The sequence below is a fragment of the Oncorhynchus gorbuscha genome, linkage group LG15 (genome assembly GCF_021184085.1).
Source record: "Oncorhynchus gorbuscha isolate QuinsamMale2020 ecotype Even-year linkage group LG15, OgorEven_v1.0, whole genome shotgun sequence".
Classification (NCBI taxonomy): Eukaryota; Metazoa; Chordata; class Actinopteri; order Salmoniformes; family Salmonidae; genus Oncorhynchus; species Oncorhynchus gorbuscha.
In genome coordinates, this window is record NC_060187.1 from 61,469,806 (window position 1) to 61,530,753 (window position 60,948).

The 60,948-nt window shown below is 43.2% G+C and overlaps 3 protein-coding genes across 9 annotated transcripts in view; 2 read left to right on the forward strand and 1 right to left on the reverse strand.

The window, feature by feature from the left end:
• The window catches only part of scn1ba (sodium channel, voltage-gated, type I, beta a), a 20,818-nt gene extending 2,884 nt beyond the window's left edge, over positions 1 to 17,934 (forward strand). Inside the window, exons 2-6 of the mRNA XM_046300907.1 lie at positions 12,162 to 12,328; positions 14,973 to 15,210; positions 16,563 to 16,704; positions 16,894 to 16,965; positions 17,250 to 17,934. Of these exons, the coding sequence (XP_046156863.1) occupies positions 12,162 to 12,328; positions 14,973 to 15,210; positions 16,563 to 16,704; positions 16,894 to 16,960 (614 nt within the window). The 3' untranslated portion in view covers positions 16,961 to 16,965; positions 17,250 to 17,934. The remainder of the gene's footprint in view (positions 1 to 12,161; positions 12,329 to 14,972; positions 15,211 to 16,562; positions 16,705 to 16,893; positions 16,966 to 17,249) is intronic.
• A 1,889-nt stretch (positions 17,935 to 19,823) lies between these two features.
• On the reverse strand, positions 19,824 to 54,685 carry gramd1a (GRAM domain containing 1A). Of its 7 annotated transcripts, XM_046302098.1 has the most exons (23): positions 54,367 to 54,685; positions 54,142 to 54,239; positions 53,582 to 53,760; positions 49,225 to 50,373; positions 40,853 to 41,069; positions 37,782 to 37,802; positions 36,849 to 36,933; positions 36,625 to 36,728; positions 36,197 to 36,292; positions 33,030 to 33,110; positions 32,594 to 32,712; positions 31,955 to 32,252; positions 31,212 to 31,368; positions 29,991 to 30,137; positions 27,348 to 27,469; positions 26,790 to 26,932; positions 26,076 to 26,179; positions 25,591 to 25,797; positions 25,234 to 25,312; positions 24,813 to 24,824; positions 24,399 to 24,506; positions 22,402 to 22,522; positions 19,824 to 22,284 (listed from the first exon to the last, which is right to left on the reverse strand). In XM_046302098.1, exons 4-23 carry the CDS (start codon positions 49,689 to 49,691, stop codon positions 22,183 to 22,185), a joined length of 2,790 nt encoding a protein of 929 aa, XP_046158054.1. In that variant the 5' UTR covers positions 49,692 to 50,373; positions 53,582 to 53,760; positions 54,142 to 54,239; positions 54,367 to 54,685; the 3' UTR covers positions 19,824 to 22,182. The 7 variants fall into 7 exon arrangements, with proteins under 7 accessions (XP_046158054.1, XP_046158052.1, XP_046158053.1 ...); XM_046302096.1 differs by lacking the exon at positions 54,142 to 54,239; XM_046302097.1 differs by having other exon boundaries at positions 53,582 to 54,239.
• A 638-nt stretch (positions 54,686 to 55,323) lies between these two features.
• si:ch211-225p5.8 (uncharacterized protein LOC555567 homolog) lies at positions 55,324 to 59,301 on the forward strand. Its single transcript, XM_046302104.1, has 6 exons — positions 55,324 to 56,659; positions 56,999 to 57,165; positions 57,467 to 57,704; positions 58,115 to 58,289; positions 58,521 to 58,575; positions 58,798 to 59,301. Exons 1-5 carry the CDS (start codon positions 56,614 to 56,616, stop codon positions 58,564 to 58,566), a joined length of 672 nt encoding a protein of 223 aa, XP_046158060.1. The 5' UTR covers positions 55,324 to 56,613; the 3' UTR covers positions 58,567 to 58,575; positions 58,798 to 59,301.
• The last annotated feature ends 1,647 nt before the right edge of the window (positions 59,302 to 60,948 follow it).

Consider the following 60,948-nt stretch of genomic DNA (forward strand, 5'->3'; position numbering starts at 1 on the left):
TCTAGTTCCAACAGTGCAGTAATATCTAATCTAACAATTCCCGACAACTACCTAATACACACAAATCTAACAAGTAATCTAACAATTCCCCAACAACTACCTAATACACACACATCTAAAGGGATGAAGGAGAATATGTACATATAAATATATGGATGAGCGATGGCCGAGCGGCATAGGTAAGGAGCAGTAGATGGTATAAAATACAGTATATACATGTGATATGAGTAATGTAAGATATGAAAACATTATTAAAATGGCATTGTTTGAAGTGACTAGTGATCCATTTATTAAAGTGTCCAGTGATTGGGTCTCAATACAGTATAAACATGTGATAGGAGTAATGTAAACTATTTAGACATGATTAAAGTGCCATTATTTAGAGTGGTGTTGTTTAAAGTGACTAGTGAACCATTTATTAAAGTGTCCAGTGATCGTGTCTCAATGTAGGCAGCAGCCTCTCTGAGTTAGTGATTGCTGTTTAGCAGTCTGATGGCCTTGGGATAGAAGCTGTTTCTCAATCTCTTAATGAATTCTGCTCTGTATCAGAGAATTCTACAGGAGAATGTCACGCCATCCACCTGTGAGCTGAAGCTGAAGTGCAGCTGGGTCATGCAGCAAGACAATGATCCACAACACACAATCAGGTCTACATGAAAATGGTTCAAAAGCAACACATTTTAAGTTTTGGGATGGCCTGGTCAAAGTCCAGACCTAATCCCAATTGAGATGTTGTGGCAGGACTTGAAACGAGCAGTTCATACTTGAAAACCCACACGTCGCTGAGTTACAGCAGCTCTCTGTGCAAGAGTGTGTCAAAATTCCTCCACGGCGATGTGAGAGACTGATCAACAACTACAGGAAGCATTTGGTTGTAGTCATTGCAGCTAAGGGTTGTCACGACCAGTTATCAAGTGTAAGGGGGCAATTACTTGTTCACAAAGGGGAATTGGGTGTTGCATAAGTTTGTTCATTAAATAAATTGAATAATTATATATTTTTTGTTGTTTTTTGTGAAGTCAGGTTCCATTTATCTAATATTAGGTTTTGGTTGAATATCTGATAACATTCCATATTAAAAATGTGAAAGAAAATAGAGAAAATAAGAAAGGGGGCAAATACATTTTCACAGCACTGTAGTAGCCTTTACAACCTCATTAGGCAATGCAGGAGGCAAGGTATAGAAAAATGCTTTTGGAGAATAAGGTCCTGTTTTACAATGCTAATGCCCCAGTTGGTAATTTGGAGAATGTCCCCTATGGTGCAATTCATTTACACCTGTACCTGTGTGGAACTGTGGAACAGAGTAATCCATCTCTCCCCAATAAAATATGTTATGAATAGGCCAAACTGGCCAAACTGACCCCCTATGTCATGTTTCCCAAACTGGTTCATTGTTGGACATAAACGACCATAAAATCCCAGGAAATCAGCTCCAAGTGATGTTAATTTTGGAAATCTGTTCCCAAGGGTCCCCCGGCATAATAGAGACACGTGATTATATAAAAATGTAAGTATGGTTTGAAATGATTATGTTTTAGTCAAATATTATACACTGTATATACAAAAGTATGTGGACACCCCTTCACATTTGTGTATTCTTTGTGTATTCGGCTATTTCAGCTACACCCGTTGCTGACAGGTGTATAAAATTGAGTACACCGCCATGCAATCTCCATAGACAAACATTGTCAGTAGAATGGTCTTACTGATGAGCTCTGTGACTTTCAGTGTGGAACCGTCATAGGATGCCACCTTTCCAAAAAGTCAGTTCATCACATTTGTGCCCTGCTAGAGCTGCCACGGTCAACTGGAAGTGGTGTTATTGTGAAGTGGAAACGTCTAGGAGCAACAATGGCTCAGCTGCGAAGTGGTAGGCCACACAAGCTCACAGAACAGGCCTGCCGAGTGCTGAAGAGTTTTATTTATTTATTTCACATGTATTTAACCAGGTAGGCCAGTTGAGAACAAGTTCTCATTTACAACTGCGACCTGGCCAAGATAAGCAGAGCAGTGCGACAAAAACAACAACTCAGAGTTAGACATAAACAAACGTACAGTCAAAAACACAATAGAAAAAAACTATGTACGATGTGTGCAAATGTAGAAGAGTAGGGAGGTAAGGCAATAAATAGCCCATAGAGGCAAAATAATTACAATTTATCATTAACACTGCAGTGATAGATGTGCAGATGATGATGTGCAAGTAGAGATACTGGGGTGCAAAAGAGCAAGAGGATAAATAACAATATGGGGATGAGGTAGTTGGGTGTGTTATTTACAGATTGGCTGTGTACAGGTACAGTGATCGGTAAGCTGCTCTGACAGCTGATGCTTAAAGTTAGAGAAGGAGATATAAGACTCCAGCTTCAGTGATTTTTGGAACTCGTTCCAGTCATTGGCAGCAAAGAACTGGAAGGAAAGGTGGCCAAATGAAGTGTTGGCTTTGGGGATGACCAGTGAAGTATGCCTGCTGGAGTGCGTGCTACGGGTCGGTGTTGCTATGGTGACCAGTGAGCTGAGATAAGGCGGGACTTTACCTAGCGAAGATTTATAGATGATCTGGAGCCAGTGGGTTTGGCGACGAATATGTAGTGAGGGCCAGCCAACGAGAGCACACAGGTTGCAGTGGAGGGTAGTATATGGGACTTTGGTGACAAAACGGATGGCACTGTGATAGACTACATCCAGTTTGCTGAGTAGAGTGTTGGAGGCTATTTTGTAAATTACATCGCCGAAGTCAAGGATCGGTAGGATAGTCAGTTTTACGAGGGTATGTTGGGCAGCATGAGTGAAGGAGGCTGTGTTGCGAAATAGGAAGCCAATTCTAGATTTCATTTTGGATTGGAGATGCTTGATGTGAGTCTGGAAGGAGAGTTTACAGTCGAACCAGACACTTAGGTATTTGTAGTTGTCCACATATTCTAAGTCAGAACCGTCCAGAGTAGTGATGCTAGTCGGGCGGGCAGGTGCAGGAAACTATTGATTCAAGAGCATGCATTTAGTTTTACTAGTTGCTGCAGGGGTTGCTGAGCTGTTGGCCGGGGTAGGGGTAGCCAGGTGGAAAGCATGGCCAGCCGTAGAAAAATGTTTATTGAAATGATCGATTATCGTAGATTTATTGGTGGTGACAGTGTTTCCTAGCCTCTGTGCAGTGGGCAGCTGGAAGGAGGTGATCTTATTCTCCATGAACTTTACTGTGTCCCAAAACATTTTGGAACTACAGGATGCAAATTTCTGTTTGAAAAAGCTAGCCTTAACTTTCCTAACTGACTGAATATATTGGTTCCTGACTTCCCTGAAAAGTTGCATATCGCAGGGGCTATTCGATGCTATTGCAGAAAGCCACAGGATGTTTTTGTGCTGGTCAAGGGCTGTCAAGTCTGGGGTGAACCAAGGGCTATATCTGTTCTTAGTTCTACATCTTTTGAATGGGGCATGCTTATTTAAGATGGTGAGGAAAGCACTTTTAAAGAGCAACCAGGCATCCTCTACTGACGGGATGAAGTCAATATCCTTCCAGGATACCCGGGTCAGGTCGATTAGAAAGGCCTGCTCGCTGAAGTGTTTTGGGGAGCGTTTGACAGTGATGAGGGGAGGTCGATTGAGGGCATCTAGCTTAGATTGTAGGATGGCCGGGGTGTTAACTTCTTGGCGCACCAATCCCGTTAGCGAATTGCAGAGCGCCAAATTCAAATTAAATTACTAAAAATATGTAATTTTCTTGAAATCACAAGTGCAATATAGCAAAACAAAGCTTAGCTTGTTGTTAATCCACCTGGCGTGTCAGATTTCAAAAAAGCTTTTCACAAGCGTTTATGTGAGGATAGCTCTCAGTAGACACAACTTTACAAACAGCTAGCAGCAAAGTAGATTGGTGACAAAAGTCAGAAAAGCAATAAAATGAATCGCTTACCTTTGATGATCTTTGGATGTTTGCACTCACGAGACTCCCAGTTACACAATAAATGTGCCTTTTGTTCCATAAAGATTCTTTTAAATCTAAAAACCTCCATTTGGTTGGCGCGTTATGTTCAGAAATCCAATAGTATCTGTAAAGTTCATAGAAACATGTCAAACGTTTTTATAATCAATCCTCAGGTTTTTACAATAAATAATCAATAATATTTCAACCGGACCGTAGCTTTTTCAATAGGAGTGAGAGAGAAAATGTCTGCTCCAAGCTGCTCACGCATGTAAAACTCTGCTGGCACCCAGCCAACCAATGACGAGATGCGATCTTTCTCACTCATTTTTCAGAATAAAAGCCTGAAACTATGTCTAAAGACTGTTCACACCATGTGGAAGCCATAGGAAAAGGAATCTGGTTGATATTTTCCTCAGGTTTTCGCCTACAATATCAGTTCTGTTATACTCACAGACAATATTTTGAAAGTTTTGGAAACTTTAGAATGTTTTCTATCTGAATCTGATTTATATGCATATTCTAGATTCTGGGCCTGAGAAATAGGCAGTTTCATTTGGGTACGTTTTTCATCCAAACATCAAAATACTGCCCCCTACACTCAAGAGGTTAAGCATATCTCAGTTTAGGTCACCTAACAGTACGAACTCTGAAGATAGATGGGGGAGAAATCAATTCACATATAGTGTCCAGGTCACAGCTGGGGCTGAAGGGGGTCTATAACAAGCGGCAACGGTGAGACTTGTTTCTGGAAAGGTGGATTTTTTAAATTAGAGGCTCGAATTGTTTGGGCACAGACCTGGATAGTATGACAGAACTCTGCAGGCTATCACTGCGGTAGAATGCAACTACTCCCCCTTTGGCAGTTCTATCTTGTCGGAAGATGTTATAGTTAGAGATGGAAATTTCAGGAATTTTCATGGCCTTCCTAAGCCATTGATTCAGACATGGCTAGGACATCAGGGTTGATGGAGTGTGCTAAAGCAGTGAATAAAACAAACTTAGGGAGGAGCCTTCTAATGTTAACATGCATGAAACCAAGGCTTTTGCGGTTACAGAAGTCAACAAATGAGAGTGCCTGGGGAATGGGAATGGTGCTGGGGGCTGCAGGGCCTGGGTTAACCTTTACATCACTATAGGAATAGAGGAGGAGTAGGTTAAGGGTACGGCTAAAGGCTATAAGAACTGGTCATCTAGTGCATTGGTAACAGAGAAAGGAAGAATAGATTCAAGGCATAATGTACAGACAAGGGTATGGTAGGATGTGAGTATGGTAGGATGTGAGTACAGTGGAGATAAACCTAGGCATTGAGTGACGATGAGAGAGGTTTTGTCTCTAGAGGCACCAGTTAAGCCAGGTGAGGTCACCGCATGTGTGGGAGGTGGAACAAAAGGGCTATCTAAGGACTATTGGGCAGGGCTAGGGGTTCTACAGTGAAATAAGACAATAATCACTAACCCAAAACAGAAATAGACAAGGCGTATTGACATTAGGGAGAGACATGTGTAGCCGAGTGATCATAGGGTTCAATGAGTAGCACTAGAGGAGTCAGGGAGCCAATTCCGTAGTCGCTGCTACGCTAGGCGAGTTGGATGCATGGCGATTCAGACAGCTAGATGGGCATCCGGTGACATCGCAACGGAAGAGCCTGTTGAAACCACCTTGGACAGTTACATCAGCAGACCAGTCATGATGGATCGGCGGGGCTCCGTGTCGGCAGTAAAGGGTCCAGGCCAATTGGCAAAAGAGGTATTGTAGCCCAAGAATTGGCTTGCAGACCTCTTTGGCTAGCCGGAAGATGGACCTAGCTCCAGGTTAGCTCCAGGCTAACTGGTGCTTGCTTCGGGACAAAGATGTTAGCCAGGAGTAGCCACTCAGACAGCAGCTAGCTAGCTGCGATGATCTGGTGTAAAGGTTCAGAGCTTGCGGTAGGAATCCGGAAATGTGGCAGGGAAAAAGCAGTCCAATATGCTCTGGGTTGACATTGCACTGTACAGACTGGCAGGAATTGACCGGGTTGAGGCTGGCTGATGTCCGAGTTAACGGTGAGGACCGCTAGCAGTGGCTATCTGACTACTAGCTAGTAGCTAGTTAGCTGGCTAGCTTTTGAAGGGGGTTCCGGTTCTAAAGTATAAAAATAGCAGATCTGTACCACATTGGGTGAGGCGGATTGCAGGAGAGTATATTCAGTCCGTAGATGGAAAGTGAGATTAAAATATATACGAAAAATATACGAAAAAAAACAACATATACACGGGACAAGACAAAAACACACGTCCGACTGCTACGCCATCCTAGATTATATTGTGAAGAGTGTAAAATTAGTCTGTCCTCGGTTGCAACTACAGAGTTCCAAACTGCCTCTGGAAGCAACGTCAGCACAAGAACTGTTCGTCAGGAGCTTCATGAAATGGGTTTCCATGGCCGAGCAGCTGCAAACAAGATTAATATGCGCAATGCCAAGCGTTGGCTGGAGTGGTGTAAAGTTCATCGCCATTGGACTCTGGAGCAGTGGAAACGCATTCTCTGGAGTAATGAATCATGCATTTCGATCTGTCAGTTCGACAGACGAATCTGGGTTTGGCAGATGCCAGCAGAACGCTACCTGCCCCAATGCACAATGCCAACTGTAAAGTTTGGTGGATGAAGAATAATGGTCTGGGGCTGTTTTTATGGTTCGGGCTAGGCTCCTTAGTTCCAGTGGAGGGATAACTTAACGCTACAGCATACAATAACATTATAGACAATTCTGTGCTTCCATCTTTGTGGCAACAGTTTGGGGAGTGCCCTTTCCTATTTCAGCATGACAATGCCCCCATTCACAAAGAGAGGTCCATACAGAAAAGGTTTGTCGAGATTGGTGTGGAAGAACTTGATCGGCCTGCACAGAACCCCGACCTCAACTCCATCGCACACATTTGAGATGAATTGGAATGCTGACTGTGAGCCAGGTCTAATCGCCCAACATCAGCGCCCAATCTCACTGATGCTCGTGTGGCTGAATGGAAACAAGTCCCTGCAGCAATGTTCCAACATCTAGTAGAAAGCCTTCCCAGAAGAGTGGAGCTATAGCAGCTAAGGGGCGGACAAACTCTATAATAATGCCGATGATTTTGTAATGAGATGTTCGACAAGCAGGTGTCCACATACTTTTGTTCATGTCGTGTATCTGTTTGGGCTTCTTGCAGTCAATTTGCAGTCTACAAATTATTTGTAATAATGTTCCGGCCCCCCGACCATTTGCTGAAGAAGAAAATCGTCACCATGCGGAATCTAGTTGATGATCCCAGCCCTATGTGAAAAACATGCATGTTTCTATTTGAATGGATGTACACACATTGTCTGGCTACCCAAAATTCTTGCTCCGGCCAAACGCTACGCCACGCCCACGAACGTTAGTTTCTTCTCCGCAATTAGTCTGGATCTGAGTACCTCCCAGATGATTTCTAGAACGCTAACAAATTCTTACCATTCTGATTGGTCCCAGAAACCGATGGGTTGGGCGAGAGCCAGAACACATGTGGGTAAAGCAGCACTTGGAAAATTCGTCATTGGCTTTGTTACTCTGATTGGTTAGAAATGATCCAAACGCTGATGACTTTGTTTTGTACAACACTCTTCATTTTGACGTCACCACAAACGACTTCAGTGATTTTAGTCAGACTGAAACATGTAGTGAACATAGAGCAGCGGGACGAAGTCAGAGTTGTCAGGCAAGTACGCACACGTGGCCCTTACTATTACAGAGTGTTGGTGAAAGCACAAATCAGAGAGAATGTTTGCTGATGCATGGTCAGATCTATGAGCGTACAGTATATTCTGTATATATGTATACAGTATATGTACGTATGTATAAGTACGTGCTGTGTGGTTTTGCTTATGCTTCCGTGTGACATGCTTTGATTATGCTGAGGCTCTGAATAAAATAAAGGAAGCATTTCCTTAAATGGGGGATTTAGGGAGAGCTTATCTCCCCCAGCCATCCTCTGTCCCCCTCTAACCCTGCCCCTGTAAACGAAACAACCGCTACCACCACTCGTTGTCCCAAATGTAGGACACACAGTGTGCCCACCATGTCCCCATCTAAACCTGCCCCCGTTAGCAGTACCGCGGCCCTCACACTACCATCTGTAGGACACACAGTTTACCCTCGCTGGCAGAACTACAGCCAAATCTCCTAAAATGATGTCAATGCATCAAAAGAATGGATGGATGGAGAGAATGGAGAGTTTCTGCACAAAGAGAGCTGCAGAATGATGGAGGACAATGAGACCATGCTAACAAAAAATAGTTTTTGAGAAAAAGGTAGAGGGAGAAAGAGCGAGAGAGAGAGAGAGAGAGAGAGAGAGAGAGGTTGGGGTGGAGGTATGAGCGTTATGCAACAGCACTTCTGCAACGGGTAAATAAAGCAGCCTGTCTGTCTGCTGGACCGGCCCGGGCCAAGTGAGGGCAGCCCAAAGAGAGACAGGGTCTGGCGTGCTGTGCACATCTGTACCCATTCAGGGAGAGGAAATAAGAGAGGACAGACAATGGGTGATGATAAGGACAGACAGAATCCTCAAAGAAGCCTGGTCTTCAAATACAGTAGATGAGAGTGAGACAGGTAGATAAGAGTGAGACAGGTAGATGAGAGTTGGACAAGCAGATGATTGAGACAAGTAGATGGTGAGACAAGAAGACCAAAATTTTCCCCGATATGACTAAACTGCATACTACCTGCCTCGCTTGTGCTTGCTGTTGACAAGAGTATAAAACATAAAGACATGTCAAAACTAAAGAATGGCAGCCTTGAGGAATCCTCGCTGTTAGAGTGACCATCCTCGCTGTTACGAGTGACCAGCACAGGCCCATAGACCCATAGCCTGTCAAATGGACAAGCAGGAATTGCTAGAGGACGAGGTCAATGTTAATGCCATACTGGAAGTGGCAAGCCTCTCCAAACTCTCAAGCACTTTGAAGATGAGATCAATTCAATAGTTCATATCTTCAATAAAGATTACCATAATTTCTTCACTTGCCCATTTCAAATAGCCCTCCCAAAGGCTTTCCTGATTGATGGGCTCAAATTGTGTGCGCTAGCATCTTGGGCATGAAGACTGTAAATGGAAATGCAGCAGCCATCATTCAAATCCTTGCTGTTGTGATCTGGTTCAAGCTTCTCCTATGTGTTCAGAATAGCCTCAAAATGAAATATCTGTAAAATTGATGGAAGGTGTAATCTATCCGTTTAATCTAATCCACTAATCTGGACCATGACCAAATGTTCTAATTGCATGCACACACACACACACACACACACACACACACACACACACACACACACACACACACACACACACACACACACACACACACACACACACACACACACACACACACACACACACACACACACACACACACACAAACACTTCCACACACAAACAGCCAGCGTATTTGGGCCTGGAGACAGGGAGACCAATGAGGAGGGAGGATAGTGCTCCAAAGTGACTTCCTGATTTCCTTCAATGTACAGTACTATGGACACAACTCCTTCCCTGGAGATTCTAATTCAAATATAGAAAAATCGTAGGGGGTGTCAATAGGCCATTTTCAACACAGATCCAAGAATTCTAGCATCCTCAAATGCGACGCTGGTCTAGATGTGTCCATTCCTCTGAGAAAATGAATGTGACAAAGAGTACATTACACGTATTTGTTACTATGGAAAGTTTCTTTCTTGGTTAGTGTCCAGGGACATGTCGTGGATGTTTGCTATTTCCCCAGGTCGAGGGTGTGTGTGTGCATCTCCACTGTGAATGGGTGGTAACCTTGTCATGGAAACTTACCTGATCTGCTTCCCTTCCCTTCCCTTCTCTCTCTCTCTCTTTCTCTCTCTCTCTCTCTTTCCTTCGCTCTATATATTCCTCTTTCATTCTCTCTATTTCTCTCTGTCCCTCCTTCACTCTACTGTAGATCAGTCTCTTTTATACTTTCTTCTTCTTCTTTCTACTTTCTTCTATACTTTTATACTCTGCTTTTTCCCTCTATCTATCTCCTCTCTGGCTCAGAGAATGACCATCCATCCTCTTGCAATCCCTTCCGTTCCTAACAGTTGTCTTACCAACATCAGTCTGTAGGGACTGACAGATAGACAGCCTTTTCAGGGACTGAAGTACAACTCACCATTTTGTATTGTTGCATTCAGACTGAGGGCATTCAGTAAATTGATATCAAAGGCTAATCCCCCACACTGCCTCCTCTCCTAATCTAATCTGCAGTTTCTGGAATATTAGTTGCATAAGGCAAATCTCTGCGCAACCGTCAACAGATTACGCAACGGATTTGGATATTGTGCTCTGTGTCTGTCACATTACCGGAAATGAGTTTGCAGAAGGTTGATGATAGGTCGCTGAGTCTGCACTTTGTTTGGATGAGTCTACACACTCTGCATGTTCTGTTCCTCTCGCTGTCTCTGCTATGAACAGCCGGCAGCAGCATCCACTCCTCCCCACTGTGCCTCTCTCCTCTCCTCTCTTCACTCCTCTTCAAACAACGGCCTGCTACTGTTTGTGTACTCTATAATTACACTGCACTGTGTCAGTTTTCACCACTCTCCCTCTCTCTCTCCTTCCTCTGCTGTCTTGCAGCAATGGTGCATCAGCATTATCTCCTGTCTTGCGACCTCCCCCAACCCCCTTCCAACTCTCTCATTTGCTGGATGATATAGTGGTAGTGTGAAATGTGACAGTGTTGTGTCCTCATGTCTGTGTTCCTCCCGGGTCTTTTCCTTTCTGAGCAGTCAAAACCAGCCATCTCTGTCCCCTTTCTCCACTTCTGTCTGCATGGGCTGTCTCCCGATCCCGATCCCCCCTCACCCCCATGTGGAAGTAGCTGATGTGATGAAACTGTTGTGATGTTAACTTTCTCTCCTCCTCCCCCTCTCTCTGCAGTGAATCAGCAAGCATTACGCCTGTCCCCTCATCTGCCTCTCCTGGAAACGGCTGTGTTAACTCTCTCTTTCCTCCCTTCCTTCCCTCCCTCTGTTTCTTCCCTCCCTCCCTCTGTTTCTTCCTCTTTCTCTGCAGTATTCTCTCTCTCTGTCTTCATCTGTATTCAGTGTTGCAATATTTCTATCAGAGAGTTCTCACATTGGTGCATATCAGGTAGTATATTATGAATGGTGACTATGAAATTCAACCAAACTATGTATTGGTTTATTTTCAAGTCACTTTCCATCTGACCACCTGTGCAATGTGTATCCTGTCCCCTTCATCTCATTACGGTTGAACAAAAAAGCATCGCCAGAGGTCAAAGCTGAAAATAGCACGAGATCATTGGTTGAAAGCGATGCAGGTTCAGATGACTTTGTGGAAACCGCAGGGTGCAGTGTGAGAAAGGAACACTTGCAGTTACAGGTGTGTTGCTCTCGGCCGATGTACAGTATGTGAGATTATGGCATATATAGACTTATGCGTCTATATATGCAAATAGCTTACTTATATAAACCTCGCAGTCAGGCTGACTAGCGTCGCTCACTGCAATCTGTTTATTTCCCCTCAATTCCTACATCCAGGTCACCCTTAGCCATTGTAGCTTTTTTAGCTAATTCGTCAATCGACTATATGAATCTGAAAAAAAAACACAATTGACCAAAACGACAACAAAAAGTATATCGAAATTATGAGTGGAAATAAAATAAGAAAATAATTTATGCTCTGATATTGAAAAGAAAAAAACAAGCATGCTATGAGCGATAGGAGCAAGCACGCAAAACAAAACCTCTGAATTATATAATTTCCATATCATTGTCATATAATCTGCCAATTCAATTGATAAGCATTAGGAGACAGTTTGCCTGCAATGTATTGAGACAATATCACTAGAGCGTTGGCCTTGTGTCAGCCTGTTCTCAAGCCATCGATCAATGAACAAGGGTCAACACGCATTATGGCTCTCAGGCCTACTTCAGATTTACTCGTACACTGCACTCCATTTTTAGTGAACGTGGTTATATTGACCAACCGTTTATAGTGATCAAATTATCGTGCTGCACGGATGTGAGGTGTGAGGTGTGCACTCCCACTGGGCACAGACGTCAATTCAACGTCTATTCCACGTTGGGTCAACATCATTTCATTGAAATGACGTGGAAACAACGTTGATTCACACAGTGGGCTGTAAAGACAAATATCCATGGCTAGGACCAAATATCCATGGCCAACTGTATGTTTGTTGTGCTTTATCTCTCCTCAGCGTCTCTATGCCATGGAGCGTGTGTGGAGGTGGACTCTGACACTGACGCAGTGGTCAATGAAGGCTTTAAGCTGGGCTGTATCTCCTGTAAGATGAGGGGCGAGGTGCCCGCCGAGGCCACTGTTGAATGGTCCTTCATGCCCAAAGGGGAGAGCGAGTTCACAAAAGTGAGTAGACACGGATCTTCAGGCCCATAGGGACAGTAGCGGGTTATATCCCAATTATCTCTCCTCGCAAAATGTGCACCTGTTCACTTTCCTTCACTGATTTGATAGGAAATGACTGGTAGAAGAAATATGGTACGCCCACTAGCCCATGACTGCACCAATACAGTGATTTTAGATCTGTGGAAGTAGTGAATGAGTGCACACTTCAGGAGAAAATAGATATTGTTGAGACACACCTTAGATTCTCCACACTTTGCCTCTATTGGTTGACCTAACTAACTATAGCTTGACTAGTCATGATGTATTGCTTGACCTAGCTAACTATAGCTAGGCTACTCATGATGTAATGCTTGACCTAACTAACTATAGCTTGACTAGTCATGATGTATTGCTTGACCTAACTAACTATAGCTAGACTTGACCTAGCTCAATGTATTGATGTAATGCTTGACCTAGCTAACTATAGCTTGAGTCATGATGTATTGCTACTAACTAACTGATGTATTGCTTGACCTAGCTAACTATAGCTAGGCTACTCATGATGTATTGCTTGACCTAGCTAACTATAGCTAGGCTACTCATGATGTATTGCTTGACCTAGCTAACTATAGCTAGGCTACTCATGATGTAATGCTTGACCTAGCTAACTATAGCTAGGCTACTCCTGATGTATTGCTTGTTTGTTTTTTGCTTTTGAAGTGCTTTGATTTTTATGAAAACCGCTTATAGAAATGTAATACATTATTTTTATCATTCAACTTTGCACTTGCGCACTCACCGACATGGATTTTAAAGGATTGGATTGATGTTAACATTGGCTAGAGGGAGTTTCTACCGCTGTTAAATCCATGACAGGGAGTGTGCAAGTGCACAATAAGTGATCCCTCCCAGCAGAGTTTAAAATGTGTCCCCATTCATTCTGTGGGGATCGACCTCATGAGGGGTCAATGAGGTAGCCAAGCAGGTTGACTTGTCTGTTGTATCAGCAACAATGCAGGTCTTTTAGTTTCAATTTGAATTGTGAAACGAGGTGTCATAAGCAATTCATGAATGGGAGAGCCCCACGGAACACAATGACTACCAAGTCATCACACCAATGGGTGCTGTACAATGGAGATAGATCATTTGAACTTATTCAGTAAAAAGACAAAACACATCAATCAAAACAAGCATGTATACATTTAGTAGGCAATTTCTATGTCAGCAGAACAAGTAGTCTTTTCTCCAGTGAAATGGGCGCTATCGTGTATCATGAAAGAGCATCACAGCCATGTAAATCATGCAATGCTGTCAATAAGAGATTGTTTTAAATATGCACACTGGTCTAAAACAGATTCACCCCTTAACATCCAAACTTTTGTTTCACAGTTTCCAAATATTGTAGTGTCAAACCAGGCAACTGGCTGCGGCCACTCCCAGCAGGAGCCCTTGTTGAGGCTGTATTAGTCAGAGCCTGCCTGCACCACTTCCTGATGGGATCTCTCTCCTCATGTATGCGTTTATGTGCTGGAGCGATTTAACGGCTAATGGCCGCCCTGTATTGATGTTGGAACACACTCCTTTCTTGTAGGGAAACGTGTGTATGTTTACATCTGACACCGAGGAAAACTCAAACTAAAATCTCTTATTGATAGCAATAATTGTTATACACATGCATGATGTTATAGACATACATGCTGTATCAGGAAAAACACTGCAAATTATACTTAAATTGATGTAAAAGTACTTGGAAGTTTTTTTTTACTCCATTCATTTTCCCTGACACCCAAATGTACTCGTTACATTTTGAATGCTTAGCAGGACAGGAAAATGGTCCAATTCACACACACTTATCAAGAGAACATTCCTGAGCATCCCTAATGCCTCTGATCTGGTGGACTCACGAAACACATTGCTTAATATAAGGAATTAGAAATTATTTATATTTATAGCAATTACATTGACTTTTGATAGAGTATATTTAAAAGAAAATACTTTTAGACTTTCACTCAAGTAGGATTTTAATGGGTAACTTTCACTTGAGTTATTTTCTCTTAATGTATCTTTACTTTTACTCAAGTATGACAATTGGGTACATTTTTCCACCACTGCTTATACTGTAATAACCAAACTGCTTTAGAAATCACTTCATAATCAAATCATAACAGAACCAAAGTGCCCGATTGAGCACTTAGTGAAGAGATATGAGCCCTTGTTGATGCAGAACATTGGTGCTTTGACAAAAGTGCTGCACAGATTTCATCCAGTAATGTAAAAATTCTAATATCCTAATATGATCTGCCCAGGATGAGTGTGTTGGCTCACCAAACTCATATAGCCTAGAATAAAAACTAAGTAATCTTGTCCAAGCCAGAATAGCAGGATCCTATCTCCTGTTTCTGTAGCTCATGTGAGGCAGCTCGATGTACAAGTACACCCGTGGACAGGATGCGAGTCTATTGCAAGTCCTTTCCCCAATACATCTCCTTAATGCTTTAACAGTCTTTGGCATGAGACAACCAAGGTTCAAACGGCCTACCTTCCAATCTCAGGGCATACGCTCTAACCACAAGGCCAATCCTAACTGATATGCTCCAGTTAACAGCATATTAGTTTGGATTACAAGCTCGTATTTCTCACTTTCCCCCATTGTGTTTTCCAATAGATCTACAGCTACGAGGACCTAATGAGCGACATTCCGGACGAGCGCTTCTACGAGCGTCTGGACTGGAACGGCAGCAAGAAGACCAAGGACCTGCAGGACGGCTCCATCTACATCCTGAACGTGACGTGGAACGACACGGGCACCTACCGCTGCATCTTCAACCGCACCCTCACCTTCACCTCCTACGAGTTCCACACCAACGCCACCAAGATCGTCCAGCTCAACGTGGTGCCAAGACGTAAGGCTTTTGCTTCAGGGTTCACAGGGTTAAGCTTAGGTGTAGACACAAACGAACACACACACACAAACAGTATAGTAGACACACACCCTCCTCTTGGGATAGGGGAGAGGGAGAGAGGAGGGGAGGGTGGAAGATAGGGAAATAGTACACTAAGATCACCCTCGTGAAAGTAGTGCCATGACATAGGCTTACTTACACCCTGCATGGGGAGGGGGAAGAGATGGAGGGGACAGAGGGTGCTGGGGAAGGGGGTGGGGTGGAGGGAGGGAGGGAGGGAGGGAGGGAGGGAAGGTTAGAAGAGAGGATGAGAGAGGACAAACACTCGATGTCCATGCCTGAATTGACAAAAATTGCAGTATTGTCAGAGCGGATGATGGGTTATGCATGGGTTATATGATTTTGATTTAGGGTCAGGGTTCGATAGCCCATGGTAGATTGTTTCAAAATGGAAGCATTGATATCAAAATCAAGGACATATGACAGAGGGATGAACAGGAAACAGTCATACAGCTCATTATCTATACAGCTGTTGATGGATGGTTAGTAGTAGTAGCCCTGTCACAGAAGCGGTCACAGCTGTCATTAACGCTCATATCTCCCAATCCAAAGGCTCAGCCACAGCCATGCCAATGATTGTCCAACACATCACTGTCAATGACAGCTGGCCATTAAGTAGATACTGTATCAAGAAAGACATACAGTAGACATGTACATACAGAGACAGATACAGTGCCTTCAGAATGTTTTCACACCCTTTGAATTTGATGTTATTTTAATGGACAAAAAAAAGCTTTTCTTTCAAAAACAAGGACATTTCTAAGTGACAAAACTTTGAACTGTAGTGTACATACATTACATTACATTACATTACATTACATTACATACATACATACATACATACATACATACATACATACATACATACATAGAGATCTACTGTACTGCTTTATTGGACCTGCATTTGGATGAATGATTTTTCTCCTAAAGAGAGGAGAGGTCAAAGACTTCCAAGAGCTAAATAGCTTTCATAATCATAAGTAATATTTTAAAGGCTTCCACAAAAGGTTGATACAGTGTCTCTAGAATGTTGGGTTTGGCAGCAAGCTTAGTCAGCTCACTTACTACTTGAGGTCATTCCACCAGTTTTAGTTGAGATTAATGTTCACCTTGAAAAACTGGGCCATTTACAGTGAAACACTGAACCCTTGTGGATGTCTGGGGATAATTGTACCATTATGTTTTCCAGGAGGCATCAGACATTCAGAAGCCTGTACATTTTCATTGAAATAGCTTCTAATGAATTAATCATTAATTAAGACTCTCTCTTAACCCCTCCTCTCATTCTCTAGTGACCAGGGGGATAGCGTCCATCTTATCTGAGGTGATGATGTATGTCACCATCATTGGGCTGCAGGTATGGCTGGTGGTAGAGATGATTTACTGCTACAGGAAGATATCAGCACAAGGCGAGGAAGCATTGAGAGAGAGCGCGTGAGTAGACACAAACACACTGCTCCAATTCATCGCAGACACCTTCGCACAAGAGCACACACTTTTTCCTCAATCTTCCTCTGAAAATATTATTTTCTTGCCATGTAATTTCCTAGCTAAAACTGCTACTTTCTAACTGCCCCCCTCTCTTATTCCTCACCTTCTCTCTCTCGGTATCTTGTCTCTCAGGGCGGAGTACTTAGCTATCGCTTCGGAGAGTAAAGAGAACTGTGCAATGGTGGCAGTGGCAGAATAGCACTGGTAGGTTTCCCCTACTAATAATCCATAACTGGACTCTTGGCCGTTTGTTGTCTGTTCTTTCCTTTACTCCTATTCTGTCACTGATGAGAACTCATATCAGCACCCAGAACCAAATCCCCTACATTTGAATTTTAAAAAGGGATTGTTCAGGATTTTATAACTTGATATTAGATGGTTTCTTCCCCGAAAATAAATCCAGGAGAAACTTCACCTTTAAGGCAGTCACAAGAGACTAGTGGACTCATGGCATCTCCATGTTTTCTTACACGTTGTCTTCATTTCAGGTTAAAGAATGGCTCCAAACGACGAATAGCTCTCGTTAGCCCTTCGACACTTCACCCCTTCGTCCAGACTTCCATCATGACACCATCTCATTACCCCATCCAGGAGGAGCAGCCTAGAGGCTTGTCCAGAGAACAGATGGATAAGAAGTGAAACAGCCAATGAAAAAGGACTTGTGTTGAAAAGCAAATATACAGCACGAGTGTACTATCGAGCAGTACTATAATATCAAGGAGAGTTGTAAATACAGTACGTGTGCTTAATTATGCAATCCAAAATCCTCATTATAATAAGTTAGTTCATACATAGCATTGTACATTACGTAGAGCTGCATGTTTACTGATACATCATAACAAATTGCGTTAATGTTTCTTAAAGGGTCATTGTCAGGATTATAAAAAGTGTGCTTGTATGAGAGCAATTAGAGGTCAGAACTCAACTGCGATCTTGCCCAACGGCTTTAGTAGCCTGTCTTGATCAGACCTTCCATGGCTATTTATGCGCGGGTCCAGACTAGCCTAGCGGTATATTCAAAAACATTCCAAGAAAACTTGAGGTTATGCATTCAGGTGAATGAAATGAGTACCCTGAGGAGTAGTAGCACAACACGGTTGACTTAGCTGGGAGTAATGGATTGTACACACCCAGAGCAACTATTTCTGGTTTGACAGCACCTGTCTACCTGTTCATGCTTTATTTGCTAGATTTTCCTTATCATATTTACAACAACCAAGGGCTTGTGATATTAGCTACCATTTTACTGCCGTGGGAAACTACCATAATTTGTCCAGTGTGCCTAGAGCAGGTATGTCTGACTGGTCAAAGACCAATCCCTACGGAGCAGAATACAGTGAGCTGCCATTGAAAAAAAATACTGGACATCCCTGTCATTCCTATTCGGCAGTCAATTCTGTATTACACCTCCAGGGGCAGCAGAACACTGCCTAATGTGGACTGCAATCTTGCACACATACTTTCTTGTACAATTTCATTGGGATCTGGGTTTAACTACTAAGGGGTCTGGGTTTTCTACCTTTGAAGTACGGAAAAGTGAAAGAATAACTGCCACAAAAGTGAACAAATTGTAATTAATGTTCAAGAGTCAAAATTCCCTTTAAAAGTCCTTGATGCTGGTTTGGTCAGATTAGAGATTCTAGTCACCTTTCACTTCTGCTGTAATTTAAAATGTTCACTGAAGAGAGCTGATCCAGTACACACTACTGTGGAAATGTTGCTTGCCAAAACGGTCAGCTTTATACCTTAATATAATTGTCATGTGAGAATGGAGTAGGCTTTATGTCTGGTTTATTAAATCAAAACAATTCCTACCTTGTCAGATTTCTATATTTGGGGAAATGTTTGTGGGAACTTTTCAGGTCTCTGACAAGACCCTCTTTCACTGCACACAGACAGACAGTGTAATAATACAGTCTGAAGAGCAGAGAGGCAACTGAAGTGTGGGACAGAAATGGCCTGTTGTTCTGGCATGCAGTCACATGTTTGGCTGTCACTGAGCTATGGCTAACCTCATGATAGAGTACCTGACTGGAAACTGGTGATGTGACATTTCCAGGGAACTTGACGGGCTCACTGGGAGTCAGGAGGATCAGATAATGTAGTCTGTTGACCGTGGCGTTGACCATGACCGACTTCGGCGAGTGTCAAACACAAACTTATGACCTTTTAAAACCACTCGTATTAAATATTTAATTGACAATTTCATAATGTACTTTAACATAAGGTACAAGGTGCCTGAGGGTGGCCTTTACAGTTAAGGGCTCTATCCTCTGCACATATACCTTCTCCCCCCCCCCCCAGTCGAGCTTTGACTCGACTGATAGCTACGTTGATGGGAGAAAATGTACTTTCTATACCTGTGATATGTGGTTGTCCCACCTAGCTATCGTAAGATGAATGTACTGTAAGTCGCTTTGGATAAAAGCGTCTGCTAAATGGCATATATTATTATTATTATTATTATTACAAACTGCGTCTGCTAAATGAGTCAAATGTTTTTTTAAATGTACGTATCCTAGCGACTACCAGCCCTACATTGCAATCCCCTTCTCTCAGTCTCCTCTTAATTTCATACCGTCTCTGTTAACAATAAAAACACAGGAGAGCTCAAGTTGTCTCTCTTTAAATTAACGTCGGAACAGCGGGTTGGATTCCCGGGACCACTCGTAGGGATAACGAATGCACGCATGACTACGTTGCTTTGGGTAAAAGCATGTGCTAAATGCCAGATATTATGCTGATATATTATCTAAGAGGGGATGCAGAACAGGTGGGAGTCACCCAATAACCGCCCTTAAATATATAGATATAGCAGATGTATTAATGTCACAGGAAATTATCCTAACAGTGTCTTCCTGCTCCTTGGTAATGATGTAGGCCAGTAGTACAAATGTGTTTGTAGGTCAATTGACAGTATCGATCTACATGGACTTTGTCTGAAGTCGCGGTTATTGGCAGACATTTAAATCAATGAAATGCTTTGCCTGAACAGGTCAAAGCAACAGATCAGCTTGAATTTGGACACGCTGGGAAGTCAGAAAGATGACAATTACACAGACTGTTTTGAAATACTTTTTTAGTTAAACTTTATGAAAATGGTTGATGACACACACTTAAAAAAATAATAACACTCCGATGAGTTGTTGCATATTTTAGAACTTTTCATTTCTCTCCAGGGCATTGTGTACAATCAAATCTTTTACAGTACATTTGCTCCCCACCCCCCCACTTTCCTCCCTGAACCTAATAAATACAGTACATCCTTTGATCACTCACTGTTTGGCCGTGCACAGCAAGGCTCACACATTTACACAGCTGACTTACTCAGTGCACAGGCAAGAGACGGAAAGAGTAGGGGGGGGGGCAGTACAACGATGGAAGAGAGAGAGAGGAAGAGTGAAAAAGACAATAGGAGGGGAGATGAAAGGGAAAATAATTAGGAAGAGAAGATGGTTTTTGATGGGAGTGAGCAGAAAATAAAATGAGATGACCCTCCGACAAACAAAAACAAGAAGAAACAAGACAGACTACAAAATAAAGATAAAAATGAAAAGGAGCAACATATAAACATCCATTTGAACTCACAAAAACAATACTGCAATATTTCCCTTTATCCAGGCCTACACTTCTGGTTGGTCCTTTTTAAGTCCAGCCCAGTTTACACTAGAAAGTCACTAGTTTATTGCATCCCTCTGTTTACCTGGTCTACAAAGTCGGCGTCCCAAAGGGCACATTATTTCCTATGTAGTGCACTACACTATAAAGGGAATGGGGTGCTATTTGGTACGCAGAGCCTGGGTCTACAGAGTACAGTCAGTAACCCTGAAACACTTCAAGTCCAATCCAATAACACAATCAGAAGTTGACCAAGTGCGAGAAAAACAACAAAAAAAGTATCCGACAAAAACAAACTCAATCATACTCATCTTAATAATACCAAATGTAACAGTGACAATGTGACGTTGAGGACACTCCTTTCTAATACACATACATCTCCGTCTTCTTGTCCAACTCCAGATCTTCGCTTGCTTGTCTCATTTTGCCCTAAACACACTTTAGTGATACACTACTTTTTACACATTCAAAAGTAGGATACAAAATCTCCAAATATCCTTATTGCTATGACCAGTAAATATAAAAGATTAACTTAACAGCTCTTTCTTGGTCCGCGCTGAAGCATTAACACAGAACATATAGGGGGAAAAAGAAAATCACTCGTGTTGAGAGCGAGACAGGACTTTTCGAAATCAAAGTCGTGCTAAATAAATACTGGAACGGTCTGGCGCGCACACTCATTCGCTCGCAATTCTCGAACCAACCCAGTCACCCTCAAAAAGACAGCTAACGATAAAAATCGAGCTAGTAGCAGATTTAGGAGTCTTTTTGGATTATTAACGTCTAAAAATAAAAAATAAAGTATTGTTTGGAAATGATTCTCCAATAGCAGATCAAGTCTAAGATGGAAGCTGCTGAACCCAGATGGAGAGAGAATGAGAGAGAACGAAAAAAAAAAAAAAACAAAGTGTTAGAAACAGGAGACTTTCTGTAATCCATCAGAGCTTTCCCCTCCCTCGTCATGTGTCCTTCATTTCCAGAGGCTCAAGGGGGACTTAGCTGAGCGGACCCCTCACACCGAGGCACATAAGTCCCCTAGGCTGGCTTCAGCTGGGAACAGAGCCATAGCTGTTTATCAGGGCTGGGAAAGCTCCCAATTTCCCAAATGTCAGAGTCCATCCATTTTGAAACGCAAAGTTAAATCTGGGTTGGCCCATTTTGAGAAATGCAGTCGGTCCAAGTCAAGTCAGTCCGTTATGAAATGCGCTGGACCGGAGTCTGTCCATTTGAAACGCAGCAGCAGGGCTGCACATGTTGAAATGCAGTAGTTCGTCCGTTTTCTTTTGAAAATGTCTCTTGGATTCTCAAGCAGGGGAGATGGTTCAGGGTGAGCAGCATGTTTGGTTGCATGTGAGGAGCAGATGGTACTATACAAATTGGCCAGCCTTTAGCCCTGACTGTGGGAGATATGGTTGGCTCACCGTGCTATGTTATTGCTGTAGTCCTGAAGACATTCCCAGTCTGTCTGGGCGTGAGAGAAGGTGAGACTTTGCCATTGCAGGTTACTCAGACTGAGGTGTGGGGAGATATGGGTAGTGTAGTACCCCAAAGGTCACTCACCACCCACCTCATTGCAGGTTGCTCAGACTGAGGCGTGGGGACCCCGCCCCCCACATCTATCCCTGTCTGTTTTGAGTAGAGAAGCAGGAGCGGAGCTTGGGATCGGGTGAGAGAGAGTGTCACTCTCCCTGATTGGCCCAGCTGGACCCTCCCCCTCTGGCCACCTCCACCGTGGTTCTCTCCCCCCGTGGACCATTCATACCCACTTGAGGGCTGGAGGGTGGAGGGTGGAGGGAGGGAGGATCAGTGCTCAGTGAGAGACTCTGAAGTGGGGTTCGAGGGGGGATCCTGCTGGACTTCTGGAGTGACGACGCCTCGGTGGAGCTTTTCCAACGACTGTTTCATCTGAGGGAGAGAGAGAGGACAGAGGAGGAGGCGAATGTCATTACGACAGCCGTGATGACTCACTCATGAATAACATGAGGGAACGATGCGTGCAAATGCTTGGACACACACACACACCTGGTCTAGCAGAGTGACTGAGGATTGGAGGATCTGTTGCCATTTGCCCAGCTGGGCCTGGTGGAACTGTCTCTGGAGTTGCAACACCTGGGCCCACTCTCCTGCCGACTGGGGTAGAGGACTGGATGGAGAGAAGAGAGGAGAATGAAAGGGAGAGAGAGAGAGTGAGAGAAGAACAGTTAATTCACATGCTAAACATGCATCTCTGGTAGTAAGAAATATCCAATGAAAGTGCTGGTTTGTTCTTGAGCAACGGAAGAGAACAAATCATAGAACAAAACATAACAGTGGGAATCAGAGGTGCATTCAGTTCTAGTTTAAATCTGGTTTTCAATCAAAAGGAGAACAGGAAGCCTCCTGTGTGGCGCAGCGGTCTAAGGCACCGAATCGCTGTGCCACCAGAGACTTGCAGCCGGCCGCGACCGGGAGGTCCATGGGGCGACGCACAATTGGCCTAGTGTCGTCCGGGTTAGGCCGGGTTAGGGAGGGTTTGGCCGGAAGGGTTATCCTTGTCTAATCGCGCACTAGCGACTCCTGTGGCGGGCCGGGCGCAGTGCACGCTAACCAGGTCGCCAGGTGCACGGTGTTTCCTCCGACACATTGGTGCGGCTGGCTTCCGGGTTGGATGCATGCTGTGTTAAGAAGCAGTGCGGCTTGGTGGGTTGTGTTTCGGAGGACGCGTGTGTCATGACGTTGGCCTGGGGGTTAGGTTTATGACAGTCATAAATACCTCTTTCTCCTCTCTCTACCCTACTGAGGTTACATTTGCAAAACCCTTGGTTAACAGAGATTCTGGGAACATCAGAAGGTGGGGGGAAATGAAGGGGGGGGTGAAATGAACAATATTCTGGTAATCCGAGCAACAGACTTAATGAATATGATGTCAGTTCGGTTGTCATCTGAGACATTCGCATCAATGATATGACAAACTCTACAGTGGAAAGTCTACACATCAGAGTTCACATGGAATTGTTGTTTAATTTAAATGTTTGAATATTAAATTATTCGCCCTCCTCTCCCTTCCTATATAAAGCCTTGACGACAATTTAACCTCCTGTTCCGAGGATGTGAGGACGACGGTCCGATGTCAGAATGGTTCAGATAATAACTACAGAACGAAGCCAACATCAGCGTGAGCTTGGTAGCGAATGGTATGAATTTTGAACTCTTATTCACTACAGAAGTGATACCTCCTAGCCGTTGAGTTAGCAACAGCAGATGAAAACAAGGTTTAGGAAGGAACAGACAGAGTATCCCGTCTATCACCCAACTACAACGTAACCAATTGACAACCAGAGACATTCTTCAAAGGACTCGGTTGGGCAACACGGCCTTCCATCTAACACCAACCTACCGAAGCTCAGAGTAAATATTTATTGCATTTTCCTTTTCCAAATGGGCAGTAATTTAGAATGCATAAGATACTGTATTTACAATAGCACAGCTTCTTCCCTTTGTTCCTCAGTCTTCCCGCTCTTTCACTCAAACCCAGCCCTTTTCTTTTGTGTACCAAGCTGTTCTATCTGTTCCGCCCGCTAGGGACGTTTTCCTTTATGACGTCATTTGTTATAAGTTATGATTTAATTATGTGTATGTGTAATTCTTTGATTAGTTAGGTATTTAGTAAATAAATAATTAAAAACAATTTTGTATTGCTGATTCAACTTGTGAGTCAGGGTTCGTGCAGATAACCAGGTTAATTACATTTACATGATTAGCTCAATCAGGTGATATTAATTAAGGAGATATTATTTTATAGAATAGCATGTCACATCACTTAATCTGGCATAGCCAAAGACACGACACATGGCTTTCGACCTTCGTCTCTCCCGAGCCCGTACGGAGTTGTAGCGATGAGGCAAGATAGTAACTACTAACAATTGGGTACCACGAAATTGGGGAGAAAAAGGGGGGTAAAAAAAACAAGAACAGGACAGTGTCCTCTGATGGGTAAGTAGTAATGGCTATAATATAAAGATGTATCCTGGTTTGGTTACCTGTCAGACATAGAGAAGGAGTGCCACGTCTCCAGTGTGTGTGCAGCTCTCTCCAGAGAACACAGCTTGTAAAACAAGAGCATGTTGAGGGCCACCAACACCACCAGACTAGAGGAGAGAGAGAGGAGAGGTGATAGGACAAAACAGCATGGAACGAGAGCGAGAGGGTAAATGTATTGACGTTAGTATGGGCCAAAAATGGAGGGAGCGAGACTGGGTTATGAATAAAGGGAATATGAGAACTCGAGGAGGAATGGAAAAGTGGTTGCGCACCTCAAACTGTAACACAGCACAAAATGTTTTTGGACAACAGAGCATACTAGACCATCAAATGACAGCGCAGACGCCACAACGCCGAACAGTCATTCAACGAGACAATGACGATGTGACACCAAGTCTCTTATTATACTGTACCTGACACAGATCCTATGCACATGAAGCGATAGAGAGAGAGAGACAGTGGGAGGCCGTCAGTAAGCAGAGGAGATATAAATGTTCATTGAACCCCCCCCCCCTCAAAACACTGACGACATGGACTACAGAAACAAAGAAACCAGCATTCAGACTCATTTGTTACATACTGTGGTGATTACGGTAATGCTACAGGGATGAGAAGTCCCCAAAAACACTTTCACAATCACTCACAAAAGGTCCAATCCCAACTTGAGTTTAGTGTAGGTTATGTATTGATGTCAATAGGAGGATTGTGTGAAACGTATCTCAAGTATGGATTCATCCTAAAGTTCATACGCTGGACAAGATTAGGCCATTGATAATTCCCTTAGGGGAAACGATCAGTGTTTCTTTTCACACACGCCAAGAGGTCAGAACTCACATGAAGCTGACTATGAGCAGCATGGTAGAGATGCTGTTGCCTCCGCCACGCGAGCGCTCTCCGTGCTTGTACTGACCACCTGGTCAAAGGGAGAAACGCATTACTTCCTGCCAGAAGAGCCTGGATGCAGTTCCAAAATTACACCAGCAGATGTCAGTGTATAAAGCAAAGAGGAACACCAGTGGCATCTGACATTTAGCTGTATGAATCATCATAAACCTGGAGACAAATAAGTTTGAGGTAATCGTTGAACTCTGCTTGACAATCTTTTATATGGGTCTTATTTATCAGGTGATAACAGAAGATAACAGATTAACTGATGCATCTCCTGACGCCACCACGACCCTGTTGACTCACCCGCCTCTCTCCGCTCCTCTCCTATTCCTCGGTCCCCGCGCTCTCCACCTCCCTCTCTTTCCCGGTCCGCCAGGCGCCGGGAGCAGGTGCGTTTGCGTCGCCGCAGGGCTGGGGGTGTCTTGGCAGAGTCTGCCCCCACCACATCCCCAGAGGTCACCACTGACACCTCAGACTGGAGCAGGGTCTCCAGCTTACACACCTCACTCTCTGATAGGGAGGGAGGGAGAGAGAGACGGCGACAGAGAAAGGGAGGGAGGGAGGGAGGGAGGGAGAGGAGGGGGAGACACAGAGAGGGGACACAGAGAGGGGAGACACAGAGAGGGGGAGACACAGAGAGGGGGAGACACAGAGAGGGGGAGACACAGAGAGGGGGAGACAGAGACATAACCAGAAAGAACCAAAAAGAGAGGTAAGCAATAAGAACACACACAGACACTTCTTTATCCCGAGTAGGAGAATAAGACTACGATGTAAGTCAGTCTCACCCATGTGTCTGTAGTACTCCTCGATGCCGCTCCAGGTGTTCTTCTCGATGAGCGCCTTCACCAGGCTCCACGGCTGCTTCTTGTAGCAGATATCTGACGACACCCTGCAGACACACAAGCAGCCACAACTCAGAGTCCATCACACTGCAACCAGTAAGCCATGCCTGAAGCACTCTGCACCACTCGACATAATGCACGGTACTGCACATACCTGGGATCCCCAACAGAATTAAATAGAACGTATTATATAACAGTATTATATGACATCTCTAAAGGGATCACACAGTTCACCAACGACAGAAGCTAGAAACGTATCATAATGAACACCGATCCGCCACTCGTGTGATGGCGCCGACAGACCTGGCAGTTCTGCTTCTAGCATTTCGCTACTCCTTCAATAGCAATCTGCTAAATATGTGTATGTGGCCAATAAATCCGATTTTGAGTTAAACTTGCACCTCTTAGAACAGCTTAAAAAGGACACTTCATCCATTTCAGGTGTATTTTATGTGACGTAAGAACATAAGCTTGCGGTTTCTAAGGCAGTGAGTTCACCTGGTACATACAACATTTGGTAGGTTAGCACACAAAAAAAAAGTTGTTTCAAACAACTAAATGTTCCTATTGCCATTTGATCTGCACAGGTGACTCATACACAAACTATTAGTCAAAAGGCCTTCTTCAGTGTGCTGGGTGGTGAAAGTAGGTATATACCGGAGTCTGCTCTTGTTCTTGTTGATGGCGGTGAGGCAGTAGCGGTGCACAGTGTAGAAGTAGTCCTGGTAGGGGATGCCCGAGGTAATGACCTCCGAGTCCACCACGTAACACTCGCCCGGCGCACTGTTCTTAAACAGCGTCTGGATGGAGAGAGGGAAAGAAAGGTGTCAGCGTTAGCGAATGAACTGCGGGGGTGTGTCTCGATCCTCAGAAGGCGAGTCAAGTCTTGTTCTCCAACCCAGTGGAGACTCCCAACTCCAACGTCTCTGTGCCGTGACCTAGATTTTGTGTTGTTGTTGTTGTGTGAACCGGATATTCAAACCAGAACACGGGAGGACAATGGAGGCTGGTGTCACTTTAGAAATCGGAGGACAGGCTCATTGTAATGGCTGGAATTAAATTAATGGAACCTATCAAACACATCAAATCTATATGTTTGATCCGGTTCCATTCATTACAATGAGCCAGTCGTCTGATTTAACGTGACACCAGCTACCACTAATGTTGACCAAATTTTTTTTTAAACTGTAAAATCCATCGTGCTGACTGACTGACCTGAGTTTCCACTACGGGGGCGGTCTTGGGGCCCAGGGGGTTGTTGATGGCGATGGTGTAACTCAGGATCCGGTTGGTGTTCCCACTGCAGCTGTCCTGCTGCCACTCGCGAACTGACAGGTCTGAGGGACAGAGAGAGAGGACAAGGAAAAGAATGAGGGAGGGAGTGAGTGTGTGTGTGTGTGAGGGAGAGAGAAAGTGAGAGAAATCGAGAGAAAGGAGGAGTGAGAGGACAGAATGAGAGGAAGACAGAGGGAGAAAAGCGAGAGGGACACAGCACCGCTTCACAGAGGGAAATGCACTAATTAAAGCCACACAATGTCCTCAAAAGCTGGCAGGGGCACAAACCAGGGAGGCCACCAACCAACCAACTCCACGCCTCTATGGCAGCATCTAATAAACGACAACTTTGGGGAACTGTGCTAAGAACAACGAATATGCAGAGCCCTGTACTGCTTCTCTCGAAACAGACAACAGCATACATATCAGGTGTTGAAGAAAAGAAAAGAGATCGAAAGAGACAGATGGAGGAAGGTTAACACAGTGTAAACAAACACAGTGGACTGCTCATTAGCGCTACAACACACTGGCCTATGTCTGAGGAGAGGGGAAGGAAGGGGGCGGAGGGGGGGGGGAGAGACCCTAACCGCATCCCAAATGGCACCCTATTATTCATGTAGGGAATAGGCCAGGATGCCATTATTTGGGACAGCTCCAGTCTAAGCACTAGGAGGATAATAACAATCATTCCATCCCCGTACATGACAACAGCCATACTGCGTGGAGCAGCAGAGACGTCCTACAGATGAGCACCAGTGTATCAGGAGATAGTCGGTCGGGTGGAAGAGGCGGCAATGAGTGTCTCACGCAGTAACACTCCTAGGCCGCATCCCAAGTGGCACCGCATTCCCTAAATAGAGCACCACGTTTGACCAGGGCCCTGGTCAAAGGAAATGCACTATATACGGAATAGGGTGCCATCTTGGACGCAGGCCTAAAGCTTACTGTACAAGCCCTGGAGGAGTGGACTTTAGGAAGGGCTGATCAGTCACATGGAATGAACTAAGCATTTAGCATCCTATCGTGTTGTAACCTATCCATGTTTCTAGGCAGACTATCACTAGTACTGGGAAACAGTTGTATGTACAGGAATGTACTCTAGGAACAACATTTCTACTTACATTTTTTTAAAGAGATATTTGGAAAGGGAATGAAAACAGAATGAGCAGAAAGGGAGAGGGATCAAGAGGAACAAAAACGAGAACGTTGCCAATGCCAACCATGTGTAAGATCAACAAAGAGTGTGTGTGTGTGTCTCTGCGTATGTACAGTGGCTTGCGAAAGTATTCACGCCCTTGGCATTTTTCCTATTTTGTTGCCTTACAACCTGGAATTAAAATAGATTTATTGAGGGTTTGTATCATTGGATTTACACCATTAAATACCATTAACACCATGCCTACCACTTTGAATATGTCAAATATTTGTTTGTTTCACTATAAAAATATAATAAAAATAGAAAACCTGAGCATGCATAACTATTCACCCCCCAAAGTCAATACTGCAATTACAGCTGCAAGTCTCTTGGGGTATGTCTCTATAAGCTTAATCTAGCCACTGGAATTTTTGCCCATTCTTCAAGGCAAAACTGCTCCAGCTCCTTCAAGTTGGATGAGTTCTGCTGGTGTACAGCAATCTTTAAATCATCCCACAGATTATCAATTGGATTGACGTCTGGGCTTTGACTAGGCCATTCCAAGACATTTAAATGTTTCCCCGTAAACCACCAGTGCTTCTTTAGCAGTATGCTTAGGGTCATTGTCCTGCTGGAAGGTGAACCTCCGTCCCAGTCTCAAATCTCTGGAAGACAAACGGGTTTCCCTCAAGAATTTACCTGTATTTAGCGCCATCCATCATTCCTTCAATTCTGACCAGTTTCCCAGTCCCTGCCGATGAAAAACATCCCCATAGCATGATGCTGCCACCACCATGCTTCACTGTGAGGAGGGTGTTCTCGGGGTGATGAGGTGTTGGCTTAAAGTGGTCCTATTGACAGCTCCTTCAGGGTCATCTTTGGGCTCTTCGTTGCCTCTGATTAATGCCCTACTTGCCTGGTCCGTAAGTTTTGGTGAGCGGCCCTCTCTTGGAAGGTTTGCTGTGGTGCCATATTCTTTCCATTTATTAATAATAGATATAATGGTGCTCCGTGGGATGTTCAAAGTTTCTGATATTGTTTCATAACCCAACCCTGATCTGTACTTCTCCACAACTATGACCCTGACCTGTTTGGAGAACTCCTTGGTCTTTATGGTGCCACCCCTTGCTTAGTGGTGTTGCAGACTCTGGGCCCTTTCAGAACAGGTGACTTAGATTGCACACAGGTGGACTTTATTTGACAAATGATGTGACTTCTGAAGGTAATTGGTTGCACCAGATCTTATTTAGAAAAGGGGGTGAATTCATATGCATGCGCCACTTTTCCGTTTAGAATTATTTTGCATTTTTGGAAACAAATAATCTTTTAAATTTCACTATTTTGTGTATGTCAAATTACATGAAATCCCAATAAATTAAAATATGAAACTATATGAATGTGTATGTGAAGAACAGGTGTGAGAGTGTACACGTTTGCGCTGTACGGACCTGTGAAGTGCCGCTGGGAGAAGAGATGCTGGATGAAGTGTGTGTCTGCGGAGAAGAGCAGGTCATGCAGCTTGTCCACGCTCATGCGCACTGCCATGTTGATGTGTAGCCGGCCGGCCAGGTCCGCACAGAACGACTCCACCTCGTCTGGACGGGGACAGAGTTACACAGTCATCACGACTATAGTAGAGATACCACAGGTGGTCCTTCTGTAGCTCAGTTGGTAGAGCATGGCGCTTGTAACGCCAGGGTAGTGGGTTCGATCCCCGGGACCACCCATACGTAGAATGTATGCACACATGACTGTAAGTCGCTTTGGATAAAAGCGTCTGCTAAATGGCATATATTATTATTATTATTATCAAGTCTAATCATCAGAATTTCTATGATAGATTTTTTAAATGTTATATCCCCCCAGGATTTGTTGCAACTGCATTGACAAACGGGGCTGAGATAAGCTGGCTTGCCAATCAACTTCAATTCCAGTGTCAGATGAAATGGCTTTTCAAGTCAATTAAATATAAAAACTTTCAGCGATAATGGGGAGGATAATGTCCTTTTTTGTTGACGAGAGACACAGTTTAACACAGTTCTGTTTGAGCAGAAGAGAACTGTAAAAGACTCCCCACTTTACAGGCCTCAAAGTAAATACATTGTGGTTGCGAACACTAGCACAGTTCAGACTTCTGTAACGTGAACGTTGCACTTTATCGGTCAAATCAGTCACTATATATTGTTTTTCTGCTCCTAGTACTCTGTCATCTGCTAAGTGAACGCTGACGTCTCGAGTTTCTCTTGAGTTTTGCCTTTAATGCAGCAAGTAACAGTCTGTTCTCAGGAGAGTCCATGACTACAGTAATGTAGGTCCTACTAGACTACTATTATGGTATCAACAGGAAGGGAGTATTTGCAGTAGTTTCAACTGGCGTTCTCTTCTGCATCTACACTAATCTGAGAAAAAAGGATAGCTGAAAGCAGCAGAGTGGAAACCAATCGCTTTCACCTGTCACCTTCTTTCAGATTAGTGGGAAGGAAGGAAAGGAGACGAGGAGAGAACCACTCTACGGACTATTAGAATTTCACCTTTGTGAAGTGTCTACAATCCCATTTTTCCCTCTCAAATCTCCCACGTCTGCATCAGATTAAAATGTATTGTCTATGTTTGCCTAAACGTAAATGTTTTTCCATGAAACTACTCTCCTGTGGGCTCCAGGAACTCACCCTCTTCCTGTGTGTCTGAGGAGTTGCTGGGGTCAGTGGGCAGCTCGTCGTCGTTGGTGAGCTGGTCCAATGAGGAGAGGTTTCCCAGGCTGGTGGCAGACGGGGGCATCATGTGATTGGCAGACTCCAACAGGAAGTCTCCGTCCTCCTCCACATACTAGGAAATGGCATGCGAGGGGAGAGAAAGGGGTAGTTAGTTACCACACGCTGTGAGGTCATTATGGCAGAAACACACTAACACAGCAATCCCAACACCCTCACATAACTGAGGAGCCTTGGAGGACTAGTACGACCTCAAAGCCTCTCTACTCCGCCCTGGTCAGACAACAACACTGGCTCCTTTAGGCACAGCATGGGCCGCGTCCCGAATAACACCCTATTCCCTATATAGTGCACTACTTTTGGCCAGGGCCATAGCACCCTATTCCCTGTAGTACACTATATAGGGAAGAGGGTGCCATTTGGAACAGAGCATTAACATTACATCCGGATGGCCGTTTAGAGCCAACAAGCGACTCTGATCTACTGGGGTAAGACTGGGGTATATGTATCCTATCAAGATAAACCATGGAAAAGTCATAATTATGAAACTATCTCCAAAGTCAGTTCAAAGTTATATACACCCCCAACCCCCCGCCTCCCGATGCCCTGGGTCATACTTACTTAAGACAAAAGATTTGAAACATTTTACCCTAATGAATACGACCCTGTAGTTCCCTGGCATGAAATCAAATAAAACTCACGAAAGAGGCAGCAGCCGAGGCGGGGGCGGACAAGGAGGCGGTGTGTGTAGTGGAGGGCAGGGAACTCTGGGAGCTGGGCGGGCTGGGGTCCGGGGGGTCGAGGGAGGGGCTGCCGGGGATGTCTACGGGCAGACAGGTGGATGAGGAGGGAGGAGAGGAGCCCAGACCACCGCTGGCTAGGAGGGGGCCACTGGGGAACAAGGCTGCCATGGAGGAGGGCGAGCTGCCCAGAGAAGCTATGGCCCCCAAGGAGCTGAGGTCCAACAGGTCAGAGACAGAGACCGACTCATCCACTGGCCTGAGATGTGGTGGGGGGATGGAAGGAGAGGTTTAACGATATACAAAGAGACAGAAAGAGAGACAGAGAGAGATGAAGGGGACAGAAAAAGGGCAGTACGGGGGAAAGAGGGCGAAAACGAGAGAATGAAGGACGGGAAGACAGAGGAGAAACAGGAGAAAGAAACAGCATGATTAACAATTCACAATCCCAGTAGTGGCTTTTAATTGAAGGGATCGATAATCCAGAGACATCAAAGTTAACGGACGAGAGTTCTAATTTAATGGACAATGCCAAACTAAATGGTCACACGCACACACAATTCAGACTTTTTCTCACACACAGCGAACATGTACACTCACAGTAGACCGTTAATGTGCTCGTCGGTGGGGGAGACATAGTCATCGTCTTCACTGGTGAGGCCCAGCTCAGTGCCGTAACACTGATGGACGATGTGCCACAGCTCCTTTGGGGAAAGAGGCTGAAGGGAAACAGACATTAACCGTCTCAATAACTTCTTGGATTTTCCTCTTGTAGGACATTAAAAACGCCGATCAATAATTCAGTAACCGATAGTTTTGGTCAGTGTTTTATGCATTTTGGGTCCCGTTGCATTATGTTATATTTCATCACTGAATAGTTCTATTATCCAATAAACGACATAAATAATATTGTTTTCCCCCCCTCTCAGTATTTGGAAGTGCCTTCGTTCCGGCACAGTGATATATATGCCCAGTTAATGTCACACTGGCAGGAGTGTGAGAGCTGTAGGTGGGAGGAGGGAGAGGAGGTGGGTACCTTGTCCATCAGTGCGTTCTGCCACAGTCTGAACATCATCATGTAGCTGCGGTCCCTCGCCCCGAAAGATGTGAAGAAGTGCTGGATGAAACGACAGAGAGAAAGAGAGCAAGCAAAGAGGAAAACAAATACAGTGAACGATGGAATGATGGCTAATGGTCATTGCTATTGATTTGGCTTGTCAAAAACAATGACAGTTCATTTTGCCATGATAAAAAAAAAGTTTGTCAGTCAAGCATTGGAAGCATCTAAACCAGTGGTTCTCAACTGGTTTTGCATTGGGATCCAAATATGACAATTGAGTCACGACCCAATATTATGGAATGTTGATCATTACATTTTGTAATGTTGTATTGTAGCTGCCTTTTTGGGCAGGTTTCACTTGCTAAATAGACTCTCTCAATTGTGGTATTAAAAAGGAAGTACACACAGCCATATTAACTGAGAAAACATTTACCAATTGAAAAGAATAAGCCATTTAATTTTAGACCACCAATTCAGGAGTGGGGTGTAATAAATGATCAGACTCAGAACATAACATTATTGGACTGGTTTTGATGTCAATGAAAAGTAACACATACCAGTGTTTAAAAAAACACCATCATTAGGAATTCTTAATTATCAATTACAATGTAAATAGTTACACAACCTTGACCTTTTTTTTTAAAGGTGTACATTTTTAACCAGATCACAAATGTAATATGAAAATCATAATGAATTAACAATAATAATTAACATAGTGAACAATAAGTCATTAACCTGTTTATTTATTGTTTGTGTGTGTGTGTGGCCTATCAGTGGGAAAGCTGGGGGTGTTTCTTTAGTTTGATAAGTTAATTTATTATTGAAATCTGGGGTGATGGTTGACAAGGCAACTCGGAGGTCATGCTGGCTGTCCAGTTTTTTTCTGATTTTAGTTTGTTTTCAGCACTGCCATTACAGAGAAGCCACTTTCAGACTGATCGGTACCTTGATTCTGATTGCATGACAAGTGAGAGCAGGATACTCTACCATTACGCTCACCAGAACTGTCATTTCCGGGAAGCGCATGCTCAGTCCACAATCAAATGACAGCTCCACCAGCTGATCCTCTTCGTTGCTTGGCAACGTGATGTTTCCCATCTCCACTTGATAGGGGTCCCCGTATCCAGTCATCTTGTCTCCTGTTCTCCTCCAGGAAGTAGTCGCAAAACTTTCCCTGCAGCTTGACAAGATGCTATTAAACGGTGTGTCGCCGTGCGCTTTGTTGATCGGATTCTGAATCTTGAAATCAGCTTTGGGAAACATGTTCATCCCTCCCGTTAGAAACATGATTTGCCCAAACGGCAAGCTTCATCTTGAAGGCTTCCACTTCCTCCCCCTGTACAAATTGATTGTGCCCCCTCCCTTGCATTGACACATTGAGAAAATTCAGATAAAAAATATACACCAGGTAGGCAACCTGCGCGAGCATTTCCTCACAATCGGAAAGTTCGGGCAGAGGGAACTTGTTTACCAAAAGAAACGCAGAAATCTCTGCTCGAAGCTCATAAAAGCGACCCAACACTTTACACCTGGAAAGCCAGCGAACCTCTGCATGATAAAGCACCTAATGGTGCTCCCTCCCCATATCCCTGCAGAAGGCCTGAAACACCTGCTTCTCCTAGAACTCTTTTTGATATAGTTGACACGCATGATCACATCCTGGAGTGTGGCGTGGAGCTCAGGCACCATGTCCTTCGCTGCCAACGCCTCCCTATGTAGGAAGCAGTGGTTCCACGTCACACTCTGTGCTCTCTCCAGGATCCACTTTGCTACCCCGGAGTGCATTCCCGACATAGCAGCTGCCCCATCAGTGGTCACACCGACGCACCCATCCCAGGCCAGTCCCACGGAGCCCAAGTGCATATCCATTGTGTTAAAGACAGGCTTTGCAGTGTTGGTGGTGGGCCAATCAGCACTTAAAAGGAACTGCTCCTAAAAGTTATTATCCCAGGCGTGCCTGACATAGACCATTAGAATTGCATGTTGAGCCAAACCTGTAGAGTCATCAAGCTGTAGGGCGTAATGGCCATTTGGATGTCTGCCGTATTATGCCCTCAGACATGTCCTGGATTCTCCTGTCATTGGATAGGGGTGTGGTTTTCAAGTTGGTTGGCAGCCAACTCTCCCAAGATTTCAGTACACATATCAATCGCAGCAGGGAGTATGAGATCCTCTGCACTGGTGTGGGATTCATTGCACTTAGCAATGCGCTGGGCCTCAATGAATGATGCGAAGTGCCTTTTCTTGTACCGTGCATAGGTTCTTCAATTCATCTTGTGAGGACTCCAGATATTGACATTTCCTTCTTTTTTTTCTTTTTTTAAGTCAGCCTTCTTATCTTTGTCTTGGATGCTTGGTGTCCAAATCCCATTTCATTTTGGAGGGATTTCATGCTCTCATTAGCCAACAGCTCGTTGCATAGGACGCACTGCGGTCCACACTCGCCCTGCCTGTCTTATATGTAAAACCATATTTGATGGGGAGGTTTTTTTTCTCTTCTTGACAGGGACCGGGTTGTCTGCCTTGGTGTTCATATGGGATGCAGCAATGGATGAAGAGGGAGCTGCACGTTTTAAAAACTTGTCCATGATTTTACTCTGACGGCTAGCCGACATGAGTTAAATGACAGTTAACTATGCACATGTGCAAGGCCTGCAGAACACACCTGCATAGTTAGCTGTCAATCAAGCTAGCTGTCAAAATATCTGTATTATCTAAGTGGACGTGTCACATTTAAACAAAATAACAATCTGTCATTTCATTGGATCAGTGTGTGTGTGTGTGTGTGTGTGTGTGGGGGGGTGAGAACGTTATTGGATTGGTCAGCGAGTGAGCGCAGGGCGAAAACCCTCCGAATCCGAACGTAGCTAGCCATTTCACCACTGCGGACACACTGTGCGTGTAAAGTCAGCAGCTGTAATAAGTGCTGCAGCGGTATCCTTTCAAAATAAACCTCTCGCGACCCTCCCCCCAGTTGACAATCACTGAGCTAAACAATACGTATACTGTCTACAAGAACCTATAATAAAAGTTAGTTTCCTTTTTCTTTACATATCATTGATGCACCTGTTAACTACTGTTCTTCCACTACTCTGAACCGTCATAGTAGGCTGTGTGACTGAATATCGAGCCCCTTGGCTCACCTTGTCGTGGTCGGTGCTGATCTGAATGGCGTTGGGGATGACCTTGGCAGTCTTCTCCTTGGTCAGGGTGGTCACATCTTTCAGCAGGATTGTAATCTGAACAGAACTGGAGGGTTAGTGTGCGTATGTGTGTGTGTGGAGGGTTGGTTCTTCTATCCTTGTGGGGACCTAAAATCTCCCAAAGTCCCCACAAGGATAGTAAAACAAGGGACTTTGGGGGATTTTTAGGCCCACACACACACAGGATTAAGGCTATTTAAAGCTCAGATGTTAGGTTTAGGGTTACAATTAGGGTTAGGGTAAGTGGTGAGGTTTAGGCTTAGGAGTTGGGTTTAAGGCTAGGGAAAATAGGATTTTTATTGGAAATCAAATTTAGGTCCCGACGAGGATAGAAGAACAAAAAGTGTGTGCGCGCGTCTATAACTTACAGTGGTTTCCCAGCGGAAGATATTGCTATAGAAGCAGAGCCAGTTCTCTGACAGATAGAGTCTCCCCTGGAGTAGAATGTCTTTCTGCAGCGCACATGAGTAGTCTGGGGAGGAGAGGAAGAGGTTGGAGGAGAGACGTCAGGCTGATAAAGCCACAGCATCGGCCCTTCACTTCCACAGTGTCAGCACAAAGTACGTGTTTGTGAGTGTCGCGCGTCACTCACCCACTATGAGGCGTTCTGTGTCTGGCAGCTTCTTGAAGAGTTTACGGAAATCCTCATTGCGCTGTTTATAAGTTGGACTGAGAACCTGAGAGAGAAAGAAAGATTACTTTGTTGCTCTTCTATGCTTTATCAAATATAATCTTGCAGAACCAGTCTTGCAGAACCAGTATGAATATTGTATATACATCGAGTTCCAAAAGTATTTGGACAGCAGCAATGTTGTTTTGGCTCTATACTACAGCACTTTGGATTTGAAATGATACAATGACTGGGGTTAAAGTGCAGACGGTCAGCTTTAATTTGAGGGTATTTTCGTGCATATCAGGTGCTGTTTAGAAATTACAGCAGTTGTTGTACATAGTCTCTTTTCTCCCCCCCAATTTTAGAGAACCAAAGGTATTTGGACAAGTTAGCTAATATGTGTATTGAAGTAGTCAAAAGTGTAGTATTTGTTCCCATATTCCTAGCATGCAATGACTACATCAAGCTTGTGACTCCAAACAAGACTCTGCTGACAGTCTGCACTTTAACCTCATAGTCATTGTATCATTTCAAAATTATATGAGCCAAAAACAAAAAATGTGTCACTGTCTAAATACCTTTGGACCCCACTGTACATCTGGCATGTGAGATTACATCAGATACTATGTCCCTGAGGTAAAACCGACAGGCTGAGTAGGTAAATGAGAAGAACACTAAGGTGACTGAACAGTTAAATCACCTAAAGTTCAAAGCTTAGTGAAATGGTTAAATGAGGGAGGTGGCAATTTAACAGAAACCGTTTTCGGCATCTGTTGGTGCCATTTCACTGTTAAGTGCCATGTCATACTGTACTGTGCACTCCAACCAGGAAACACTGGAGCTACCATCAGCAGAATAAAGTGCACCGGAGTGTGAGCCCCTGATGAACAGTTCCTTGAAGTGTATACTTACATTGTACCAGCTCTGCATTTTCTGCAATGGAAAGAAAGAACAGCAGATAATCAGTGACGAACAGCATCCAAAAGGTTTCTCCATCATTAAACAGTAAATGTAGAGTCTTATCTATTTTGACATTCATGTAGTTGGGGAATAGGTTAAAAAGGGACACTGAGGAAAAACTAGCTATTAGGCCTGTATGACGTTCCTTGATGTTCTGGTCATTTATCAAGCTTGGTGTGTGTTTCTATCATCTCTGACTTTCCTGCGTGTTAAGGTCTGATGCAGCCGTTTTTATCTTAATATTAAATAATTTGTGTAAAAAGTACCTTTACTGTGATTTTTTATTTATTACCATTTTGATTCAAAACAAACAAAAATTGCTTCTTAGCAAAAAGCAATTCCTTAAGCAATAATTTTTCTAAGACTGTCTAGGAGTGGGGAGGGAAAAACTGAAAACGAACTGCTATTGTTGAGAGGTTTGGAACTCCATCCCACCAAAACAGGTTGAAATGCCAGATGGTCTTTTCAAACAGCTCTTATACTAAAATGGCATCATCATCATCACAATATTTTTCAAAACTCATGTGGATATATATATATACTGCTCAAAAAATAAAGGGAACACTAAAATAACACATCCTATATCTGAATTAATGAAATATTCTTATTAAATAGTTTTTTCTTTACATAGTTGAATGTGCTAACAACAAAAATCACGCAAAAATTATCAATGGAAATCAAATTTATCAACCCATGGAGGTCTGGATTTGGAGTCACACTCAAAATTAAAGTGGAAAGCCACACTACAGGCTGATCCAACTTTGATGTAATGTCCTTAAAACAAGTCAAAATGAGGCTCAGTAGTGTGTGTGGCCTCCACGTGCCTGTATGACCTCCCTACAATGCCTGGGCATGCTCCTGATGAGGTGGCGGATGGTCTCCTGAGGGATCTCCTCCCAGACCTGGACTAAAGCATCCTCCAACTCCTGGACAGTCTGTGGTGGATGGAGCGAGACATGATGTCCCCGATGTGCTCAATTGGATTCAGGTCTGGGGAACGGGGGGGCCAGTCCATAGCATAATAATAATAATAATAGCATCAATGCCTTCCTCTTGCAGGAACTGCTGACACACTCCAGCCACATGAGGTCTAGCATTGTCTTGCATTAGGAGGAACCCAGGGCCAACCGCACCAGCATATGGTCTCACAAGGGGTCTGAGAATCTCATCTCTGTACCTAATGGCAGTCAGGCTACCTCTGGCGAGCACATGGAGGACTGTGCGGCCCCCCAAAGATTTGCCACACCATGACTGACCCACCGCTAAACCGGTCATGCTGGAGGATGTTGCAGGCAGCAGAACATTCTCCACGGCGTCTCCAGACTCTGTCACATGTGCTCAGTGTGAACCTGCTTTCATCTGTTAAGAGCACAGGGCGCCAGTGGCGAATTTGCCAATCTTGGTGTTCTCTGGCAAATGCCAAACATCCTGCAGTATTGGGCTGTAAGCACAACCCCCACCTGTGGACGTCGGGCCCTCATACCACCCTCATGGAGTCTGTTTCTGACTGTTTGAGCAGACACATGCACATTTGTGACCTGCTGGAGGTCATTTTGCAGGGCTCTGGCAGTGATCTTCCTGCTCCTCCTTGCACAAAGGCGGAGGTAGCGGTCCTGCTGCTGGGTTGTTGCCCTCCTACGGCCTCCTCCACGTCTCCTGGTAGCGCCTCCATGCTTTGGACACTACGCTGACAGACACAGCAAACCTTCTTGCCACAGCTCCCATTGATGTGCCATCCTGGATGAGCTGCACTACCTGAGCCACTTGTGTGGGTTGTAGACTCAGTCTCATGCTACCACTAGAGTGAAAGCACCGCCAGCATTCAAAATCAGCCAGGAAGCATAGGAACTAAGAAGTGCACAACAGCATGTGAAATTTATTGTCAATCAGTGTTGCTTCCTAAGTGGACAGTTTGATTTCACAGAAGTGTGATTGACTTGGAGTTACATTGTGTTGTTTAAGTGTTCCCTTTATTTTTTTGAGCAGTGTATATAAAACTCAGTAAAATCATGTTTTTGACTGCACTGGGCCTTTAACATTTGGCTTTTAGCCTATGATTCACGCATTGACAATATGCACACCGTCAATCTATTCCATTTAACACTGTGGCCGTGTCCAAAATCTAGATGTCAAAGTGCACGACAGGTCTCCTCTGCAAAAAGGTCCATATTAATGACAGATTCTTGAGTAATCTTTGAGTAATTCTGACTATTTTGAGGAAATGTACTGGCTACAGTGTGTCAAAATGGACAAAAAGTACTATTGCTGCTTTTTTCTAGTTTTTCCAGCTAAGGTATTTTAAGGGAGTGTGCGAGCACACTCGTTCGGTTAGCTGAGTTCATCTAGGCGTCAGCCGAACTGAAGCATGCTGACGCCATTACTTAAACTCCATACTGTGTACTAATCGTACCACATACTATTTCAAACTTACTGTTTAGTAAAAACAAATGCTGTAAGCAACAAATATCAGCATACTAGGCATCCTACGGATAATGTATCTAATGGCAATTGCGTTTATTCCCTTCATTCATACATTTTGGCACAGTGCATCCCATCAGCTGATTATCAGCTGTTGTCAGACAGACTATTCTCTTCCTCAATAGTGTTCATTGAATTCTACTAGATTAAATTCCGAAATGAGTATGACATCCTGACATTTAAAACACTACATTTCACATACTATAAAAGTTACTTTTCGACCCTTCCCAAAACGCCTACTATTTATAAAGCAATTATGGGTATTCGGACACGGCCAATGACTACTGACTGTGTGGCTGTGTCGTCATGTCTGTCCTTATCTCTAAGCAGGGCTGTATTCAGCAGGACACATCGTTGTGGAACGTTCAAATAGAAATATAGTATAGAAATACACAAATTCCTCTCTGACATGTAGACAAAGGAATCACGTCAGCTCTATTCATGACATTTCTGTCTGCAACGCTCCACCTCCTTTTCCTACTGAATATGGCCCCGGTATATTGTTGACATAACAAAATGAGTGGCATTAGACGGGGCACCCTTACCTTGGCGTTGCGGCTGAAATGGCGTGAGGCGACGGGGTATGCGGAAGCAGCGGCGGAGGGCAGGGGGCTGTCTGAACCTCTCCTTTCCCCACTGCGCTCCCCCGGGCCAACCTCCACGTCACTGGTCCTGCTTCCACCCCCACCACTACCCCCCAGCACCCGACGGCGCAGAGAGGGGGAGCTGCCAGGGGTGCTGCGCGGAGAGTTACTGGCGGTACTGAAGAGAGAGAGAGAGAGAGAGAGATTAGTGGTAGGCTAAGGGAACGAGTATAGACATTCATGTTCATGTCATCATCAAGATTTCAGTGGCCAAGAATGTAAGTAGTTAAGCCCATCTGGCCATGCTGGAAAAGATGGAAGAACTGTGCTTTGTATTTAGCTAAAAACACACTAATCACCAACCACTAACATTTCTCCCAAATGATTGGTGGCAATTAGAGCGGTCAGACACGGTCCATTCCTATATAGCCCAGATATCCTACCTGTGGCAGTGCAGTGGTATGAACCTTGTGGATCCTTCCTCTACCATCAACATAAATGGGGGAAAAAGCACTGCTTGGTAATACTACAGTAGGTAGGTGCTGTTTCTCAATTGATCTTATTTCCAAGGCACTGGAGCAACAATGAATACGCCTACATGAAACACCTTAGGGCAGAAAATGTTCAATGGAGGTTTTTATGAAGAGCACTTTTATTAAGTTAGGTGTGTAGTGTGCTTACACAAACATGCTGTTGTCTTCCATATAGTGAAAGCAGACATTCGGAACTTAAAAGACAAGGTCAAACCTATATTGCTGCCATAATATGTACAGCTCATGTTCAGAGTTCAGGTATGGCCCCATAAAAATGGCTGTATTGATGCCATAACAAAAGTTTCCATGGTTGCAGACTTGCGCTTAATTTGCAGTTTGGTGAAAACTGACAACCGCCTTCTGTTTTGACTCTTATAATCATATCGTACTAACTAGCTATAAACACACAAACAGTCTCTTTCAACAGACACTGTGGTCTACTGTGTGAGCTCATTTGATCATTTTGTTCATCTCAAGCAATAACTGATAGCCCACACACAGAGTAATCCCTCCACTGTATACAGCCACAAGCATTTATACACTACCACCAACCTCTAGATCATATTGTTCACCCCTTCTTTTGCATCGGTTTCTATTTCTCCTCTTCATGCACCTTCTGTTTCTCTTTTCTCAGTGTTCCCCTCTTCTTTTTTCCTATCCATAGCCTCAGTTCAGTCAGCTTCCCCTTCTCCATTGCAGTCTCTCTTCCCTTTCCTCTAACTCTTCTCTCATTACTGCCAAAACCACACTGGTCCAACTGTCGGTTGTCATGGTGACCTGAGGGAAGGCGGGGGGGGCTAGGGGTTAATATCAGCAAGGTAACAACCCCCTTGTGAAATAACCCACCAATAGTAGCTGTGATTCTGAATGATGAAATCATAAGAATGAGCCAACACTTGAGGCGATGCCTGCTGCCAGATTTGTGCATTCAGAAATGTTCTCAAAGCACTTTATCCATGTACAGTAGTTTCCCAAACTAGGTCCTGCCCCCCAAAAAAATTGTGAAAGAATTAAATGTCAATGTAAAATACTGTCATATAATTATGCACTTTTCGGTATAAATAGCCTCTAAAATATAAATAGACCATAAATGTAGAAATGTGTGTTTTTCTGGGAGGCTGAGAGTGCTATTATATGATACAATATCAGTAAGCCAACCTGTTACATCTACAACGTGTCTAAATCGTATCATCAACTGATTTCAGACAGTGTATGTATAGCTGTGGATTAACTGCATTGTGTGAATGGGATGTTACAATATCGGCAGTTGATTTGATAAATTAATGGAATCATTCCTCTAAAAAAGGCTGGCTGGCTAGCTAACATAAAGTGCAGATAAATTCTTCAAATTCACAATTTTAAATATTTTTTAATCACAGAAATAGCAAACCATGGTTGACGAACTCCCTGACCAAAATGGTTTAAGTTTATCCCATCGTAAGAAGGTTCATGTCCTTTCTAGTATTCTAATTCTGTGGGGTGTGACCCTTCAAATACGTCACTGGTGTAACCCGAACCGGACATCATCGTGCTCGTGTCAATCTGTCAGTGAGTTTACAAACGAAATGTAGAGATGCAAATGACTGTCAAATGGAACTACCACAATATTGAATATATTTTATTTCGAGCTCTGTTTTTAATATTACTTTCATCCAAGCACAGCCTACTGTAAAATGAGTCAGGCGCAAAATGAACGCTACCACCACCATCAATAGCGCCTGTCAGACAACAGAACGTAAACAACGATAGAATGTAACTGTGAACTCGCGCTGCCTACGTGAGATATGAATTATACAAGCACAATAACAGATGCGGTCAGAAATTAGCCAAATCAGATCGCTGATTTCAGACTGCTATAGACGCACACGTATGGCAGGCACGGGTTCCGAAATTGCAATTCGAATCAAACGACGTTCATATCCTTTCTACCAGTCCATCCATCTTTCAATTGGCAATCACTGACTGCCCACAACCACTGACACCCCCCCCCCCCTCAGTTCCGCATCCACATGGATACGAGTGTAGCCTATACCTTTAAAATACGAGGACAAATAGGCAAAACATTTCCATTTGGAGGGCAGACTGCCCTATTACGTAAATAATCATATTGACACTTACTCTACCATGTCATGAGGTGTTTTCAATTTGGACGTGATGTCCACACGCTGCTTTATAGTATCTGTATCACTTGGGCACCGGTCCTGTGTGCACAGCGCCGAGCCAGCCGACGCTACACTGTCCATCCGATGCCTGTTTTGTCGGATATAAAAACGAGCACTTCATGTGCGACCTGTTTCACTTCCCCATAACCAACATCCTTCCCTCGCAGGCAGGTAGCCCGAACTCAACCAGTCTCCTATTCTGTGTCTGGGCAAGCTAGCGTTGACAAGCTGCGCCCATAAGTAATCCGTTCTGAACACACAGGCAGCAGAGAAAGGGGGAGGAGGAGGCACAAGAGAGGCCATGCACAGTAGCAGTGCACTCTTAGGAAAAAACAAAAAAGGTGCCATCTAGAACCTAAAAGGGTTCTTCAGAGAACCATTTTTGGTTCCAGGTATAACCCCTTTGGTTCCATGTAGAACCCTTTCCACAGAGAATTCTGCATGGAACCTGGAACCAAAAATAGTTTTACATGGACAGCCAAAGAACTCTTTTGGAACTTTTTTTCTTCTAAGAGTGTAGCGTTGAACAGAGAGCCAAATAAAATAGGTTTTTAGAGTATTTGTGAGTTATTTTAAAATCAATAAAAGACAGTATTGGGAAAGGTTATGAAAGAGGAGAAAATGCAAGCATGAATTAGGGCCAGTTGTAGACAGATTATATATAGGCCTAACATGGTGTAATGAAATGGTGTAATACCAAAATATCACAGCCATTTGCTAACATGGTTTATCACACTGACTGTAATTATACAGTGCTAAAACAGTGCTGCCCGCAGTGTCCACCTGGCCGAAGCCCACCCAATCCTTTAACCCTCAATCGCTCTGTCCATCTCTGGATTAGAGACCCACTGAGTAGGATACATCATAATCCATGCTGTACAGATCCCCCTTCTCTTGCTCGCTCCCTCTGTAATCTGCTTTTCTGAGGTCCAGGAGTGCCTGCTGTAATCTCTTCAATTCATAGGGCAGGCAGGAGGGGAGGGGGGTAAAGAAGGGAGCAAGAGAAAGAACGAGAACGTGAAGATGAGTGAGGGGGCAAAGAAGATGGGATACTCAAAGCTGGTCCCTGGCCTATTCAACAGAAAGTCACTTACCAAAGAGCAGTGGTTGCACATCATTGATGGGGAGAGATCAATGTTCTTTGGGCTAATTAGATGAGTGGTGTTTTAGGCCTGTGTGCCACACCTTTTTCAGGTGAGGCCCTGTTCCAAACTATCTAGCAGAAAAATGTCTGAGTGGCAGCGTTTCTGCTGAGTGGGAGACCTGAGCCAAAACTCATTAGTCAACATTAATCCAAACATAAATATGATGAACAGTGGGCGACGCCAAACACCTCAAATATAGGCTACAGAGAGACAATGGCCTGGCCTGCAGACAATTGATCTGCAGTTGTTTTTGTGTGTCGGTGGATTATCAACTGGGATTATGTGGCCAGCAGAGAGGGGAATGGGGGGACGGTACAAAGGCAATTACTCAATTAGATATCAGTCTGCCAAGCCTAAACACACAGGGAGGACATGCATCAGCTAGTGGTTTTCCCTTCACCTCAGTTAACCCCACTCTGCAAGTAATGTTTGACGAACTGTTGACTAAAAGAAACAGCCCAAGGGTGAAGAACATATGCCTAACCTACCTTTTTTTTATAGAAATGTGATGGGTTTTAGTTGTTCAGCTTCAAGTGTGCACACAACAGTGGTGGAGCTGGAGAAAACATGAACCCCTCCCCCCACCCACCATATTACTGTCATCCATCCTCTTGTTACCTAACAGATTATGGAGAAATGTTATTAGGAAATTTACACGTCACGTTTGTCTTACATTAACACTTTGTTAAACCGTCAAAGTGCAATCTTTAAGATGTTAACTGACTTCATGACTGTGGTGCTGAGATCTGATAGCCAACTGTTCTGTGTTAGGCTATTTACTAGCCTTATATTGGAAGAAGTTGCCGCGCCGTCGCTCAGACTATCGCTACAATTATGCTACTGCTTAGACAGTTGTGCAGTTGTGCAAGTGACTGAGGTCTGATCACCACGGGAAAGTGCTTTTAAGCCACTGAGGAATCCAACTTGGCCTCTGATAGATAAACACCCCACACAGCTGTCCCCAACCAACAAAGTGTTGGGGTCTGACATAGACTGTAGACTGTAGCCTCTCTGAGGTTTAAGGTAGAGGTAATATCACCTTAGGTAGACTAAGGCTAATATTTAGCCTAACTACCAAGTCTCTACAATAGAATGACTGGGAGATGTGGCTACACAGCATCTTGTAGGAACATGCCTCGCATAACATATCTCGCATTTCTCCACGTCAGACTGCTTCACACACGAGTTGTTGGCCTCCGATTCAAATCAACTGCCGCCCCCACTAAACACCCTGAATACTCGACTGTATTATAACTCATTATTTGCATTAGAATCCTTCCATGTTCTTCGAATGCAAATTGTTATTCAGATCCCCATGGAAATTAGCCGTCTGTTGAGACCACCACAGCGGCCACGCAGAAGTCATTAGCCTAACCATAACTAAAATGCCTTCATTGGCCTCAAATCATCTGTCCCCGTCAGGGTGTGGCTGTCAATGGTCAATTATTCTCATCTACACTATGGGTTTCTTTCATGCAACAGGACAAAAACAATGGTAACCAAAATATATTAAATGAACTGGCTAGTGTTTTAATGATATAAGAATATTGTGCCTCATTGTAGTAATGCGTCCAGGCTAAATGGGAACGAGTCCAAATAGTCTCAGGCCTAATAAGTTCACGTGTCCTCTCAAACAGAGGGTCAGCAAAAAATATTCTAATTTAGAGTCAGTGTTACAAAACACTGGAATCAAACAGAAAATGCCTGGATTTCACCACAACTTGATCTGAAGTGTTGATGACAAGATGACCATCATTCACAGCAATGGCCTTTTCCGACTTCAACTGTATATGCAACAGAAGTTTAAATGCATTTGGCTAAGGCTAACTCAGTTTTTCACAATTCCTGACATTTAATCAGAGTAAAAATTCCCTGTCTTAGGTCAGTTAGGATCACCACTTTATTTTAAGAATGTGAAATGTCAGATTAGTAGAGATAATTATTTATTTCAGCTTTTATTTATTTCATCACATTCCCAGTGGGTCAGAAGTTTACATACACTCAATTACTATTTGGTAGCATTGCCTTTAAACTGTTTAACTTGGGTCAAATGTTTTGGGTAGCTTTCCACAAGTTTCCCACAATATGTTGGGTGAATTGTGGCCCATTCCTCCTGACAGAGCTGGTGTAACTGAATTAGGTTTGTAGACCTCCTTGCTCGCACATGCTTTTTCAGTAATGCCAACACATTTTCTATAGGATTGAGGTCAGGGCTTTGTGATGGCCACTCCAATACCTTGACTTTGTTGTCCTAAAGCCATTTTGCCACAACTTTGGAAGTATGCTTGGGGTCATTGTCCATTTGGAAGACCCATTTGGAAGTATGCTTGGGGTCATTGTCCATTTGGAAGACCCATTTGCGACCAAGCTGTAATTTCCTGACTGATGTCTTGAGATGTTGCTTCAATATATCCACATAATTTTCCTCCTCATGATGCCATCTATTTTGTGAAGTGCACCAGTCCCTCCTGCAGGAAAGCAACACCACAACATGATGCTGCCACCCCCATACTTCACAGTTGGAATGGTGTTCTTCAGCTTGCAAGCCTCCCCCTTTTTCCTCGTTTTACTGTGGATATAGATACTTTTGTACCGGTTTCCGCCAGCATCTTCACAAGGTCCTTTGCTGTGGTTCTGGGATTGATTTGCACTTTTCGCACAAAAGTATGTTCATCTCCTTACTGAGCGGTATGACGACTGCGTGGTCCCATGGTGTTAATACTATTGTTTGTACAGAGGAACGTGGTACCTTCAGGCATTTGGAAATTGCTCCCAAGGATGAACCAGACTAGTGGAGGTCTAAAATATTTTTTTCTGAGGTATTGGCTGATTTCTTTTGATTTTCCTATGTCAAGCAAAGAGGCACTGAGTTTGAAGGTAGGCCTTGAAATACATCCACAGGTACACCTCCAATTGACTCAAATGATGTCAATTAGCCTATCAGAAGCTTCTAAATCCATGAAATCATTTTCTGGAATTTTCGAAGCGTTTTAAATGCACACTCAACTTTGTGTGTAAACTTCTGACCCACTGATATTGAGATACAGTGAATAAGTGAAATAATCTGTCTGTAAACAATTGCTGGAAAAAAATTACTTGTGTCATGCACACAGTAGATGTCCTAACCGACTTGCCAAAACTATAATTTGTTAACAAGACATTTGTATAGTGGTTGAAAAAATTAGTTTTAATGACTCCAACCTAAGCATATGTAAACTTCCGACTTCAACTGTATATATAGCCATTGATTCTTGACGATTATAACTTATGTCGTACCCCATCAGAACTGATATTAGCTATAAAGAAATGTTTTACTTTAAACAATGTAAAAGCAAAAACTATAATTTTGTCCTTATATCCATAGCTCGGTCAATTAATTTAAAAGTGGTTACATTTATCCAGGCCCATCCCAGCTTAACAGGCAGTATAATTTAGGTGTAAAATTATGTCAGAGGTCTATCTAAGTAATGTTTAATTAAAACAAAACAAAAACTGGTAAATGAACAGGACAAGGGCACTGCTGTTAATGTGGAGCAGAGGCACACCCTCTGCCTGCCTGGATGGTCCTTTAACAGGCTCACCGAGGACACTGCAGCACCACCAGAGACCCCCTCCAATTGGAGAAAGGTGACATCAGACAAAGCGTGGGCTCCTATTGGCCAGCAGTGATGTTATGGATTCTAAGCAGGATGAGTGGTGCACACAAACCCGCCTCCCTGATCCTTGTGACTGACAAAGCGGAGGTGTCTCTCTCTCTCTCTGCTACAACAGACAGATCTCTCGTTTTCCCTAACATTTCCTTTAGCGTACTCTCTTTTCAACCTCATGCCTGTCTTCATATGCTTATTTCTCTCCCTCAATTTTACAATTGATCTAGAATAAAATGTAAGATGCAGGCTTACTTTAATTATGGCGAGGTAGCACCTTTAAGTTTGTGACCTGGGCTAATGATTTTGTTCCCTGAAAGATTATAAGAGCATAATGAACATGTTCCTCTGCCTGCCTGACCAAATCAAACTGTGACATAACCCAGATTGGAGTTCACCAGGACTTTAACAGCATAATCTGCCCTCTGTGGTTTTAGTGCTTAACCAATAAGCCCTCTGCTGTGCCCTTTCTAAATAGTTGGCTTGTGGTGTGCCATTACAGAAAACTGTATCGCTGTCAAACAACAGTGCCATTTATTTTATCTGTGACACACCATTAGCAGTCTCCTCGTCTTATCTAATGTAATATCAGTGAAGTATGTAGCCTATGAATTATCATTTAACCTAATGCTTAGGTATAAAATGGACTAAGTGCCTTAAGTTACAGTTCCCTGATTCAGTACATCACAAGGCCATGAACCAATGTGCTGCAGCTTGCAGATAACTGAGCCCATCCCTAGATGGGAGAGCCTTGAGGGGGGTCTGAGGTGAATCTTGCAGGGAACCTAAGGCCTCTGGCTGCCTGGCTGTCCTAGAGAGGAGAGAGATAGAGAGCAGAGCACTGACCTGCAGCTGTCCCAGTCAGACTCCCTGCTGAGCAGACTCCTGAGGGACCAGCGTGAGCGCCGGCCGAGAGACGAGCTACGTGACCAGGAGATGCGAGACGACGGGGGTAGCAAGAGGTCCAGGGAAGGGCCCAGGACTGTGTCCTCCACATGGGGGGGCAAGAGGGGTGAAGGGAGAGGTGAGGGGCTTCCTTGAGGAGTAGCGCTCCCCTTCACCCTCTCCTCCTCAGTGCCGTTCCACCGGGGTTTGGATGACTCCTCTTGTTCTCCATCACTCCTCTTCTTGGTCCGGCCTCTGCTCCGGTGGGGGTGGGTGAGCCGGTGGCGGAGGGGAGGCCGAGGGCTGGGAAAGCGGGACCAGGCCTCGGTGTCTGAGGATGGGGGAAGGATGTTCAGCGTGGGAATGGGGACGAGCTGGGTCACCCCACTTTCTGGTCCGGCGGTGGCCAGCAGAGACATGGTCATCATTCTCAGAGCTTCTTCAGACCAATTGTTTTACTTCAAAACACCCCGATCAAGGCTTGCTGTGGCGAAGCAAATTATGCTGACACTAGGTCAGGATGTTGAGGAAGTTGGTCTGAGAAACGATCACAACTTCTGCTTTTTGGTACAAATCAATTGTGGACTGGTCCTAGACTGCTAGGCTAGGACCATTGTGAATGTACCTCATGTTTCCAGTGACGTCCAGATGGTGCAGTATGAAAGATGCCCTTATGGAAGGCAGGTTTTATTCTCCATGGTAGTGCAGGGCATGACAGTACTACACTAGGTTATAGTCGTTTAGCTTCTCCCCCTAATTTCAGTCAATAATGTTGCAGCAGGAAACCAGGGTGGGACCCTTATTGAATTAAGAAAGCTAATACAACGCAGTCTTCTCCCTCTCTAATATTTTCCAACTCTCCACCTCATGCTCTGTGCGTGGGGCTTCTTTGCATCTTTTTGTCAGTAGTCTGTAGTTTTGTTCCTCACTTCCTTCTCTTCCGTAACTCCCCCTCTGTCCGATGTCTCCGTCTCTCCTTCGATGTGCCTGCTCTCCCTCTTACATTGAGCCAAGTTCACAGGCCGTGCAGTCTCACATTTGGTCTCATTATAGCAACGGTAGAACTTGCAGTGGGAGAGAGAACGATCTATGTTCCGCTGTTGCAGGGGGCTGAGGAGAAGAGAGACTGTAGTATTGGCTAACAGTCTAATTCTCCCTTAATAGACAGAAAAAAAACTAACATTGTAGAAGATCAATGTTCTGGACAAAAGATGATCCCAGTTACTTTGATACATGTTATCTATTTCTATTAGTTTTGAGATCTGACCTCAAATGGTATCAGGAAGTACTGAATCACTCAGACAGCTTGTTTTGAATTATTGATCGTCAGAGAGACAGATCGATGGAAGTTATGTATTCTGTGTCCAATATCAGTGGTGTCTGATTGCTTTTGATGCATCGTTTGGTTGGAAATTGCTGTGAGGCAGATTTTGCAGCTTTGCTCCCTTCTGGTATTAAGTCAGTAAAAGTGATTATAGTGCGCACTTGGAGTCAAATGATGAGGGATTACGCTATTAAAGTACTTTAAAAAAACATACACAATACGTACAACAATCCTTTATCCCATCTCAAAGATTAGCTCAAACACCCCAACAACACCTCCCATCCTTCAAATCTCAAGATCCAGCTCAACCACATTAACATCCCCTCTTTTCATTCTTAAAGCTTCAATACGTAACTTTTGGGACGACCCGACAAAAATCACATAGGATGTCTAAGAAGCGGTAGATCTGTGCACTATTTCTATGCTCCCAATTCTTAAATTTCATTTTTTACTTTTGGTTTTGTACACCAGCTTCAAACAGCTGAAAATACAATATTTTTGAGTATGAAAAATATATTTCAGTGGTTTAGATGGTACAATGATTCTCTACACTATACTCACTTGTTTTGTCACAAACTGAAATTAGGCTACCAGCAAATGGCAGAGAGATTATAAATCGACAAAGACAAAAATCAACTCTCTCAGCCAGACAGCACAGATGATGCAGAACATATGTTATATTGTCACAGACATGATAATATGTGTGTGTGTGCGTTTGTATCTATTGTCTAGCTTCTTTTGACCAATTTAATTTGTATAATTGTTTTTACCTTTATTTAACAAAGTCAGTTAAGAACAAATTCTTATTTTCAATGATGGCCTAGGAACATTGGGTTAACTGCCTTGTTCAGGGGCATATTTTTACCTTGTCAGCTCGAGGATTTGATCTTGCAACCTTTCGGTTCAAGTCCAATGCTCTAACCACTAGGCTACCTGCCGCCCAGCAGGTAAGTGCAGGCACTAGTTTTAGTCAAAGCCCAAGCCCTACAGTGTATTTGGTCATCTGTTTACACAAGAGAAATCTTGGCATACTCTTGTTTGCTAATCCATGGTAATACTCGTGTGACACACTCGATCTTTGCTTCACACACAGCCATATCTTGTAAACTAGCAATAAAACACACCACAGATATTCAGATGGGCTATAAACAATCATCAACAGCAAGGACTTCCCCAAATCATGTTTACGTAGATGCAATACTATCCTGGCTCCAGTCTTAAAAGTTATGATGCATGGGTAAAATCAGATCATGGCATAGATGACAACAATTTTGTTCAGGCAAGGCCAAGAAGTTATCAGTTGGGTTGCTATTATTCACAACTTCAACGTCCTCACGTCAACTTCAAACGCTTTTCAATACAGTAACGTTAACCAGTCTGTGTTCAATACAGTATGTCTAGTTAGCTAACGTTAGATATCTAGTCTCTGGACGGTACAATAAAAGAAAGACACTATTGTAACTAGTTAGCTAAAATTAGCCTAGCTTACTGTCTTGCCAAGCTTTCAATATCTTCAGAGCCTCTGAGGAAGTTCCCAACAACGTGCTTCTACATCTCCTGCATTGATTGATGTTTGGGATTTTAGGCTTGGTTTCTGTCTAAGCACTTTGTGACATCTGCTGATGCAAAAATGGCTTTGAAATTACATTTGACTGATTACACAAAACAAAACGGTTAACATTTGGATTCAGTTCCTACCTCCCATTTGATGAATTTCCCCCATTTCGATTATCTTGCTCGGCTTCGAAGACAAGCCGAGCGACAGTGCGAGGAGCGATATTAAAATCCACTTTTTCACAGGATCCCATCAGCAGCATCCTTTTGAGATGTAAAACCCTCCACTCCTGCTGCCAACACACCAGGCAGCTCGCCGAAATAGACCTGACTGACAAGATAGTTAGCTAGCTAACCAGACTTCCTTGCTAAATATACACGTAGCTAGCTACTGGTGGAACATAGCAGTCAACGTATTGTTTATTCCGACATATGCCTAGTTGAAGCGAGCTAACTGTTGGCTAGTTAGCTAACAAAACCATTAGCTAGTTATGCTAACGACGTCGTAAGCCAGCTAGCTACGCACCGGGTAACGCTATTCGTTATCTGCTGGTCTGACGTTATAACTGGCTTGCTAGCGACATTGCTTGCTGGGATTTAATGTGCTTTTTTCTTGTTGTCTTAAACATCGATGATGCGTCTTATATGGGAAACATTAATGTTTCCCATTTTTGTGTCTACCACTTTTGGCTAAATATCTTCTACAAGACAGAAAGCGACCGAAGCGGAATCTCAACAGAGGCAAACCAAAACTTTTAAGAGGGGGGCATCAACACTCATATATATTAGTATATTTCCTGACTACTTCTAAAATGTAACATTATGTTCCGAAGCAACACAAATATCTAACTGTGGGTTGATTTTTATCTAAATGCTTAAAAATATTGCTAAATAATCATACACTGTTACATAATCATTTTACATTATAACCCTTTCCCCAAAACGTGTGGTACAGTCTGGTGATAAGAACGCTGGATGATAAATAACGGGTTCTCATGATGATGGGAAGCACTTTAAACGAATCAAACGAAGCTCTATCCTAGTAGGGCGGGCTTAAAACTGTGAAACTTTATTCAGCCACAGGTGACTGAATCAACGCCATCTCAACGATCAACACTAGAATAAAAAGTGCATGGCTAGCGCCCAAAACAATCTGTGATTATGTAATGCCTCTCAATTAATGACTTAATACCATGGGAGCTGTTTAAACCATGTCCAATAATGCAGATAGAAATGTATAGATGAAGGCCAGGAATAGACTTGTTGCGCCCTCTTGTGATTCAAGTGTGTGCAGTCACAATAATGATATGCAAAATAATGGATTTAAGCACGCTTCAAATTTCACACAGAGAAAAAGTACAACTAAATACACATATTTAAATTATCATGAAACAACCTTGATATTATTGATTAATATAGGTTTATTAGTCCGGATCTCACCTTCATGAAGTAGGTCACAGTGGTCCACCATTGCTGCAAGGCTTGTGTGTGTATGCTGCTATCGGCAACTCCCTCTCTGAGCTGTAACTGATTAATTTCTGGCCAAGCTGAGAGATACGATATCCTTTGCGGCTGCAGGCGCCTGGGTGAAAGACAGGTCACCTTGTTCTGGTAGAAGACTGAAAGCAAGAATGGGATATTGACAAGGAACAAAAGCATTTGGTTTCACCACTTGGGCATTCTATCAGAAACAACAGACAATACAGTAACCTATGTTTTATAAAAATAATAATAATTAAGAAAACTGAGAATTTTAGTAGACTAACAAGATGTATGTATACATGTATGATATTTAGGTTAATATGAAAGTGCAATGGTCAACAACAGATCAATGTTTGTGTTTGACATCTAGACAGGGGCAGAGACATGGACAGTGTTCATGCACGTGAAAATATTTACTTACAATATGCTCTCTCTGCTCACCCTCGTTTCCATGTGTATGCATATATTGTATAAGTACCTGTGTAACTAGGCTATAACGTTGTTGTCTTAGCATTTACCTCAAAAAACTTGTGAAAAGCTTTTCAAGAAATATACTGCTCAGTCTACATTTCGTCTACATCATGATTGATACTTCAGGGACTGATGAGCTACAGGGCTGTATGTAAAATGCAAAGAAATATCAAATCAATAAAATACGTTGGTATGTTCGTTTGTTACATTTAATATGTTAAATGAACCACTTTTAATTTAAACAAATCTATCACACTATTATACGTCCATACCTGAATAATGTTGCTGGTAGAAGCTGCTCCTCTCACAGGGGTTTATAAGTTTCACTCGAGCTTCAGTTTATCAGACTATTTCACGAGACAATTATTCTGGAGAATAGCCAATAGTGGTTGCAATTACTTTGCATTTTCAGAATTCCCTCTTTGGTTTACATCTTCGCGCTTCATGGCATTTTACATCCGGTTATAAACACATGGACATCTCCAGTTCCATGGTGCCAACGACTCAACGAGAATCCGAGTTTATGCCTGCGCAAACCAGGTCACGGAGAGATGTGTTGCTGAACGCTTCCCTTCGCAGAATGGGGAACTAGAAACCAGATCTGGGCTAAAAATAAAAAACACCAGCATGTGTGGTTTGGAATAAAGAGAGGGTAGGCGTGTGTGTGTGTGTCCTATACAGGAGAGGTGAAAGCAACATAACAAATGGATACCCCCCCCCCTCTACGCCAACAGGCATCAGTTTTCATACACAAATGTAACTGTTTATCTTGAGTCAATATTTGCTTTAAAGCTTTAATGATGTCAACCCTCAAGGTCTAAGTAAATCTCTGTGTGTGTGTGTGTGTGTGTGTGTGTGTGTGTGTGTGTGTGTGTGTGTGTGTGTGTGTGTGTGTGTGTGTGTGTGTGTGTGTGTGTGTGTGTGTGTGTGTGTGTGTGTGTGTGTGTGTGTGTGTGTGTGTGTGTGTGTGTGTGTGTGTGTGTGTGTGTGTGTGTGTGTGTGTGGTTACATCACATGAGAATGTCCTAGACATACAAACAAGACCTAGACCTTCCCTGACAGAGATGAATTGCATCTCTTGTTATTGCGCATATCAAATTACTGTACATCATAGAGCACATTTCATTAACCAGCTGAGATTTCATCACATAACAAATACATTTGAAAACATGTGAGGTAGACATGTTATTAGATCCTCAAAGGCTATCTGCTCCTTGGGTCTTTTTGTCATTATGTTGTCCTTCAGTCATCTGTTTTGTTGACCTTGCCTTCTATTGCAATAGCCTTGTGTTTCCAAGTCATTTGGCATTGAATGAACTTCAGATTCCTGATAACAGATATCTGATGACATTTGATACATCAACCCTGCCTGTGCATCAGACTGACAGTTTAAGAAAATGTTGCTTTTGCCAAAGAAGTTATTAGAAATATAATATAATATAATAACTTAATTTTCCATCCCACTTCTGACACTACTAGGAAATGCCAACAATGACAAATACATTAATGGATTGTTTGAGGTTCTGGAACATTATAGAGTTGTGCATCATGTGTGTCCTACAAGCAAACTATAGACAGGCACACATTTGAATACACATACGCGTGTCTGTATCTTGCCTCATTTGCTTAACAAATTTGACATCATGTCACATTTCCTGGTCAGTGATAGCGAACTGAATACTTATTTGTTGATTTTTTTTCTCTCAGTTTAGAGTGTGGACAAAACGTTTATCGAAATAATCCTCCTTCATCACCAAACTGTTAATTGAGCAATGTGCATTACAACTGCAGTTTCATTACTGCCTATAGGGTCCATCTATTCTCAGAGATTAAAACCAGAATGATCAGTGACAGACCATTCAATCAAAACCACAGGCCACTGAATAAATCCAAAGAAAGAACAATTTAATTGATTGATAAAATAAGAATAGATTGTTGGTTAAAACAAAGCTTAATTAAAAACAGCCCCATATGGTAATTAGTTGGCTATGCTTTGCATTAGAAAGGTTTTGTTGGCTTGGCTATCATGCAATAATAGTACATTGATTTCAACTTCTCTTTCGCCTTGGCCTGGGTGCGCTAAAACTGTTGGACATTCAAGACAGGCATGTATTCACACGATCTAAAAATAGCATTGTAAAATACGAACTCATACTGTGTAGACTAGACTGTAGGCTGAAAACTGCATCGATAGCTTCTGTATTGTTATTATTCGCGTAGCTTGAGGCAAATGAATAAGTAATAGACTCCGATTAATTGATAGAGATCATACATCAACTTCAATCCGTTTTTATCTGAGCAGTTATCAATTGGAAATGTCAAACCAACCCTGATTAAGCGGAAATTAGAACATGCCAGAATAAGGTGGGGAAAGTATTGATTAACAATGGCGAAGTTAACAACATAGCAACCTATTGGAAATTAGTTCACTCCGTTTCATGCAAGGAGAAACTCGTGGGGAGTAAAGCAAGAAAATAATTGTATTCTATTCATTTGCTGGCAAGAGTTTTGGAAGAAAAATGATACAACAGATATTATCGTCACTCCTGGTCTTTATTCTTTGTGGTAAGTTTTCCATTAAAAAAAGATAACGAATCAGCCTACATAACAGATTATAAGGCTATGGCCTAAGGCAAAAGTAAAGTGTGTACTGCTGTTATAAAATTATATGTAGCCGACAAAATGGGTAAATATTAGCTTGTTTATTATAGTATACATACTTATAATTATCAATACGATGTATTGTTCCTGATCGTGTTAGTGTTGTTGTTATTTGTAACCCCACTGATTTGGGCAAATCATCATGTCAAACTGCTGTCTAATTCCTTGCTCTTCTCTCTTCTGACCCCAACTCCCCACTCCTCTTACTCTTTTTCTGGCACCATGATCCCCTGGTTACCCAAGTGCCACATTGTCATGGGGGCTGTGCAGAGGTGGACTCCATGACAGAGGCGGTGGCCGGGGAGAGCTTCCTCATGGGCTGCATCTCCTGTAAGAGGAGAGAGGAGGTCCAGGCCCAAACCACGGTTGACTGGCACTTCAGAGCCACAGGAGAGGAGGAGTATATCCACGTAAGTAGGCCTACTACATAGTACTAGCTGTAAAGTGTATTATGTATTAATTAGTGTGTATTATGTATTAATTAGTGTGTATTATGTCAGTGTATAATGTTTTTGTAAAGTGTAATGAGACTTGTTAAATGCACTGTAAATAAAATGTGACTTGACTACCAAGACAGTAGAAAGGCTAAAAATGACAATATGGAACAATTTGTTATAGAGGAATGCATGTGTAATACCATGGGTGAAATATTACATAATTTATCATCTGGGAGTGTATAAACACTGTGTGGGTGTTCTACTTTCTTTCAAGATCTTTCACTATGACCACCCACACCCCAACACCCTCCACGAGGAATTTAATGACCGGCTAGAGTGGCAAGGAACAATGGGGAGTAAGGATGTACAGATAGGAGCCATCTTCATTCACAACGTCACGTTTAATGACACAGGCACCTACCGCTGCACCTTCCAGCGCACCCTCTTCCTCCCATTGGATAATGAATATATCACAGTGGAAAAGGAGGTGGAGCTTACTGTGGTGGCCGAAGGTAATGGGGATCCCCCCCAGTGAACAATGTTTCTACTATCTATTGCTTTTTAAATCAATCTCTCTTTAATGGTCTTTGTTGTGTATGTGACAAAGTCCTGAAGTTCTTCCTTCATGGTTTTCACAGTCTGACCACGCTGTATATTTAGACTGTTTTCCCTCTTAGTAAAAAAACAATGCATCTTATGTAACACATGTTTATGTGATGATAGGATGAATCCAAAAATACTGTTAATTATCCACATTGCCTTTTCTTACTTCCTCATCCATACCTATTTAAAAATGAGGCCCATTAACCATCTACTTAAAAGTACTCAGATTCACCTTGAACTCTACATGCACGCTATAGAAATGAATGTATACAGTAAAGTACACATGATCTCTGCAAAGCACTCTCTCTCCTCCTCCTAGCCAATCGGGAGCTGTTGTCGGTGGTGTCAGAGATCATGATGTACGTGCTAATTGTGGTGCTGCAGCTGTGGATGATCGTGGTGCTGATCCACTGCTACAACAAGATCTGGGCTGAACATGAGGCACGGGATGCCCGCAAAGCCCTGAGGGCCCAAAAACTGGCCCTAATAAAAGAGTGAGAGCCAGTCTTAAGTATTTGCTAATTTATATCTTATACTGTGCAAATGTACACACCATAGAGATTGTGGAATTTGTGAATCAAAGTATGTCTATGGTACATATTTTCCATTCTACTCTATACCAGATACTGTAACTTCACTTTCTATGTCATTATTTCTCTCTCGTCATCCCTCCATCTCTTTTCCTTCCTGACAATTAACTCAGTCTATTTTTTTTACATTTCCAGACCTTTAGACTCAAAGGACAATTGTGACGGAGTGCTTCTGGAGTGACTTGTTTCAGTGAGTTTGTTTTGAAATCCTCTCACATGATTGAAAGTGTAATTTTATAGACTTGATTGTACCATAGATATGACTGTAGACCGCTGACTGCAGAGAATAAATTGAATTACTTTCCCCATTCTAAATTAGGACACAATTTATTGCAATCAAAAGCTTTTTTGCATTGCTATTCTTAAAGCAGATGTTCGATCTTGATGTATTTTGTTTGTGTGTATCTAACAGGTAAACATCAAAGGTGGAGAACTCTGTCACAAGCAACTGTTACCACTACACTACAAGGCTATTATATCATAGAAATATAATTTGAATGTCTTAGCATAGTGTGTAACACATGCAGTTTACAATGTACTTGATTTACTGTACGAGGTAGTTGCAGCTGGTGTGAGTGGTGATTAGATTAACAGGTGGTGCCGAATAGCCTTAGTGTGTCAGCTCAAAAGAGAATGTCATCACGTGATGGATCAACAGTTCTGACACAGCTCTGATTACAGATGGTTCCACCTGAGCTACATAGAAAGCTTTGGCAGGAACAACCGTGCATCTACATAGGTCTCATCTGCAACCATATTATTACAGATTTTTTTAAATCGCTATTTTCACAAGTATGTGGTACATTTTCACAACTCTTAGAACAAAATACCAAACTGGTCACACTTGTAATGCAGCAAGTCTTTCATTCAAAACCTGTCATTGTCCATTCATTTGGATTATAAACATCTCTCACCACACAACCATTGATTCAAGTTTATTGTGAAATGTAATGAGAATTGGTTTCAAATCACCGAAACACAACAATATCTTTTCAAATTACAGTGCCTTGCGAAAGTATTCGGCCCCCTTGAACTTTGCGACCTTTTGCCACATTTCAGGCTTCAAACATAAAGATATAAAACAGTATTTTTTTGTGAAGAATAACAACAAGTGGGACACAATCATGAAGTGGAACGACATTTATTGGATATTTCAAACTTTTTTAACAAATCAAAAACTGAAAAATTGGGCGTGCAAAATTATTCAGCCCCCTTAAGTTAATACTTTGTAGCGCCACCTTTTGCTGCGATTACAGCTGTAAGTCGCTTGGGGTATGTCTATCAGTTTTGCACATCGAAAGACTGAATTTTTTTCCCATTCCTCCTTGCAAAACAGCTCGAGCTCAGTGAGGTTGGATGGAGAGCATTTGTGAACAGCAGTTTTCAGTTCTTTCCACAGATTCTCGATTGGATTCAGGTCTGGACTTTGACTTGGCCATTCTAACACCTGGCTATGTTTATTTTTGAACCATTCCATTGTAGATTTTGCTTTATGTTTTGGATCATTGTCTTGTTGGTAGACAAATCTCCGTCCCAGTCTCAGGTCTTTTGCAGACTCCATCAGGTTTTCTTCCAGAATGGTCCTGTATTTGGCTCCATCCATCTTCCCATCAATTTTAACCATCTTCCCTGTCCCTGCTGAAGAAAAGCAGGCCCAAACCATGATGCTGCCACCACCATGTTTGACAGTGGGGATGGTGTTGCTTTTACGCCAAACATAATGTTATGCATTGTTGCCAAAAAGTTCAATTTCGGTTTCATCTGACCAGAGCACCTTCTTCCACATGTTTGGTGTGTCTCCCAGGTGGCTTGTGGCAAACTTTAAACTACACTTTTAATGGATATCTTTAAGAAATGGCTTTCTTCTTGCCACTCTTCCATAAAGGCCAGATTTGTGCAATATACGACTGATTGTTGTCCTATGGACAGAGTCTCCCACCTCAGCTGTAGATCTCTGCAGTTTATCCAGAGTGATCATGGGCCTCTTGGCTGCATCTCTGATCAGTCTTCTCCTTGTATGAGCTGAAAGTTTAAAAGGATGGCCAGTTCTTGGTAGATTTGCAGTGGTCTGATACTCCTTCCATTTCAATATTATTGCTTGCACAGTGCTCCTGGGGATGTTTAAAGCTTGGGAAATCTTTTTGTATCCAAATCCGGCTTTGAACTTCTTCACAACAGTATCTCGGACCTGCCTGGTGTGTTTCTTGTTCTTCATGATGCTCTCTGCGCATTTAACGGACCTCTGAGACTATCACAGTGCAGGTGCATTTATACGGAGACTTGATTACACACAGGTGGATTGTATTTATCATCATTAGTCATTTAGGTCAACATTGGATCTTTCAGAGATCCACACTGAACTTCTGGAGAGAGTTTGCTACACTGAAAGTAAAGGGGCTGAATAATTTTTTATTTTGATTTGTTAAAAAAGTTTGAAATATCCAATAAATGTCGTTCCACTTCATGATTGTGTCCCACTTGTTGTTGATTCTTCACAAAAATATACAGTTTTATATCTTTATGTTTGAAGCCTGAAATGTGGCAAAAGGTCGCAAAGTTCAAG

Coding starts and splice junctions, on each gene's coding strand:
- si:ch211-225p5.8 (XM_046302104.1), top strand. CDS start 56,614: ATGATACAACAGATATTATCGTCACTCCTGGTCTTTATTCTTTGTG. Junction 56,660..56,998: donor CCTGGTCTTTATTCTTTGTG/GTAAGTTTTCCA, acceptor TGGTTACCCAAG/TGCCACATTGTCATGGGGGC. Junction 57,166..57,466: donor GAGAGGAGGAGTATATCCAC/GTAAGTAGGCCT, acceptor CTTTCTTTCAAG/ATCTTTCACTATGACCACCC.
- gramd1a (XM_046302096.1), bottom strand. CDS start 49,691: ATGATGACCATGTCTCTGCTGGCCACCGCCGGACCAGAAAGTGGGGTG. Junction 36,729..36,848: donor CACAGAACGCCTCATAGTGG/GTGAGTGACGCG, acceptor TCTCCTCCCCAG/ACTACTCATGTGCGCTGCAG. Junction 32,713..33,029: donor AGAACGCACTGATGGACAAG/GTACCCACCTCC, acceptor GTTTCCCTTCAG/CCTCTTTCCCCAAAGGAGCT.